At 41.9% G+C, this 72,089-nt stretch overlaps 1 pseudogene; it reads right to left on the bottom strand.

Annotated features, from left to right (window-relative positions):
• Window positions 1-14,957: 14,957 nt before the first annotated feature.
• Window positions 14,958-40,648, bottom strand: LOC121158955 (annotated as a pseudogene).
• Window positions 40,649-72,089: the final 31,441 nt, after the last annotated feature.

Raw genomic sequence — 72,089 nt, 5'->3', positions numbered from 1 at the left:
GTTACTATAATCAGTTTCTTTAAAGCAAGCCGTTATTCATTCTTCAGAAGTAGCCATTAGGTGACAGCCTGAACTCCAAGGCCAAGGCACAGATGGTTACCTACTAATCAGTGCAACATTCCTACTACATTTTATTTTCACAACTTATCACTAAATGGGAGAAATACATCCAAAGGGAAAAAACATAAAGATGTAAGACAAAAAGTTTCAAACATTAAATCCCCCTACAACTGCAGCCTCTACAACCTCATAAACAATCAAACAATAATCAAAAGTATATCTCTATGATGTTAATAGAATCACCCTATATTTCCTCTAGTTAAAAGATTATGAAAGTGGCTAAAGCAACTACATTTTCTATGCTCTAAAGAGTTGCAAGGACAGGCTAACCTTTAAGGTCAGAGCAACTATATTTTTGCCATAGCAGTTTCAGCTCTTACTCCCATCACTTCCATTAGTTTGTAAGATTCTTGTTAAGCCGTTTCCCAGAAGGCATGCTATATGTCTGGGCCCGATTTCAGGGCAATGGGTAGGCACACAATAAGGTGTCCAGAAATGGCATGGGTTTAATTGTACTCCTGTGCGCAGTTAAAGGCCCACTCACTAAGACATTATCAATAACATTAACTCGTAAGCTCACAGTAGTTGCCAAAGCCATCTCACAGGGGCAAACAATGCCTCGATAGATTACAGAATTCTTAGTGGGGTGCTTGAGTGTCCATGCAAACAGGGGGTGAGACTGCGTCAAGGTGGTCAGAGAGAAATCCGCCGGGCCCTGCCAAACAGCTGGAAGCTCCCCAGGCCCTGCCAAGCAGGGAGCTGTTCTCTTCATACCTTTGTGTTATCCATACCTACTGCATGGACCCCAGCAGTATGTGCTAGCAAATACAGGGCTCAGCAGAGACTATCGCCCTGATCAGCTGGTGGTTGTAATTGCTGGGTTGGTTCTGTTTTCACTCCTGACTTTCACTGGAACCAATGGGTGTTGCAGTCCAGCCTGGTTCTGCCCAGCACATACTTGGCCCTCACATAAAATAGTGGGAACTGCAGCCTAGTTGGAGTTCCCACCAAGCCCGTCCCCTACCCTGGGTTGCCAGTATGTGTAGCAGAATAATCCAGTCTGTCCCAAACCCCATTTCACTCTAGCCCCTGTCCTAGTTTTATGCCCTCCCGTGGAAGTGGGGCATCTAGCACTCCCAGATTATGCGCTCTCCACATAGTTTTGTGGTTTGACTTGACAGAACTAGCCCCCAGTGCCAGCCTCTGCCAGCTGATGCTGTGGCTAAGCCCAAACAACCCTCACCCACTCTATTTTTGTTTGCACCAGTAGGAATAATCAGCCCAGCCTGACTTTTCCCTGTTCTAGTCCACATGAGGCACACAGGTGTTTTAGCCCTGCCTAGTCTGGTCTGCCTCCATCCCAGCCCACGCTCTCCAGTGGGAGTAGCTGTCCAGCAAAAAAATCAATCCTTATTCCCTTGCCGGCGCTACCCCCTCCTTTCCTTGTTCTCACACATGCTGGTTGGGCACTGCAGTCTCTTCCGGTACAGGCAACCTCACCTTGGCATTCCGTTTTGTTCACTAGTCTTTGTTGCGACCAAACCTGGCTCGACCCACACTCTGTTCTGGTGCTTGGATTTGCCAGTGGATGACATGGACAGATTCAACCTGGTCTTCCCCCGACGCATGCCAAATGTATGCCAGTGGGTAACTTTCCATGGCCTGTTCTGGGTTGTTTCCTATCATGTTTCTTGCGCTTACCTGCCGGGTCTGTGTCCTGCCAGAGGAGTTAGTTGCCCAGGCTCCTCCATCAGAACCCCTCCCAATGTCAGGTTTCATGCTTACCAGAGGGTCCATGAGCCAGCCCTACTCAGTTCACCTTCTGTCATAGCAGGAACAGTGGCTTTTCCTGACTGATCTTCAACCTAAACTGGTTCTTGCTGTTGGATGTTTCAGCCCAGCCATGGTTTGTCCATACCCACACATGGCTCAGTAGGGGTGTTGAGATCTTACCTAGTCCATCGCACATCTGCCCTGGTCCTCCAGAACACCAGAGGGTGTTGGGGTCTGGCCTGGCCCAGTGCATCCAATCCCAGTCCACACTTGTGCCAAGGGAGACTACAACCATTTCCAGATCAGAACGCAGCTCCCATTCCAGGTCACACGCCCTCGGTGGGAACCTCAACCCAGCATGGGTTGTCCCCTTAGCACCCCAGCAGGGCCTGTTCCCAGCCATAGATCACATACATGCCAGTGGTTGCTCTGACTCAGCTTGGCACATCCCCTCACCTGTCCTGACCTCTGCCTTAGATTCTGTGGCTTAGCATTCCTGGCTCACACAGACCAGTAGGTGCATGAGCCTATCTTGGCATGACCTGTGCTCCGTCCTGGTCTCTAGTTTTGCTTGTTGGCTAAGGTTTGCTCAGTCCTGCCTAATCTACCCTGTTCCATGACCAATTGACACATTCGCCAGCTGTTGGAGCTACTTTGCCCAGCTTCTCCAACCCCCATGTCTGGACCACATGTTCACCAGCAGGAGCTATGACTCACCAGGAGAGCTTCGCAAGTTCCTCCACTTGATCCACTCCCAGACTCAGTTCTCATACATGCCACTGGGTCTAGGGAAGTGCCCGGGACAGTCTGGCCCTCCATTTGGCCTTGTATGAGTTGGTGAATGTTGCAGCCCGACCCACCCCAAACCCTAATCAGGATGCACAATCAGTGCTGCTGCCTTGACCAGTCCAGACTATTGGGGGTTCCTTAACCTGTGATTGATGGCAGGCTCCTAGGTCACACCTAGCTTAGTCTATCACCACCCCAACTCTTGAGATAACCAGTGGGGCTAGAATTTTCACAGGGTGTGGCCCACACATCCCTCACAGAATTTACCCCCCAGTTATTGTTCTTGAGTGCTAGTTAATGTAATGGCTAGCTTAATGTGACCCTTCTCCTGCTCCATCATCATGTCAAGTAACAGGATATGATTATGCAGGACAAGCCCCAAGCCATAGCTTTTGCATAGACTGGTATTTGGTGGTCAGCATTGTTAAGGTTGTTCAGTGATTACAAGTTTTACAAAGGAAGAGTTACTGCCAATGGGAATCTTAATGAATGCTTCACGTCCTAGAAGCACAATGTGTTCAACCAGGAGCTAACTAAACAGCAACTCAAAGAACCAAAACCCTAGAGCTCCCTGGCTGGGCGGACAGCAGGCGAAGCCTGGCACCAGATGGTGCACTGGTCGCCCAGGAACAGCTCACCATGTGCACATGGTGGCTGTCGTCTGTGATCCAGGCATAATACGCCCCATCCTGAGACCCACCAGCAGCCGGGAGGTTGCTGGAATTTAAAATTCCCAGTCCCAGGGTCGTGCCCCTCCCGAATCCCATTCAGCGCCCAATGAAAGTGGCGGGTGTGTCCAGGACCTGCCCAGTCATAGAGACCTCCCCCCTTGGTGTACTCACAGCTCACCACATGAGCTTAGGAATTTTTCCCTTATTACATCATTAAACTTATTTTTAAACTCAGTTCCTCTTTCTACACCTTCTGGGACTCCCATAACTCTTATATTTGGCCTCTTAATAGTGAATACTTTTTTTAAGCCTGATCCAGCTCTGCTTCCAGCTTTTAGTTTAATTCCCTCTGGTGACAGGAAATATCCTCGAATTCTGAGATTCTTTCTTCTGCCTCCCTCATTCTATTTTGGAGACTCTCCACTGTACTTTTAATTTGCGCCACTGTATTCTTCATTTCTGATATATCTGCTTTTAATTGATTCATTTTTTGTGTGACATATTCATTAAATTCCTTGAATGCCTGCCTTACATGCTTTTCATTATTGTTAAGAAGTTTTATAACAAGTGTTATAACTAGTGAAATCTGTATCTAGCATTTTCTCAATGTCTGACTCAGTTTACTCTGAGGTTGGCAAAGGGTTTTGCTCCTTTACTGTAGAGTCTTCAGTGATATTCACTGCGCCTCTGTCTCTTCTTTTACTCTTGGTCATTGTACTTCTGATTATCAGATTCTTCTTTGGGCAGGTTTCTAAGCTGTGTCACACACAGATCTACAATTTGATTTTACTTATTTATTGTAGTTGGTATGTGGCTCTTTGCTTGCAGTCACTTTTGCCACTCCTTCCAGCAAATTCTAGGTCTGGCTTCTTATGTTAGATTTTCATCATGGTCTCTGTATCCCCAGCTCCTAGCTCACCAGTCTCCACCTCCTGTGATACCATGCTGAGGCTGCACCAAGCTGAGGTTGTCTGTACAACCTTTCTCTCACTTCTAGTTGGAGCAGGTCCCAGGATTATGGGACAGCAGGTGTCCTATATAACTAGGTTGTTGGTGTTAATCTTGCCATAACCCATTGGCCATTAGGTCTGAGGGCCACACTGACCTATTCTGTCCCATACAATGCCACAGTCAGTATTATTTTCCTGTGGGACCAGTGCAATGCACTGAGCTTGATGAGTTTTCACCGAGCTCAGTGCATGCACACTTCACTGTTTCCCCTGAAGACTTAAATTCTTTGCCACATTGTATGAAATGGTGCCTGATGTGCCACTCCTAGAGTTCTTGATTTGCTGGCCATCAGATCTGAGGGCTATCCAGATCTATTGATGCCATGTTGTTGCAGTTTGCTGAGCCAGAAATGAATTCACTCCCAGCTCAGCTCACCCTGTTGTCAGTGCTAGCAGGTCCTTGAATGTTAATATTTTCAATATTGCTTATAGGTCTATGTGTTGTTAATTGCATTGCTAGGTAAGTAAAAGGGTAGGAGCAAATTGTATTGCTAGGTATATTGCAAAAATGGTAGGAGCAGTACAGCTAATGGTCAGGTTATGTGCCTCTGAGAGATAATGATGAAGGTGAATCTTGAATTTGATTAGCTATAAGAGAAAGGGGGAAATAAAGATTTTAAAATGGAATAAATATGGCTCATTGGTACTAACAAACTGTGAGCTTGCAGGCTAAATGGCCTATGTGACCTTTAGCACTGATGGACCCCTATTCTCATGAATCTAGGCCCAAAACTGGTTACTCACAGATGACTGGCTCTAAGAAGGCCCAGGTCTGGTTATCTTACAAGTTGCTCCAGTAATTAATTAAGTGGATACATTAATGCTGACCCAGAGATTAGCCAGGCACGGGCTGCCCAGCTGAGATAGGTAGGAAATGTGTGATATTTCCCCCCTTACCTTGCAAGTTATTATGGATTGCCCTTTTTCAATCTATTGTGGACTGCCTCTATAAAAACCATGTCAATTATGCCAACCCACACGAAAGCTAGGGCTAGGGGCCTGTCTTGCAGGGCTAGACCCAGTACCTGACTGAGTATAGAAACAGGAGATGGGTCACATTAGGCAGGGCCATGAAAAGAACTGGGTCCAGGGGTAGACTCTGTAGGGGATATGTGGGCTCAATTCTCTGGAAATGCAAAGTATTGCTTGTTAGCTCAAGAGATGGGGTGGTGATGGACTGAGCTTCGTGTGACCATGGAACCTACCAACATTCATGTGTACTAGGACCGAGAATAGTCTGGGCAAGTCCAGGCTGCAGCACTCACATATACATTCTAAAACAGGGCATGGGGTGGGATGGACCACAACATTCACTAAGTCATACAAGGCCAAGATGGAGGAGTCAAGCTATGCCAGGCAAGGGCCTAGCACCTACTGCCATGTGTGAGATCTGGATCTAGGAATCAGCCAAGTGGGGGAACTTGGGAAACTCCCCTAGTGGATCATTGCTCCTACTAGTGAACATGTGGTCCAGGCCTGGGTGTCAAGCAGGCTGGGCAAGATAGCTCCATTTGTTGGCAAGTGTGTGGATTGGTTTTGGAAGAGGGCAGATTAGGAAGAGCTGAGAAAATCTTAGCTCACTGGCATGTCCAGAAACCAGGCTGGAGTGCAGGTCACGATGGGCTAGGTAGGAATACCTATCAGTTTGCTTGAGCTAGAGATGGAAACAGACTGAGTAGGACCCGGTTATAGCACCCACCAGTGAGAGTTTGAACTGGGGTCAGCCTGGGTGAGGCCAGGCTACATCATCCAAATGCAAAGACCAAGATAGATAAAGGACTATGCCAAGCTGGATCAGAGCAACCAGGTGAGATCAGTGGCTGGGAACATGCTTGTTTGGGGAGCAAAGGTGATGCTCTGGCTGGATTATAGTTCCCACTGGTGCGTGTGAAGGCCAATGTTGGGGCTGCTATCTGGTCTGGACATGGTTGCAGTATCTCTCAGCACAAATATGGACTGAGTCTGGGGTGTGCAAGAGTGGGCCAGATTCCAGAACCCATTGGTGCTTGTGAGAACCAGGGTAGGTGTAGGATAGGCTAGGCTAGGTCTCTGCCTCTGCTGAGCAATGTGTGAGCTATGTCTGGGCATGGACCAGGCTTGGAAGGGCTGTAACTCCCAATAGTAAAACCAGAATGGGTGAAGGTCAGTCAGGAAAGACTGTATTTTCCTGCTAGGACAGAAGATGGAATAAGTAGGGCTGGCCCATGGACCCACTGGTGTGCACGAGATCTGGCAATGGGAGATGTTCTGATTGAGGAGCCTGGACAACTCCTTTGTTGGGACACAGTCCCTGCAGGTGAGTGGAAGAACCAAGACAGGGAGCAGCCCAGACTGGGCCAGATAATGGTGCCCACTAACAAACATTTAGCTCAGGTTGATGATAAACTGCGTTGGGCTGGCTACGCTAGGTTAGGCTAGGCTGTAACCCCCAAAATTGTAAGCTGGAATTGGGGTCGGGCCTGGGCTGGGCCAGACTGCAGTACTCACTGGTAAATACTGAGGTGAGGTGGGCCATGCCAGACTTGGCCTCAGCACCCAACCAGCACACCTGAGACTCAGCAGGGGAGGGGTGGATTTGGTAGGGGGCTGAGTGGGACTCTCCTGCTGGACCACCACTCCCACCAGTGAATGTGAGTGCTGGGATGTGGACACATCAGGCCATGCAGGGCTAAAACACCTGTTGGCTTCATATGAGCTGGATCAGGGGAAAGCCAGGCTGGGTTGACTGTTCCTACTGATGCATGCATAAGCCAGAGTGGATGTGGGTTGATTAGGCTTTTACAAAGCATCTGCTGGCACATGTTGACATGGGGAGGGGGTGGCAAATTCTGTCATGTTAAACTGCAGTACTACCTGGAGAGTGCCTGATTCATGAGTAGGAGTGGGCCCATTAGGGAAACAGTGGGCGCTTCCATCTTGGGTTGCCACTCCAAGTGGTGAGAGTGAGAATCAGAAATGGAACAGGCATGGCTGACAGAGTGGCAAGCACTGGCACATGTGTGGGTTAGATATTGGGGCTGGCTGGGTTGAGTCAGGTTGTAATGCCCATTGCCGTGTATGAGAGCTGAATGGGATGTGGGACAGACAGGACCAGTCTGCTGTCCATACTGGCAAACATAGTAACCAGTGCAAGGGGCAGGCCTGGTGTGGGAGGGTATTGTAGGTTGCATTGACTAGGCTGCAACTCTCACCGGATTACCTGAGGGCAGAGTGTGTTGTGGGCAGCATCAGGCTGGGCTCCAACACCCTTGGGTTTGCATAGAAAACAGGCTGAAGAAACAACTAATGCAGAAATTGCAACTAACAGTGTGTGCATAAGCCAACTGGGATGACAGATTGTGTCAGACCCTGTAATGGCAAGTACACATAAGAATGAAGTCTGGGATCACATCAGATTGCTGTAGGGTGACTTACACTGTGTACAATGTGAATTACACTGTGGTAGGATAGGCAGCTAGTTCAGAGTCACAAGCTTGGAAGCCACTTCTCCCACCACTTAGGTATTCCTTCTGCCCACCTATGATGCTCATCTATCTTCACCTGGAACCCGAGGTGGGGTGGTCCTGTATTATTGTGTAACCACACTCCCCTTCCAAGACCTCCTTAAGTCTCATGATAGGGAGGGGCTCACTCTCTCAATGGCCTATGTCCATTACTCTCACATTCTGACTTTTGACCTCCCCAGTTTCTGGCTTCCCGAAGACAGACTCTAAGGACAGGTATCCACTGAGCATGGCCCCTGTACATCTATATTCCTCACCCTCTCTTCACTGCTTGGGTGGGATAGTAAAGATGTTAATGCTAAGATGCTTTATATTTCTAATTTTTGTAGTATCAAGAGTTCCAGGAGAGGTGAGGCCTAGCAGTTAAAGAATGTGGGCAGAGAAGCCAGGGAAAGGTGAATGTACAGCTTTGTAAGTGTGCCTAAGTTGTTCTTTGCATGTTTCTTAGGATAACTTGTATTGTTGGGGAAGCTGGGACATGGGTCTTCAGTTTAATGGATGGATTTCCGGGTAATTACCACTTATTTTTCTTGGGGTTCTGATTGACTGATGGGTCATGATGACATCTGATGTTCTCGTACACAGAAGCTATGCTGCGTCCAGCTTTCTGAAGAGTCCCAGATGTGTACTCACAGATCCAGATCCAGATCAGATGCTGAAAACTCTGCTTATGGGTAAATTCACCTATGACTGATCATGCAGTTGATACCTCCTAAAGGTCAGTGCAAATACTGCTAGCCAGAAAGCCAGGATCTGGTTCTGGGGCCATGTTAATCGTCATGATGATCTCCCCAAACTACTGACCAGGTTCTGGAGCACAAGATGGCCACTGCCTTTTGACTAGAGACCTCTGTCTCATTGGTGCCTTGAAAATGTTGTGGGGTGAGAACAAGATCACTCCAGACAAGTCTAGGGTTTATTAAGGAGTCTTTATTAACCAAGTTTGGTGATAAAAAGGGCCCACTAGAAATAGCAAATCACAAATATGGCAATAAAATCAATTGTACCCCAGAGGAACAAATGGTCATTAACCTGAAGTCCATCCATTAAATTGAAAACCTAGTTTCCCCAGGAATACAAGTTATCCTAAGAGACATACAACCAATAACCTGGGAACACTTGCAAAGCTGTAGACATTCACCTTTCCCTGACTTCTCTGCCCACTTATCACTATTGCTAGGCTTTACCTCTTGTGGAACTCCTGATAGTACAAAAATAAGAAATATGAAGTGTCTTAGCATTGTTATCTTTGCTGTCTCATCCAATCAGTGAACAGATGGTGAGGAATACAGACGTACATGGGCTATGCTCAGAGGATACCTGTCCTCAGAGTTTGTCTTCGGGAAGCCAGAGAGCAATCAGGCACTGGTAAGGACAAGAATCCAGAGTGCCAGAGCAACAGAGGCACAGAACCAAGAGAGTGAGACCCTCCTTATCATGAGCCTTTATAGTGGCTTGTGATGGGAGAGGTTACACAACAATGTAATACCGCCCCCTCTCGGGTAATAGATTAGAGTCACGGGTAGGCAGAGGGGAACACCTAGGAAGTGGGCTTAAGTGGTTTCCAAGCTTGTGAACCTGAACTATTTTCCTACCTCACTACAAAGGGAGAATTATGTAGGCACATGAGGATTGTAGATGCAAGTTCAAACCCCCTTCCACAACTCTCCAAACACAAAGCAGATAAGGAAGCAGGGAAGGCCAACAGGAGAGAGGAAAAAGAAAGGTAAGTAGATATTTATGCTAATGACCCTCTCTTTCTTTTTTGAAAATCTTATCCCAGAAGAAGTTACAATAATTTTTCAGGAGGGCATTGGGGATGAATTAAAAAACTAACATTCATGATACATCCTAAATATTACATGATAAAAAAATTTACTCTCTTCATTTTAGTCCTTAAAAATCCCTATATACCAGAGAGTTGGGAAGAAATTTCAACGTAGTTTAACTTTAGTCTAACATCACCATTTAAATATATTTTCAAGAATGATTTGTTCTCCATTGGATAAAAGTATTTGATTACTCAGAAAGTTTCTTCTTTCTCCTTTTTTCTCCCCAGCTTAGCATGCACAGAATGGTGTATGCAATCTCCCATCCTTGAGAAAGGATGCCTGCTTTGAGCTTCTTACATTGTAACGATGTCATATGCTGGCCACAGGTAAGACTATCTAGTTGTGCATCTAGTTAAATCAAGCCAGTTTGTCTGTTTCTTTTTTTTTTTTTTTAAGCATTTATTTATTTGTATTGGAGAGGAGAGACACAAAGATCTTCCATCTACTGGTTCACTCCCCAAGTGCCTGCAACAGCCAGATCTAAGCCGACCCAAAACCAGGAGCCAGGAGCTCCTTCTAGTTGGAGGAAATTTGATAAGAAACATGGCAGCAACCTTGTTTCTTGTTTCATATGAAAATAGAATTTCCATGTGAATGACTCTAGTGTATAAAGCAGGATTTATTTAGGAAAAGGGCGAAAAAGGACTCCTGCCATTGTGGCAGGAAGGGGTTCCAAGGAAGGAAAATTCCTGAGGGGAAAAAAACCCAAGGTAAGGGTGGAAATGGTGTCTTTTATGCACTATCTCAAGGGAGTCGCCCAAAAGATAAAAAGGCAGGCCTGGTGCCATGGTCTAGCGGCTAGTGTTCTTGTACTGAATGCACCAGGATCCCATACAGGCACTGGTTATAATTTTGGCAATCCATCTTCCCAACCAACTCTCTGTCTGTGGCCTGGGAAAATAGTGGAGGATGGCCCAAAGCCTTGGTACCCTGCATGGGAGACCTAGAAGAGGCTCCAGGCTCCTGGCTTCGGATTGGCTCGGAGAGCTGTTGTGGCTGCTTGGGGAGTGAACCATCAGATGGAAGATCTTCCTCTCTGTCTCTCCTCCTCTTTGTATATCTGCCTTTCTAATAAAAATAAATAAATCTTGGGGAAAAAAAGACAAACAAGCAAAAAGAAACAAAACAACAACAACAAAAACCTCATTCACAATGAGCAGCATTGTCTATCACCTGATCCAAAGCTAAAAGGAATCAAAAAGATGGAACCAGTAACTTCTTCCTTCCATTCTGATAAGTTGATCATTCAGCCACCATCTCTTTGACAGTGACCCAGAAATGAGATTAGGTGGGTCATGTCATCTTGCTTTTGTTATAACAACAACTCTAAGAGATGGGGAATTGATATGTTGAGTTTGTCCTTTGTTTTCCCTTCAAGGAGAAAACATGCTCTTGGAAGGGGAGGAAATGGGGAGTATCACAATTTTATATTTTTAAAATTTCACCAGGGACCAGAGACCCTAACTGCCTACTGTTCTGTTCAACTTCTCAGAGTCTCTTTGAAATTTATATTAAAATAAAAGGCTCAATGCTTCATCAACTAGTAAGATTAACTAGTTTAGGGAAAATACAGTCACTGGTTATAAACAATAATAGAACTGAAAAATTGCCATTTCTCTCACATCACCAGGCTACTGTTAATTTGGTTAGTTGACACAGATGCACTATTTTTTGGCAGGGATGATGTTCTGCAGTAGTTGACCCTACTAAGGATCCTGCTGGTGACAAATTCTGAGTTTAGAGTTATATTCTCCATCACGCAAGTGGGTCCAGCAGACAACACTACCTAATGATATGCTATTGCAGGCCTATGGCAGGTTATTGAGTTTCAAACCACGTAAAAACTCAGGGAATCTTTTTGTAAAATTAAACTCCAGGACATTCCTATACTTTAACAAGATGGGCTACAATTCTCTTACTTAAATTTAACATCTTGCAGAGTCCAACATCTTAGTTTAGTGGGTAAAGTCACTGCATGCAATACCAACATCCCATATGACTACCAGTTCAAGACCCAGGTGTTCCATTTCTGACCCAGTTCCCTCATAATGCATCCATGGAAGTAGCAGAAGATGGCATGGCTATTTTAGTTCTTGCACCCATGTGGGAGAAGCAAAAGAAGCTCCTGGCTGCCCAGTTCAGGGTGATACATTCCTGGCTGTTAATGCTATTTAAAAGAGTGCTGTGGGGTGTAACCGAGATTACTCCAGACAAGTCTAGGTTTACTAAAGAGTCTTTACTAACCAAGCTTGGTGATAAAACAGGGCCCACTAGAAAGAACAAATCACAAGTTCATATAGCAATTCAGTCAATTGAAACTCCAAGAGGAACAAATGGTCATTACCCTGATTCTATCTGTTAAGCTGAAGACCTATGTCTCAGCTTCCCCAACAATGTAAATTATCCTAAGAGACTTAATCTCAGCATACTTACAAAGCTGCAGACATCATCATTTCTGGCTTCTCTGCCCACATTCCATTACTGCTAGGCCTCACCTTTCCAGCAACTCTCAAAAGTACACAAATTAGAAACATAAGCATCTTAGCATGAATATCTTTATAGTCCCATCCAAGCAGTGAACAGAGGGTGAGGAATACAGATGTACAGAGACCATGCTCAGGGGATACCTTTCCTCCACAGGAAACCAGAGAGCAAGCAGGTACTGGGGAGGCCAAGAGTCAGATTGCCAGAGCAACAGAAGCATGGGAGCAAGAGAGTCAGTCCCTTCCTATAACGGGCCTTTATAGAGGCTTGTGAGGGGAGTGGTTACACAAAAATGCAATACTGCCTCCTCTCAGGTTTCAGGCAGTTAAAAGTGCCATTACCTTTAATAGCCAGGCTTCCCTCCAGCTCCTGCTCCCCCATCCATCAGTAGGAGCTGTAGCTTAGCAGTGGTACCGTCAGAGTTCCCTTACCAGGCCCATTTCTAGTTCTGGTTTTTGAACATACTGGCAGGTTCTTCAACCCAGCCTAGCATGGACCATTTTCAGTCTTAGCTCTTGCTGGCAGGTATTATAGCCTAGCACAGCTGGGCACAGAATATATTCTGTTCTTGCTTTTATGCATGCTTTTTGGTGCTACGGCCTGGCCCAGGTGACTACCCCCAGACCCAGCTCACAGAAATGCTCAGGAGTGCTCCAGCCTGCTTGGACTACCTGTCCCCAGCACTGGCTCTGTGTTCCCTGGCAGGAACTGTGACCTAGCAGGTGAATTTTCCAAGTTCCACACCAGGCCTGTTCCCAGTCCAGTATTATGTATGCCGGTGGCTGGTGTGGCCCTGCTTGGCATGCTCTGCCTTCTGTTGTGGCCTTTGTATATTTTGTTGGGTGCTACAGCCTGGTCTAGCGAAGCCCTCTCTCAGTCCCACCTCTCCTGAGTGTCAGGTGAGTTCCATGGTTCAGCTTGGCTCAGCCTGTCACTGCCCCCCAATCTCTGCAGTCCTAGGAAGCGAGCCTACAAGTCACCTATAGAATCTGCCCCCCAGATCTGGTTCTCTTACATTCTGGAGAATACTGCAGCCCACCTAACATAGCATAGACTCTGCTCCAACATTTATGGGCAGGTACTTCAGCTTAGTCCAATTAGGCATCTCCCTAGCCCTTGCATTTGTGTCAACTGGCCGGTAGTTAGTGATGCTATTTAGCCCAGTCAGGGCTCCTCTGAGGGCAAATGTCTTGTCCTGACACAGACATGCCCTCAGTTTGCCCCACTCTAAGCTATTGTCTCAGCTCCCTTGCCTATCTGAGAGTATAGTGGCCCTGTTTGTGAAACTCCCAAAAGTCATTGCTCCATTGCCAAACATGCCCTTATTTTATTTTTTATTTGCAGGGTGAAGCTATAGAGAGAGAGGGAAGAGGAACCAGACATATTCCATATGCCTCTTCATACCCCAAGTGACCAAAGCAGCTAGGGCTGCACCAGGAAGGGAAAGTTCAGAAGCCAGCAACTCCTTTCAGGTCTCCATGTGAGTGGTAGGGTCACAATTATTTGGGCCATTTTGCTGCTTTCCCAGGTGTATTAACAGGTGACTCAGAAGTGGAGCAGCTGGGACTCAAATTGTGCTCATATGGAATTCCAGCATTTCAGGCTGTTGATTAAAATGCCTTGTCACAAGGAATAACTTAAACAAAAAGCATTCAGGGGCTCAGCAAATTTTACTTTGTGAAATTACTGGAATGGCTGTTTTTGCAGGAGGCAATATTTTCTCAGACATTTATTTACTACCACAACTTAAATACTTCAGCCTTGAAAAGACACACACACACACACAGAGCTAGATGCATACATCTTTAGACACATGTGTATATAATGTATATATTAGCATACACAGGGAACTGCCAAAACACGAGGGAAAAAAACGGTGAAAATTAAATGAAGAAAAGAGTTTATTTTTCATATTGATTGAATATATTTAATAAAATAAGGAAAACAATCTATCCTGAAAGAACTTTTGCTTTATTCTTCCTGGCAGCCAAATATTTCTGAATTTGGCTATGATAAAGAAATGAGTTTCCCATAAATTATTTTCCATTCAGTGGGTTGCTAACAATTTCCTATGATCAGAAGAAGGAAAAAAATTCACTTAAGGAAGAAAAATAGAAATCAAATTGTAGCTTTGTCTAAGACCTGTATATTGTGTGCAATGTCCATTTATTTACAATGGAAATTTGTGATAGACTGCACTGCATTAGATTTTGCTGTTAAAATGACTATTATGAGAATTATGTATTTAACATAAAAATTGTTGACTACTAAGAATTTAGAACATAAAGTAGGTTTTCTTACAGATTGATTTATTTTTATTTGAAAGATTTACAGAAAGAAGGAGACAAAAAGAGAGATCTTCCTTCCACTGGTTCACTCCTCAAATGGCTGCACAGTGGGAGCTTACCTGATCCAGAGCAAGGATGAGGAGCTGCTTCTGGGTCTACCAAACCAGAGATGGGCTCAAAGACATGACATGTCTTTGGCTGCTGTCCCAAGTCATGAGCTGGAAACTTGATTGGAAGTAGAATAACTAAGACCAAACTGGTGTGCAAATGGAATGCAGAGGCTGCAAGATTAGCTTGCTACACCATTACACCAGCAAAATGAAGTAATTAACTTGATTTTATCATGTTCTTTTGTGTTTAAAAAGTTTTTTATTAATCAGAAGGAGTTGAGGCATAAGGAAATAAATTCCTTTCAAAGGAACTCTGCACTTCCTGAACAAATGAATTGACTTACATTTGTAGCTATCATTTTGAAAATGAGGACTGTGGTTCTCTCTGTGAGGAGGAGTTTTAGGTTTGTGCAGGAGTTTCCTGGGGCTCAAGAGTATTACTGTATTTTCAAATCATCAAAAACCTCCTGCTTTGTGATTCTGGCCCATGCATCAGGAATCTGACCTTTACCTGCAAATTTCAACGCATATTTCTCTTCTAGATTTGATCTGAAGTGAGAGACAAACCACTTCCAGTAGGGCTGGGTGGATGAATCTGGAGTGATCCTCCACGTAGCATAATCCCCTCCTGCCTCTCGATAGATTTTGTACGGGACTTCCCGGCCATCATCAAAAACTATTGTACAATCACTTGCTACCAAACTAGCACAGCAATCAATAACAAAGTGGTCAGTTTCATGCCATCTTCCTCCATTGACAGCCTCATGGCGGTGGAAGGGAACACTATGGTCTCCTACATGTTCAGGAATTGTGTTTGTGCAGATGGCTCTGCAGCGGGGACACTGTTTCCAGCAGCCACCCAGGTGTTCAGAGAGTATTTTCTCAATTGCAGGAACCATTTCATCTACAGGATTATTCAAGCAATTCTGTTCAACAGCCTTCATTGCAGAATCCAAAGCTGCACTCATGGTTTTCTTAAGAAACTGCATGTCGTTAATCTTCTGGTGTTCAATGCTTATCAAGTCATTTCGTGGAAAGATGAGGTTGCTCCCCAGGTGATCACAGAACAAATCCAGCCACTCAGAGGCAGTGCTGCTTTTGTCTTTGGCTTCTGCTGTGGATTCCTGAATAGCAGAGAGCAGGGCATTCTTGATGTCATCTAAACTTAGTTTAAAAAAAGCCTGTATTGTTTCAGCTCCTGATCCTGAACAGTATTTTCTAATTTGGGTTTCAATGTAACTCCTGAAAAATTCTTTTGGATCATGAACATATTGCCAATACTTTTCAAAATTCTCTTCCTCTGCCAGAGAGATAAGAATGTGTTTCTCCAAGTTAGTTCTGTTTCCATTAAATTCAGGGCAAGAACTTCTCATGTCCCCAGCAATTTTAGGGACTGCTTTTTCCCTTATGGTTTTGGACACAGCTGCGGAGAGCTTGTTCCATAGAAAATCAACAAATGCTTTGGTAGAAGATGCTCCTTGGCAGGATATTTTAAAACTCAGAAAGAAATCATCTTTCTTAGTTTCCAAATAGTTAACAGGGTCATTTGCTTCCTTGAATGCCCTGTGCATTTCCTTAAAACTTTGTGTGGCTCTTGTAAATAAATCGAAAGACATGTCAATCTTATATTTATTTGTAAATGAGTATCTTTCTTCTATGGATGCAGATTTCACTTCTTCTTCTACTATTCTCAGGATTTTGTGGAAATCACTGGAATTATAATCACGCTGTTGACCATAAATGTCCTTAATAGTTTCCTCAAATCTTCTAAGGATGCGTTTTGTGGTCACATTAATGGATTCTGTATCACGGGCCTCTAATTGCCTTGTGAATAAGTGATATTTCTTACTCAAATTGACATGTGTGGTATAATCCATTTGAAATCTCGCTCCATAATTTTTATGCAATGTTTCGACTATATTGGGTTCACTTTTGAAATAATCCAAAAGGATTCCTTCAGAATCTAGTTCAATTTTAGGCTCTTCAACTTGAGGAATAGTTAAGGATACATCGTGAACCCATTCTGTCCAAAGTTGACTAAATTTATTGCATAGTTCTTCCTCACTTAACTCTTTATCCTTTATAGATAAAGCCAACTTCCTGCTCTTTTCCAATAATTCTCTTTCATATTCTGTTTTTCTCTTATCCAGGCAATCTTGACTTTTTTTAAAATTAATAAGTTCATCAGCTTTTCTTAAACTCTCTGAAATAAGTGTATTTTTAAGCATGAAGAGTTTATGCCCAAAATTTGCTTTCCATTGAATTAATACCTCACTATCCACATCTTCATCTAAAAACTTTTCAAATTCTTGCTTGACAGCTTCATATTTTTCTGTAACTGAAGCCTCAACTGTGCTTCTGTTGAGTGTCTGCATTTTCCCATTCTTAATCTGGTTGGTCAGCTGGAGCTGTAGTTCCAGCACATGACTCCTCAGTTGCCAGGTCCACTGGTTGTACATGGTTTCCAGTTTGCTCATGGCCATGACCTCTCGGGTGTTCCTGAAACTGAAAATAAAGTTCTCATTCACCAGAGCTTTCCACAAATCTTGAACACGATATTTTACATCTGATATCTTCATGATACTTCTCTTGGATTCCTGTTTGGCAATCCTAAGAATTCTGTTTTTCAGTTCCTGGACATTGAGGCTGTAGCGAGGATTGGGACGGGCCATGGGAGGATTGCCATCCCAGAGGTGAGCAAAGTAGCAGACTTGAGTGTTGGCATCAAACTTAATGACATTACTGAAGCAAGTGATGTCTGAGCACTGTTCTTGTTCTGCTGCTAATTTTGCCATTTCATCTAGTTTCTGCTCTAGTCTCCTACGTGATTCTATCAGTTGGTCTTCAGCAATAACTTCCCCCACATTCTGATGGACAAAGATGCAACTTGGTGAGATTTTCACCTGTTTCATCCTCAGAAAGGCTTGAACAACTATCTGTAGGATATCCTGCATCTCTGATGGATTCTCTCCCAAAATATTGATGAGAGTCAAGTTTCCAAGTCCAATGACAAAGGTTGCCAACTCATTGTCCCTCTTCTGGGATTTATTATTGAATTCTGGGGCTCGGAGACCTTCAGTATCCACAACCAGAACGAAGTCAAAGCCAAGTTCCCCTGTGAATGTCTCCTCCACCTTCAGGAGCTGCATGTAGGCCCCCCGGGTACATCTGCCTGCACTGACAGTGAACTGCAGCCCAAAGAGGGTATTTAGCAGAGTGGACTTGCCTGAGCTCTGCAGGCCAAGGATAGAGAGGACAAATAGCTTTTTGTCTCCAAGTTTCTCAGCAAGCTTGTCAAAAACAGCTGCCACCCACTTTAGAGGCACATATGAGGCATCCCCATCCATCAGCTCAATGGGAACACCAGCTATCATCAGATCTGCAGCAATTTCAGGAAGGGAATGAAAGAGAGCCTCTTTTTTGGAGGATGTTTCTTCCAGAGCTTCGTAGATCTGGCCAACTTCTCTGAGAAGTTGCTCAACTCCAAGGGTACACTTATCAATCTCTTTGACTGTGTCCTCTATCTCACTATGCAAGTCTTTCAGAGAAGTGCTCTTTGGCTTGTTTTTCTTCACATCTTGTAACTGTAGCCATAATGATCTTTGCTTTTCACGTATTTTTTCCAAGTGTCCTGCAGTTAGATTATCGAAAAATATACTCAACCACTGTATAAAGTAGAGTTTGGTGTAAATTTCTGAATTTCCTTGAAGTATTTCAAGAACAGATTTCATTAAGTCATTGAGAGGAAAGGCTCTGGTCAACTGTTGTTGCCGTATCATTTGTTTCTCTGTCTCAATGTCACTCTTGTGTTGTGCGATACTACGATTCCCCTTTTCTGTCAAATGGTAGAGTTCTTTGTCCTTCTTACACCACAGGTGCCATAGTTGTCCCTGAAGGGGCAATAAGTTTTCCTTCATGTGAGATAACTCCATTCCTGACAGGAGGGCCATTAGAGTCTGTGCCTTTTCTTTGGCTTCCTTGCAGTCTCTCTGATCTTCATCAACAAGGAATCCTTGGTGGCGAGCAATCAATGAACAGTCTTCTAGACTAAGGGAAGTGTCACCGGACTCTAACAAATAACTGATTGCTGTTGTGATCTCCTCTGTTAATTCTGCCTCATTTGCATTCCTGATGCCAATTCTCACTCTCTGACCAGATTTATTGGCCATACCTTTTTCTTTGTCATCAAGCAAGAGGATCAAAGGTTTTGGTGACTGAGACAGGTCACGCACAATCTTCCTATTTTCTTCATTGTTATCAGAAACTGACATGAGGACCACAATGAGAGAAGAGATTTCCTGCAAGAAGGTGAGCTGCTGCTTATGTTCCTTTGCATCTCCATGAAGATTGGTGAAGGTCACACATTTTTCAAACCTGTCCTCATCATCACCCCCAGGACAGAACCAGCTGACTTCTACCACACCCTCCATCAAGAGACAGTCTTTTGTGCTTCCTCTGCAGTGGCGGTGAAAAAACATATTGTTTTTACTTTTACCAACAAGACAGTTCATGATCTGAGATTTGGAAGCAGAAAAGCCATCCCCAACTCTGATGAAGGACACGATGGGGGTAGAGACACAACACATCTGCTGATTCCTGTAACTGTTCTTCTTCCCATTTGGTGATTTCCTGCCTTGCTGCCAACTTCTCCTGATTTGCCTGAGAGACCAGAGGGAGAATTCAATCTGAGAATTGCAAGGATTGGGCACTACAAGGGGAAGGGCAAACTGACAAATGGCAAGTTTGCTGAAAATATACTGCCTGGTAAAGTCATCTACACAATGCAAAATTGCCATCTGAATATCCATTGGGTGAATGTGTGGTTTGGTGGGCTGGGACATGTCTGTGGATGAAGGCTTAGTGGAATTAGGACCATCTTCAACAAAGTCTTCATATGGATCAAAAACCTCATCATCCTGATTGGAGGCTATTGAGTCCACTTTGTGTTCTGTGCTTCTATCATCTTTGAAGACCAAGTGTCTCAGGCCATAATCCAACATCAGCAACTTCTGCAGGAAATAAAAGGGAAGCTCCTGTTCAGAACGTGGCTGGGTGTTGTACACAGAAGTCCCGTAGATCAGATGAAAGTTAGCTTTGCTCATCCTTTTTGGGTAGTATTTTTCTAAGCCTAGTCGCAGCAGTAGCTCAAGGAAGGGTCCATTGTCTATGACCTTCCCTTTCCTATTTTCATTTTTATGTTCTTCTTGAGGTTGTATCTTTCCATAGGAGGCATTTTCTAATCCCACTTCCATTTTGTTTATTTTGAAAGAAGACATAGTGGTTTCATGATCCCCATCGATGAGCAATCTCAGGTCTTTCTCTAGAGTATCCCAATCATGATCTGCTCTAGGTTTGCCTAGGACATGGGCTACCTCTTTAGACCATGTTTGCCCCATGTGCTGATGAATTAATTCCAAGCGCTGTCTTTTGCCTTCTGTAGAAACCGCTGTGTCTCCAACTGTGGCTGTCAGACCTGTGAGCACTAGAAATGCCTGGGCCCTGTATGTGGAAATACTTTTGAGTTCCTGGTATTTACTGTGGGCAGTCTGCATTTCATTCAGAAGGAAGTTTAATTCATTACTTTCTAGACCCCAAAAAGTGTTGTTTACCACCTGATATCTTGCACCAATTGCAATGGAAAGTAACAAGAGGTGTGTGTCTGTCTGGCCTGTTTGTTGGAGGTAATTGAAGAAGGAGGTGAGAGCCAAGCTGATTTCATATATGGCCTTTCTTTTAGTTTCTTCTATTGACTCTGGGGAATCAGAATTTATATTTGAGTCAGTAAGTTCATTGTAGATTTTTCTTAAGATGTTAATTAATTCAGAAAATTGGGAGATAACAGCTTGCTCTGGCTCAGGATTTGTCTCTGTTTGGAAGATCCACTGCATGATGGAGTGAGCCTCAGGAAAGTTTGTCACTTTGTAGATGTGAGGATCCAGAAGACTGCACAACTGAGATCTAATAATTTTAGTTTTGCAGTTGGAAAACTGCTTGCAAAAATGGACAGTTTTTACTAGAAAATTCTGCAGATTCTCATTTGTAAGACACATGTTAATCCACATGTTGTAACCTTTCATTTTTTGATTCAACATCTGCATGAAGTCCATTAACTTTTTAAGCTGCTTTTCAGGATCAGATATTTCCCAGGACCCCACATCCTCTAAGAAATCTCTAACCTTCTTCTCAGCCGTCACTAGTTCCTCCTTATCCAGGACCTGGGCTTCCAGTGCTGTCACGGTAGCATAGGTGTCTTTAAGGCACTTAGCCACCTGGAGAGCATTCTCAAAATCGTTTTTGTGGCTTGAGAGGATGATGTCCCAAATGGGCACTAGTTTATGTCCCCGGTCAATCACATGCCATGTTTTATTGCTGGCAACAAGGCCAGCTTTCCATTGTACAAATCCATCTGCTTCTGGTGGGCCACCTGTCTGGGCCACAGACAATTGCACTTTGGTTTGGAGATTTGGGAGCATTTCTCCTGAAGAGTCTGCTTTTGAATGAGTGTTGGACACATTCCCACCTGCAGCAATATTCACTCCAAAGCCACTGTAGCTGTCCTTGATGTAAGCATCCAGGGCCTCTGCTGACTGCTGCTTCACTTCTTCCAGTTGCTCACTCTGGAAACCCTCTGAAACAGCCTTCCACCAGAAGATTCCTCCCAGGTGCAGAGGGCCTTGGTTAGCATGAGAACCAAACCTGTGGAAGAAATTTTCAATCCTGGGCCTCAGCAAAGGCAGTTTATATGGACCTGAGATCTGATCCATTAGGTGTTCAATGCCCTTCAGCTCCTGCAGAGCAGCCTTAGATAACTGGAGCTGATCCATGGAGAAGTTGCAGGAGGCCAGCGGGACATAACTGAACTTGGTTGAGCAAAAATAAGAGTTCCCAGAATGTAATTGTTTGGTTTCCTTGGATTTTGAGTCTTTGCTATGACCCATACCAGCTTCTGTGCTAAACTCCCAGCCTCCAGCCTTATTTACTGCAGTTAAACTGAATCCAAGCTTCCTTATACTCTGGGTGAACGTGGACTCTGCTTGATGAGTGGTGAATTCAACTGTTTCCATTCGGGTTTTCTGCTCAGATTCATTGAGTGAGAACACCTGGGGCACACTGAGTAGTTCATCTCTCCTCTCCAGCAGGTCACTTTGTTGGCCAGTTTTGTAAATGCCCCGCAGGGCCAGACCTCCAGATGCCCTGCTCACCAGCTCTCTGTCTTTGAGGTTTTGCCTATGGGTCAGGGTCCCCTCTGTGAGCCTCAGTTGCCCCTGCATGTTGTCTAGGGCCTCCTGAAGCGGTTTTTCTAGAGGTAGCCAATACTCCTCAGGTGTCTCCATTGCTTGCCTCAGCTCCTCTTCCTTTCTCTGTAGTGTTTCTTCCTGCCACCTCCTCGATTTGACAAGCTCTTATTGTCTTGTCGGGCATCTTCTGCTTGCATCTGCTTTTGATTCATCAGTTCCACAGGAGACTACTTTGGCCTTGAATGACCTGACTAAAACAGGTGCAGCAGCTTCTCCAGAACCCTTTTGTCCCATGGATGTTGTGCCTGGAATTTCAGCTTCTGGAGGTCCTTTTCATTGAGTTGTGTAAGGCATGGGAACTGGTCACACCCAAGTGTTCCTGCAGCTTTGGTTACCAGTACTCAGCGGCCAGTCCCACTGCTCTCATCTTCTCTTGGAGATCATGCTTTCTTTCATCTCTGAGCAAATGTTAATCATAGGTGTGTCCTCCTGTGGCTATGGATATGTGAGAAACATAAATTCAGTTAGCCTGGATGTTTCCTGACCTAGGAAGTATCAACCTCATTACCAATGGGGTGAATATAGCAAAGGTAAATCCCTCCTTTAATTGTTCCAACATAAAATATTTGGTTACACTATTTGTATGTGTAAGTCATAATTGTGAGTATTCACAAATTATCTAGGCTTTTAGTGGCAGAATAATTTTCAGTATAAGTTGATATTTGGCACTGATATCCCAGGTCTAATTTGATACAGACTAGTAAGCTTTGACATATAATTTCAAAATGTGCATGTGTTTGGAAAATTGATGTTTATATGTTAGACTTAAGTAATAATATCAATCACTTATCTTCCCTCCATCTGTATATATGAAATCTGGACTGAAACCTATATCTATTGTTAGTCCTCTGTTTTGTTTGTTAGCTAGCATATTTAATGATTTGTATTTCTTCTTTCCCTCCTATTTGCATTACTTTTGTACTTTTTACTCACAAGATTTATCTTTTATTTTTTTATTGAAAAGCAAGTGACAGAATGAGGATAACAGAGGAAACAGCTTTATTTGTTTGTTTGTTTTTTTGTTTCTGTTGGTTCATGCCCCAAATGCTCGCTGGCTAAGCCAAAGCATAGCAGTCAGATAATCTGTTTTAATCTCCCATGTGGGTGGCAGGAACCCTACTACCGAGGGGTGTGTTAATCATCCTTCTTCCTAAGAGACAGATTTAACACCTGCTTTCCTCCATTCTTTTTTCTTTCTTCCTTTTTCTTTCTTTCTTTCTCTTTCTTTCTTTCTTTCTTTCTTTCCTTCTTCTTTTTCTTCTTTCCTTCCTTACTTTTCTTTCTTGTTTGCTTTCCTCCTAAGATTTATTTATTTTAAATGCAAATTGGTAGATATGGAGAGATGGGTAGAAACAATTTCATCAATTGATTCATTTGATTTATGGCCATAATGGCTAGTACTGTGCCAAACCAAACACAGGAGCAATGAGATTCAAAAAGCTATCTGAACAAAAATTCTTTCTTGGCTTGGAAACATATACTTAGGGATTATTCTGTTGAAGATCCAATGTGAAAAGTTTTTTGGATGAACTAGAGAAGAAACAGAATAGCTGGGCAGTAATTAGTGTTGTGTACTTCATCACCTCTATTTCTCATTTATAATTGCCAAAAACCTGCACGGAAATTTTAAAATATTTAACTTTCGTAACATTCCAGGAGGAATGACGTTTTCTGCCTGAATCAAAGTAGAAGAAATATAATAACAGCTGAAGGGAAAGACTCAGTAGCTGAACACAGGGCCATTTTTAAAATAAAATTAATTTAAAAGTTTATTTACTTTTTGAAAAAAAAAAGCAGATTACAGTCATAAATGCTGTTGTTAAAAGGAAGTGACCAAATAACGTTGTGTTTGAAATTCGTTGTTCTCAAATTATATCTGATTGAATTAGCACATTTATAAAATTCTAAGAATCTGATTTGATTGATTGAGTCCTGGTTGCTCCACTTCTGGTCTAGTTCCCTGCTAGTGCACCTGGGAAAGCAATGGAATATGGATCAAAGTTCTTGGGCCCTTGCCACTCATGTGGGAAATGAGATGCAGTGTCTGACTTCTGGTTTGGTCTGGACAGGCTCTGCCTGTTGTGGTCAGTTGAAGGCATCAACCACTGGAAATAGGCTCCATTGTATCTTGCCTGTCCTCTACTTCTTCCCCTCTCCCTAATTAGAATAGTAGCCTCTAATTAGAAGAGTATGAGTGTAAAATTGACAAAATAATTAGGAAAATTTAATAATAAAGTACTTAATTATGCCTCTGTCTGTCTTAGTCTATATGAGTGGCTATAATATAATCCAGCATACTGGGTAGTTTATAAATAACAGAAAGTCACTTCCTACACTATGGAGACTGTGAAATCCAAGATAATGTTGCTGGTATGTTCAGTGTCTTATGAGGACCAGGTCTTTGCTGACATTTTGTTGTGTCCTTACTTTACAGAAAATGGATGTTGAGAGGTCTAAAAAAGACCTAACTTATTTTGTCTGCCCTTTTATAAGTCACTGATATGTTCATGAGGATGGTGCCCTCTTAGTCACTTTCAAAAAGTCTACATGTATTCATAGCATTATAGTAGGAATCAAGTTATTTAAATATTTATTTTACTTAATTGAAAGGCAGAGAAAGAGAGAGCTGGGAGTAAATGGAAGAGAGGAAATAAGAGAGGTCTGGGACTCTGTGATAGCTCAATTTGCTAATCTTCATCCTTGTGATCATTGACATTCCATACACATTCTGGTTTGTCTATTGGTGCTCCACTTCCCATCCAGCTCCTGTTTTTGGCCTGGGGAAGCAGCAGAGGATGGCCCAAAACCTTGGTACTCTGCATCCATGTGGGAGACCCAGAAAAGGATTCTGACTCTCTGCCTTGGATTGACTCAACTCCAGCTATTGCGGCCATTTGGTGGAGTAAACCAAAGAATGAAAGTTATTTCTCTGTCTCTCCTTCTCTCTTTAAATGTACCTTTCCAAAAGCATTAATAGATAAGAACATTCTACATCACAATCAAAGCAGTTTGCAAAAAAACTGCCAGCATCATCCAATGGGGAAAGATTGGAAGCCTTTCCACTAAAATCTGGAACTACACAGGGATGTCTACTGTCACTATTATTCTTCAATATAGTATTGGAAGTCCTTGTAAGAGGCATTAGGCATGCAAAAAGAATTAAAGGAATCCAAATTGGAAATGAAGAATTCAAATTATCTCTTTGCAGATAACTTGATTCTCTACATAGGAGAACCAAAATACTCAGTCACAAGACTACCGGAACTCATAGGAGACTTTGGCACAGTAGCAGGATACGAAAATAATGGACACAAATTGATGGCACTAGTGTATGCAAATAATTCCATGGCTGAGAAAGAAATTGTAAGTACAGTCCCTTTAAAAATAGTGGAGATGAATCTTAAATATCTAGGAATTAAGCTAACTAAATATGTAAAAGAACTTTATCATGAAAAGTATAAGACGTTTAAAAAGGAGAGAGAAAGATATTGAAAAATGGAGAAATTTGCCATGTTCCTGGTTTGGCAGGATCAACATCATCAAAATGTACATATTACCACAATAATATACAGATTCAATGAAATCACAACCAAAATCCCAACAACATTCATCTCAGAAATAGAAAAGAAGGTACAAAAGTTCATCTGAAAACACCAGAGACCACGAGTAGCTGGAGCTATCCTGAAGAACAATAACAAGCTGAAAGAATCACAGTTTCAGACCCCAAGACATACTACAGAGCAGTGTCCATTGAAACAGTCTGGCAAAGGTACAGAAACAGAGAATAAGATCAATTGAACAGAATAGAAACACCAGAAGAGAGCCCACACATGTACAGTCAACTAATCTTTGACAAAAATGTTTAAAACAATCAAGGGGAAATGTCATGCTCTCTTCAACAAATGCTGTTGAGACAACTGGATAACAGCTTGCAGAATTAAGAAGCAAGACCCACACCTGTCACATTATACAAAAATCACCTGTAAATGGATCAAGGACCTAAATCTACACCCAGAAACCATCACATTATTAAAGGAAAACATAGGATGCATTTTCAAAGAAATAGGAATGGGGAGAGACTTCTTAGAAAACACTTCAAAAGCATAGGCAATAAAAACCAAAATCATCAAATGGGACTACATCAAACTAAAAAGCTTCTGAACAGTGAAGGAAACAATTAACAAAGTGAAGGAGCAACCAACAAAATGGGAGAAAATTTTTGCACACTACACAAGTGATTTGGAATTAATATCCAGGAGCTTCAGAAATGCAGAGACAGCAAAAAAGCAACCCTCTTAAAAAAATTGGCAATGAAAATGAACGTTTTTCAAAAGAACAGATTCAAATGGCTAACAGACATATGAAAAGATGCTCAGGCTTCCTAGACGTCAGGGAGATACAAATGGAACCACATAGAGGTACTATCTAAATCCAGTGATACTGGCCTACATTCAGAACCCTAATAAAAACACATGTTGGTGTGGATGTGGAAAGAAAGGTACCCTCCTTCACTGCTGGTGGGAGTGCAGGCTAGTACAACCACTATGAAAATCAGTTTGGAGAATGCTTAGAGAATTGAAAATAAACCTGTCATGTGATCTAGCTATCCTGCTCCTAGGTATATACCCAAAAGAAATTGAAACTACATAAGAGAAGGGAATCTGCAAATTTATATTAACAGTAGCACAATCTATTATAGCAAAGATGTGGAAACAACTGAGACACCCATCCAAAGAAGAGTGGGTAAAGAAACTATGGTACATATACTCAATGTAATATCATTCAGCCATTAAAAAGAATGAAATCATTTTTGACAAAAATGCACAGAACATGCACTGAAGAAAGGATGATGTCTTCAATAAATGGTGCTATCAGTACTGATTTATATATGTAGAAGAATGAAGTGATATGCCTACCTCTCAAGATCCCCCAAGCAAGGCAACAAAAGCAAATCTGAACAAATGGGATTACATTTTTCACAGCAAAGGGAACAATGAAGTGAAGACACTTCTAAAACAATGGCAAAAGTATTTATGAGCTCCCAATCTGACAAAGAATTAATATTTGGAATATATCAACAACTCAGAAAGCTCAACAAGGGTGAGCACTGCATTGTAGTGGGTAAAGTTGTTGTCATGATCCAAGTGTTTGGGTCCTGACCAGCCATGTGGGAGACCCAGATAAAGTTCCTGGTTTTGTCTTGAGCCAGCATTGACTATCACAGACATCTGTGAAGTTATCCAGTCTTGGAAGATCTCACTGTTTCTCATCAGGGACCCTGGGAAGAGAATGGGTGACTGTGCCCTAACCCAGGTACTCATGGGGTTGGGACTATGGGTGCAGCTTTCTGCCTTACTCCTCCCTTCCCCCAGAAACAGGAAGAAGAAAACTGGAAACAATGATCTTATACATCCTCCCCTATTCCTTGATCTATCCCACACTAATCAATTGTCCACATGGGCATATATCCTTCTCAACTCTGTAAATATCGGCAAAAATAAAATAAAATAAAAACAACCTAATAAAAAAAGGCACAGAAGTGGAATGAACTTTTCTACCGAAAAATGTTGAAACAATGAGTAAGCACATGAAAAATTATTTGTATCATTAGTTATTAGGCAAATGCAAATTTGGAACACAGAAAAACAACACTTTATATCTGCTATAATAGGCATAATAATAATATTTAATGATATTATTACTAGAGAGGAAGTATCTGTTGATGTGGCTATTCAGAAAATAAAATTTCATTGTATTTTTCTTTTGAATGTGAAAATGTGTGCTTCCTTAAAAATCTTAATATTCAGGTCAACCAATCAAGATGGAAGATTAAGGTTAAGACACATTTAAACAGGTGAAAAAATGTTACCCAGGGTGAAACAGAGAGGGCACATTCCAGGAAGTAGAAGAGGACAGATCGATGGCAGAGGTACACCTGGAGACTGACAGACACAGGAAAGCAGCAGAGACAGCATTGTGGTGTTGCAGTGACTGGATACTCCAATGACATTCAGCAAGCAGTGATCTGAACTGCACCAGCAGCCAGAGCTCCACCAGCAACAAGTTGGGAAGAGATGTTCACCTTGAGCTGAGGAGAAAAACCCAGACAAAGAATGGCCTGTCCTTCTTGTTTGTTTGATTTGGCCAGGAGGAGAGACAGAACAGCAGACCACAAACAGGAAATGGAGGAGCACCATGGATTGCACAACACGTAGACCCCCAGTAGAGTTGAATTACGCACCATCTTGTGTAGGAAGGCAAAGGCTAAGTGGAACAGGACTGCACATGAACTAAGCTGGGAGTAAACTCATTTGTGGCTCAATGAATTGCAATGACCTGACACCCTACAGTTCCACCCAAAATAGATTCGGGTAGCCGCCAGACCTAACAGACAGTAGATCAAGAACTCTAGCAGTGGCACATCAGATGCCATTTTGTACAGTGTGGCAAATGTTTTGAAACTGCAGGGACAACAGTGAGTGGGCTGCACATGTGCTGAGCTGGGAGCAAACTCACTTCCAGCTCAGTGCATTGCACTGATCTCGCATCAAAAATAATATCAACTTTGGCACCAAATAGGTCAAAATAGGTCTGTATGGCCCTCAGAATTAATGGCCTTCAGAATTCCAACAAGATCAGCACTGCCAACAACCTAGCTATTTAAAACACATGGTGTCTCCCTAATCCTGCCAACTGCTTGAAACGGAAGTGGGAGAAAGCTTGTATAGACAATTTTACAGCCCTAGCATGTAATCACAGGAGGTGGAGCATGGTGAGCCAGGAATTGGGGCTATGGCAACCATGGTGAAAGTCTAACATAAGAGTCCAGATGTGAAACTTGCTGGAGGAAGAGGCACATTACAGCAAACAAAGAACTGGGTACCAACCACAATAAGTAAAAGTGGATTGTACACCTGTTGGTGACACAGTTTAGAAATGTGTTGTCCCTGCAGTCTCAAAGCCTTTGCCAGCTGTACAAAATGGTATCTGATATGCTACTGCTGGAGTTCTTGATCTACTGCCCTTTAGGTCTGGGGCTACCTGGATCTAAGTAAAAGAATCTGCTAATCAGAAAAGCAATGACCAAGAGCAGAGGGAAGAGACAGAGGCACAATGAATATTACTGAAGACTCCCCTGCAAAGGAAGCAAAAGCCTTTGACAACCTCAGAGTCCATTGAGTAATATATCAAGAAAATGGGAGATAGAGAATTCAAAACACTTGTTATAAAGCTTATCAACAACAACAAGCACATACAGGAATTTAAGGAATATGTCACACAGGAAATAGCAACACTGAATCAAAATCAAGCCAAATTGTTGGAATTGAAGGATGCAATAGAACAAATTAAAAATTCAGTGTAATGTCTCAATAACAGAATGAATAAGGAAAAAACAAAAACAGAATCTCAGTATTGGAAGGTATTTCTTGTCACAGTGGGAAAACAATCAAAAAACCCGGAAGCAGAGCTGGATCAGGCTAAAAAATGTATTCAAGAATTAAGAGACACAATTAAAAGGCCAAATATAAGAGTTATAGGAGTCCCAGAAGGTGCAGAAAGAGAAGCCAGGTAGTTCTGTGGTTTGACTTGACAGAACTAGCCCCCAGTGCCAGTCTCTGCCAGCTGATGCTGTGGCTAAGCCCAAACAACCCTCACCCACTCTATTTTTGTTTGCACCAGTAGGAATAATCAGCCCAGCCTTGCTTTTCCCTGTTCTAATCCACATGAGGCACACAGGTGTTGTAGCCCTGCCTAGTCTGGTCTGCCTCCATCCCAGCCCACGCTCTCCAGTGGGAGTAGCTGTCCAGCAAAAAATCAATCCTTATTCCCTTGCCAGCGCTACCCCCTCCTTTCCTTGTTCTCATGCTTGCTGGTTGGGCACTGCGGTCACATCCAGTACAGGTAACCTCACCTTGGCATTCCGTTTTGTTCACTAGTCTTTGTTGCGACCAAACCTGGCTCGACCTACACTCTGTTCTGGTGCTTGGATTTGCCAGTGGATGACATGGACAGATTCAACCTGGTCTTCCCCCAACGCATGCCAAATGTATGCCAGTGGGTAACTTTCCATGGCCTGTTCTGGGTTGTTTCCTATCATGTTTCTTGCGCTTACCCGCCGGGTCTGTGTCCTGCCAGAGGAGTTAGTTGTCCAGGCTCCTCCATCAGAACCCCTCCAAGTGCCAGATATTTCACATTTACCAGAGGGTCCATGAGCCAGCCCTACTCAGTTCACCTTCTGTCATAGCAGGAACAGTGGCTTTTCCTGACTGACCTTCAACCTAAACTGGTTCTTGCTGTTGGATGTTTCAGCCCAGCCATGGTTTGTCCATACCCACACATGGTTCACACATGGCTCAGTAGGGGTTTGAGACCTTGCCTTGTCCATCGCACATCTATCCCGGTCCTCCAGGACTCCAGAGGGTGTTGGGGTCTGGCCCGGCCCAGTGCATTCAATCCCAGTCCACACTTGTGCCAAGGGAGACTACAACCGTTTCCAGATCAGAACGCAGCTCCCAATCCAGGTCACACGCCTTTGGTGGGAACCTCAACCCAGCTTGGGTTGTCCCCTTAGCACCCCAGCAGGGCCTGTTCCCAGCCATAGATCACATGCATGCCAGTGGTTGCTCTGACTCAGCTTGGTTCAACCCCTCACCTGCCCCAACCTCTGCCTTAGATTCTGTGGCTTAGTCTTCCTGGCTCACACAGACCAGTAGGTGCAACAGCCTAGCTCAGCATGACCTGTGCTCCGTCCTGGTCTCTAGTTTTGCTTGTTGGCTAAGGTTTGCTCAGTCCTGCCTAATCTACCCTGTTCCATGACCAATTGACACATTCGCCAGCTGTTGGAGCTACTTTGCCCAGCTTCTCCAACCCCCATGTCTGGACCACATGTTCACCAGCAGGAGCTATGACTCACCAGGAGAGCTTCGCAAGTTCCTCCACTTGATCCACTCCCAGACTCAGTTCTCATACATGCCACTGGGTCTAGGGAAGTGCCCGGGACAGTCTGGCCCTCCATCTGGCCTTGTATGAGTTGGTGAACGTTGCAGCCCGACCCACCCCAAACCCTAATCAGGATGCACAATCAGTGCTGCTGCCTTGACCAGTCCAGACTATTGGGGGTTCCTTAACCTGTGATTGATGGCAGGCTCCTAGGTCACACCTAGCTTAGTCTATCACCACCCCAACTCTTGAGATAACCAGTGGGGCTAGAATTTTCACAGGGTGTGGCCCACACATCCCTCACAGAATTTACCCCCAGTTATGGTTCTTGAGTGCTAGTTAATGTAGTAGCCTACTTAATGTGACCCTTCTCATGATCCATCATCATGTCAGGTAACAGGATATGATTCTGCAGAACAAGCCCCGAGCCATTGTTTTTGCATGGACTGGTATTTTGTGGTCAGCATTGTTCAGTGATTACAAGTTTTACAAAGGAAGAGTTACTGTCATTGGGAATCTTTACGAATGCTTCACGTCCTAGAAGCACAGTGGGTTCAACCTGGAGCTACCTAAGCAGTGATAAAGACCCAAAAACCCAGAGCTGCCCAGCCAGGTGGCCAGCAGATGGAGCCTGTCACCAAATGCTGCACTGGCCACCTGGCTGGGCAGCTCACCATGTGCACATGGTGGCTGTGGTCCGGGATCCAGGCATGAGACGCCCCATCCTGAGATCCACCAGCAGCCAGAAGGCTGCTGGAAGTTCAAACTTCCATGCCCCTCCCGAATCCCATTCACTGCCCAATGAGGGCTGCAGGTGGGTCCAGGTCCTGCCCAGTCACAGAGATCTCCCCCCTCGGTGTACTCACCCCGAAGGGAGCAGCCCCTGGAGCCCAGGCAGGCCTGGGGACAGCTCACCACGTGCACATGGTGGCTGTCATCTGGGATCCAGGCATGAGACGCCCCGTCCTGAGACCCACCACAGATTTTAATATTCTTAAGGAATATATTTGGAACCTAAGGTTATACATCACGTCGAATTGTTGAAGGAACAAGTAAAATTATTAGTGTACAGTATTAATGTTGTTATAAAATTTGAAATTATTTGATTAGCATCCCAGCTGGCTCATTGAAGAAGCATGTTTAATACATAAGGGGAAAGAGTGGTGGTAAGAGTGAATGTGTGCTAAGTTGATGCAGAATTATTTTTTGAAGTATCAAATTACAATATTGAAACACAACATATAAATTGTATTGTAAAGAATGGAATACAAACTGAAATAAATCTCAAATTAAGTACTACACATCTAGCAAAGAAAAAAAAAAATACAAGCAAAACAGGAAATCAATGATGTAAACAAACCAAAATGATAGACTTAATTGTCCTGGTCCTGGCTCCTGTTTCCAGCTTCCTGCAGATACAGACACTGGGGGGCAGCACTGGCAGTTTAACACTGACAGGGTTCTGGACAACAGAAGGGAGATGGGCTGAACTCACAGATCCTGGATTCAGCCCAGGCACATGCTTCAAAATGTTCATGCTAGCTCTATTCATAAAAGTCACAAATTTGAAACAACCCACATGTGCATTTATCTAAATGGGTGAAAAAGTTGTGGTTTCTTCATATAGTAAAATGAAAACAAGTGAATACAGGTACACACAATAATATGGATTAATTTCACAAAACATTAAGTTGTAAGTAAGAAACCAAATATAAAAGAATATACACTGTGTGCTTATATATGGAGAAAAAGACAAGCAGAAAATTATAATACTCCTGTATTTCTAGTATCTTAAGTCCCAAAGTAAATCACTTATGAATAATCCTTTTCCTTTATCCACCACAATCTGGCAGCACATCTTCATTATATACATTTACTTTATACAGCCTTATTGTTCTCTTCTTCAATATCTGACAGTTTTCTATATAATGAATCAGGAGAGATAAAAAGAAGAAAAAGTCTGAGTGGATGATTTGAACTCAGTCCAGCAGCATAGACAGAAAGCTATGAAAGCAGGAAAGATTTACATCAAATAAATCATTGGCTGAAGTTTCTTGAGGTTTGTTGAGTTCATTTGGTATATTCTACAGAATCCAGAATTCATTGGGCAGATCTTTCTCACCTTCAAACATTTCACCTTCAAATTTAATATCGTTCCATATGTACGTCTAATGCCTAAAGCAGTTGGTGGTGTGCTATATCAAATCGTCCATGTACTGTTTAAAAAATTGATTATTGCAAACTGCAACCGCTTGAAGAACTGCACTTCAGAAAGAGCCATTTGACCTGTCTTTCACTACATATACCAAACATTAGAGCTTCATTTGGGAGAGGTGTCCTCTCTGAGCCAAGGCAGAAAATCAACCACAACCACTGAAGACTAGTAATTTGGTCAGTCTAGAAACTCAGTGGAGAAATTCTTACTTTCCATTGGCTTTTATACCTTTCTCCTGTGTCTTTTAAGAAATATCTGGAATTACTTCCTTAGTTCAGGGCTGCATTTCTCCTGTCATTCCTTCATTAATGTGTCATTCCTTGTCTCAAAAGCATAAAAGTATGTTGCTTTGATAATTTTTTAAAAGATTTATTTTATTTACTCTTTTTTTATATAAAGTCAGATATACAGAGAGAAGGAGAGACAGAGTGGAAGCTCTTCCATCGACTGATTTAGTCACCAAGCGGCCACATCTACCAGAGCTGAGCCAATCTGAAGCCAGAAGCTCAGAGCCTTTTCCAGGTCTCCCACATGGGTTCAGGATCCCAAGGCTTTGGGCCATCCTCAACTGCTTTCCCAGACCACAAGTAGGGAACTGGATGGGAAGCAGGACCACACGGATTAGAACCAGCACCTATGTGATCCTGGTGCGTGTAGGGTGAGGATCTTAGCCACTAGGCCACCATATTGAGCCCATTTTGAACATATTATTTAACTTGCACTGTCTTGAGAAGTTGTTCACATCCATGGAAATTTAATAATCTATTTATAATTTTATGTTGTTAGTTTTGTATTAGTTGGAGTCTTAGATAGAGCCAAAATTCCCACATAGGAACTGGTGGGTGGTAGAAACCTTCCCTCTCCCTCTTACTTCCCAAAGGCAGAAACAATCCTGGCCTCTTCACAGTGCTCTGTTCTTTGAATTTTCCCACCTTTTAGTCTTATCATCTGTATCTTTAATTGAGGATATTTTGAGACTCTTTCTTTCCTTCAGTTATATAAAAGCATGCTCATATCTTCCCATTTTTGTACAGACTGAATCTTTATAATTTTTTCAGTCTTCTTTCTATTTACATAATTGGCAATTTTCTGAAAAATGTACTTTAAATCTGCATATAGTGGTAAATAAATGTTTCATGATTACATAACTTTGCCTCCTGTTTTTTTTTATTAGGTTGTTACATTATACTCTCATAATTTTTAAAAACATTTTCAATAGGAATAATACATTCAAATCACATAGTCTGGAAGTCCCTCCTACATTTTCATTCCATTTGTCTGAGAGCCCTGCTTTACGGACTCTTTCTCCTTTCATCTATCTGATCATGCGTCTATCACCCAACTTCAACACACAAAGTATGAACTAGAGATTTACCAGAAATATGCCAAAAGTGGCAGAATTTATGTCGCACATTTGTTGAGAATTTTCAGTATCTTAGGAAATATTGCTAAACAAGATCCTTGCACTTGGAAAGCTTACATTTGAATAGGGAAGGCAGAAGTACAAACATGTAAATATAACAGAAAAGGAAATAATTTCAGGATGAAGCTTTAAGTTCTTTCTACCTTTTCTAGTTTCTATCAAATTTCAGTTTGACTCATAAATTATGCCCCTAGCCTATTACATTATTATTCTTTTACACTTGAAACTTCTCTTTAAGGATGTTAGACTTCCTATACCAATAAATTTTTCTATTGATATTCTAAATTTCTAAGGTAATAATTTTGTCAAATTTTCTTCTAGGTATTTACATTTTTTTGTTCATTACTTGAGAGAAAAAGAAAAAAGAGAGAGAGGGATAATATGATAGTTCTCTAGATGTCTACAATATGGGCCAAGTAAAGCCCATAGGTGGCCAGAAACTCAATCCAGGCATTCTACATGAATAACTGGGACCCAACTATTTGAAGCATCATTAGATGCCCAAAGGGCATGACTATGTCAGAAGCTGGAACAGACAATAGGACCAGGATTCAATTCTAGTTTCTCCAATACAGGCATCCCAAGCAGCATAACTACTATTTCATATATTATATGCCACAGCATATAGTATATAGCCATGACTACTTTTCATTTATACTTTAATTATAAATATGTATGGGTCACAATGTGACAATTCAATAACTACAGGCAATGCAAGAGGTGCACATAGGGTTAATTAGGTGTTCCACCTGTTTAAAGATAAACTTTTGGGCCCAGTGCAATAGCGTCTTGGCTAAAGTCCTTGCCTCACAACGGGGTCCCATATAGACACCAGTTCTAATACCAGTGACCTGACTTGCTATCCAGCTCTCTGCATGTGGCCTGGGAAAGCAGCTGATGATGTCCCAAAGCTTTGGAATCCTGCAACCATGTGGGAGACCTGGAAGAGGCTCTGTGTTCCTGGCTTCAGATTGGCTCAGCTCCAGTCATTGCAGCCGCTTAGGGAATGAATCAGCAGATGGGAGCTCTTCCTTTCTGTCTTTCCTTTTCTCTGTATACCTGACTGGCCAATAAAAAGAAATCTTTTAAAAATAGGCTATAGTTTTAAAAAATAATAAACCTAAAACTCTTGGTTAAAAATTAGATACTGGGCATGGTAGCCTACTGGCTAAAGTCCTTGCCTTGCACGCACTAGGATCCCATTTGGACAACGGTTCATGTCCCCGCTGCTCCACTTCCCTTCCAGCTCTCTGTTTGTGGTCTGGGACTGCAGTCGAGGATGGCCCAAGGTCTTGGGACCTTGTACCTGCATGAGAAACCTAGAGGCTCCTGGCTTAAGATTGGTTCAGATCCAACTGTTGCAGCCACTTGTGGAGTGAAGCAGTGGCTGGAGGATCTTTCTTTCTGTATATCTGCCTTTCCATTAAAAATAAAATAAATATTTTTTAAAAAATTATATACTATATGATACAGTGACATTCAAACTCATGTACTAAACTTCCTCTCTGTTTGATAAGAAAACATAAGAATTATTGTGAATTATGAGTTGACTGTGTTAGGTAATACCAGGAACTTACTCCTTCTGTCTAACTGATCAAGTTTCCATCATCTAATGTTTCTTTAGGCCTTTCCCTTCAACCACTAGTAGTCACTGTTCTATGTTCTACTTAATGTTTTCTAACTACCATATATGAGGGTGAACAAACAGTATTTGTTTTCTGTGACTGGATTTTCTCACTGAATGTAATGCTCTTTATTGGTTTTTGATACAATCAGAATTGCAGCCCTGGCATTCAAAGATTACTCATTACCTAACAGCAACCGACCTGTGTGATTCCTTACATAACCATTATTTTTCCCTTTGCTACCATCTATCTCACTTTCATCCTTTACAAGTGGCCTTGCACAATAATGACCATTTGGGAAGTGAACCAATGGATGGAAGATCTTGTCTCTTCTCTCTCTCACTCCTTGTAACTTTGCCTTCAAAAAGAAAGAAATATTAGAGCAAGAATCCACCTTCTGCCATATTCCCTCTAACTGTATCTACACTGCATATAACTTTACATGAGCCTTTCTTGCCTTCCCTGTGTGGGGCTCTACCCTCTTAGCCTTGGTCAATTTTCTTTTTATTTGTGAAACTGCCTATTAATCCTGCAGGTCCCGTTAATAGGTCTGTTTCCTGCATTTGCAATAGCACCTGGCATTTCTCTGAGTCAAATTGGCAATGCTCAATTTTCTTTGAGTTTTTGCTGTAGCCTATTGTGTCTGGAATTGGGCTTTCTGCAAAGAACCACTCTTCCCTTGGTAACTTAAAGAAGCTTCATGTCTCTTTTAAGCTTATGACAGATCAATTATGAAACCTTTCCGTTTCTATGCTTTGCCTGATAAAAGATCCATCGATTGTCAAAAGTAAAGTGCTTGTGAGCTTGACCAAGTGTTAAATTTCTGCTTTCTTCAGTTTTGAGCTCTGACTTAATCTTCTCCTGTGTGTGCTATGACCCTTCTAAATGTCTGTTAACCTCAGGAAAACATTTCCTCATTATCCCACTCTCTCCTTGGTGGGTTCTTTCTGCCTTATAGGTCTGTCCTCCATGAAATATACATATATACATACATATATATACATATATACACATATATATATAATGTAACTTATAATATATAACATATATGTGTGTGTGTGTGTTCAGCCTGCTGTGTCCTTGAAGTCCTTGCAGCTCTTATGCTGGGATTGTTTTTTCTGTTGCAACAAACCTCCTCTTCAATTTACAATAATATTTTGAACAGTCTCTCTTTATTCAAGTTCTGGTTGATTTAATTGATGATGCAGCTTACCAAAATGTCTCCTGTCACCTATTAGATTTTGATCTGTATTTTGTAACAATGAGGATACTACATTTATGTTTGTGTTTATATCTGTGTTGTTGCAGGTCTTAACTCTCCCCCCACCATGTGTCCCTGATAGTTCCTATGATTGTCTATTTCCCACTTTGTTCTTTACCTACCTTTTGTCTCCTTGAGGCCAAGTTCCTGTCATCAAGCTGCTCCAGAGAGATCTGGTGGAGTGAGTTCTTTCCTTGAGGTTGGTAGACTGTCGACTCAGGTTCCTGCCCAGGGTTTGGTTTCTTAGTGGCTCTATTTATCAGAGCAAAGAGCAAATGAAGAACTTGGTTTCACTTTTACTTTCCCTTCCCCGCCCCTAACTGTTGCTGATGGTTCTTCTTCTTTTTTTTTTTTTTAAGGCAGCCAATTCAAAAGATCCTTGTATATATCTTGAGTCCTGATTTAAAACAAAAACAAAAATAAAAACAAAACTTTATTTGAACCTTAAGTATAATGCTGGACAGGTATTGCCAGGAACTGGACTGATGAAAATCAAATGACAAAGTCCAGGCAAGAAGGAATTGTGCATTGATATGACTATTGTTGGTCAAAGTTTATTTAGTGTCTGATGGCAATCGTATTAACAATAAAATAGCCTCATTAAGAAGTAATCATCATTGTAGGTAGATTGGTAACACAAGCCACATAACCTAGACAGCAACTAAAAGGGACAAGAGAATTAGAAAAATCCTGTAGTAGTCATATTTTCTATCCTCTATTCAGGATGCTTGCCATCTAGCTGATAGCTTGTTACTTCAAATACTTCAATGTGATTTTCCCCTGAGAAATGTCCTCAATTGGTTTGGTTGCAGTACTAAAGAATTTCAGCAGCATACATTTTCTAAATTATGTATTCTGTGGAAGAAAATCAGAGGAAGGCAAGTGTCCCATTCAGTTTTGTTCAGATCATATGCAAGGTTTCAATGTGGCAAAGAGGAGATAAAGCTGCATGATGTTCCACTGAGTTCTTGTTCAACACAGATGTTCTTTCAGAGAGTGTCTTCTACATGTCTGAATTCCTCAAAGGTCTGCTTGATGACAAAATCTAAGTTTTAATTGGAGGTTCTGGTGCAGTAAGTTTAGCAGCTGTTATGGTCACAGCTAATTTGGAAGACCCAGTTTCCTGTTATGTGCATTGGAAAGCAATAGATGATGGGCCATCTGCCACACGTATAAACCTAGATGAGGTTCCAAACTCCTGGCTTTGCCCTAGTCCAGCTCTGGCTCACAAATTGAAGATTTCTGTGTGTGTGTCTCCTTCCTGCTACAGGGGAAATAAAGGAAAGGAAGGCTACTTTAGTTCTTATTTAATATGAAAGAATTTCAATGTGTACAAATCAATGAGCTAGTAAGAGTTTGAAGATAGAAACCTCTTGCCATAGCAGTCATGAGGATTATTCTAAGAGAGGAAGGCACAAGAAAATGGTGGAAGTAGTGTCTTTTAACCACAATTAGAGTGAGAAGAATAACAACTGCCAATCAAAGAGAAGGAACTGACAAGACCCATCAGGCCAGAAAAGTAATCCTGCCTGGCTGTCTCATGATAAGGCAAAAGAGCAATCGAAAAGCTATGATTGGTCATTTCTTTCAATTTCCATGATAAGTTAAAAACTCAGAAGAATGGGACCACTGTCTCCTTGTTATTCTCATGATAAAACTAGAAACTCAGTCATGGGATTGATATGCTACCTTTCTAAGGGCAATCTCTGGGCAGGAACAAGAATCTTGCATAACTCAGTGGGTGCCAAGACTTAACCCAGCCTGTCCAACAACCATCCTGGCTCTCATGAGCACCAGCAGGTGCTGGGGCCTAACTCAGTCTGGTTAAACATAGACCCAGTTCACACCCATGCTGAGAGATGCTGCAGCCATGCCCAGCCTAGATTGATGTACTCATTCTGGCTCGTGCTCACCAGTGGGAACCTCAGGCCAGCTGGGTTGTCCCTTTAGTTCCTTGACCAGGCCTGCTCCCAGCCACATATCTTGCACACGATGGTGATTGATCTCACCAGCCTGGCATAGACTATCTCCCCCTTTTTGGCCTTTTCCACCAGATGGTATAGTCTGGCCTGGCTTGGTCCACTTCTAGTCCAAGTTTTGCTCATGGGTGCTGCAACTTAGCCCTGTCCAGCCTACCCCATCCATGACCTTCATGCAAACCAGTAGGTATGTGATAGCCTAGCTGAGTATGGCCCATCCCATCCTGGCTGCTATTCGTGCCAATGTGCTACTGTTGGGCCTGGCCATGCCCAGTCTGCCACCCTAGAGCCAACCCACGCACCCTCCAACACGTGGAATTATCTTGCCTGACTTGCCCAACACCCTAGCCTGACTCATGTGCTCACCAGAAGGAGTGACAGCTTAACAGGAAGTTCCCCAAATTCCCCTACCAGGCCTATTCCCAGACCCAGATCTCATGTGACCCAGTGGGCTTTAGTTCATTTCCAGACATAGTCCACCTCCAGACTCAGCCTTTGCATGTGCTTATGGATGTTGACATCATTTCATCTTAAATTAAGGTAAACATGTGGTATCTAACCTTTGGGATTGGCTCATTTCCCTTAGCATAATGGTTTCCAGTTGGGCCCATTTGGCCATGAAGAAATGCATTTCATTTTTTTTATATATAGCTGAGTAGTATTCTATGGAGTAGATTAACCATAGCTTTCTTATTCCTTCTTCTGTTGCTGGCCATCTCGGTTGCTTCCAAGTTTTTGCAATTATTGATTGTGCTGCTATGAACATAGGGGTGCACGTTGGTTTCTCATGCAACAGGTGTTTGGGATATATTCCTAAGAGTGCTATTGCTGGATCATATGGTATGCAGATTTTCAGTTGTTTGAGTGTTCACCATATTGATTTCCATAGAGGCTGTACCAACCTGCAATCCCATCAACAGTGGAGTAGGGTTCCCTTTTCACCACATCCTCACCAGCAAGTGTTGGGTGTATTTTGTATGTGAGCCGTTCTTACTGGCATTAGGTGGTACCTCATTGATGTCTCAATTTGGATTTCCCTTATTGCCAGAGAGCTTGAGCATATTAATGTTTTTAATTCTATATTCAGGCATGTTCATTTGTAGTCCTCCTCCCACCTACTGGTTTTAATGTCAGCGACCTCATCTCCTGTGGTCCTGGATCCAAGTCTCAGAATAGAATGTAATCTCCCTTTCTTTTCCAAGCAAGAGCTGTGGCATGTCTCCACCTGTGTGATAGGGGATGTGTTACCTTGGGTACCAGAGGATATTGACCTGGGCAAGCCTTTCATTTCTACTTTGTTAAATCCAATTTTTCTTATTGTTGTGCTAACACCAGGCACTATGACTTCACACCTGCATTCAGACTCTGGTGTAGGTGACTTGTTCATGGCTGTTGAACCTGGGGTCTCTGCGGGGAGATGATCACTAGACCATCTCCCTCAGCTGCGCCTTGATCTACTTACAGATTCAAATTCTACACAAATACCACACTACTAATGGATGAAGTGATCCTCCAAAAAACATAATGGGATTTTTCCTCTGATTCGTTAATCGGTTTCCAGAGAACTGAATGAGCAAATTTATGCATGAAGGCTGTACATTAATCAGCTAACAGCTGCTAGTGAGACCATAAAATAGACTTGTTTATGTATAGTAAAACCTTCAATTCCATCATGGCACACCACCAGAGCCACCAATCCTGGTTACATATAAACTTTCATGACTGATAATTCCAGTGATAACTTCTGCTTGTATCCTCCTATTCTAAAGCCTTCCCACTTACTCATAATCCCAGGGCTTGTACCTGTACTCAATAAAAGGATAAATGTAAAATAAGTGTTCCCTCACAAAATTTTGCAAAAATACTTTTGTTTTGAGGTAGTAGACATTATCCAATTGCTATCTAACCTTATGATTTACAATTGTGGGAATCTATCTCAAAACCTGAGTTTTTCTTAGTAACTTTTGTTTGTCATACCTCAACACAGTCTTTTATTTCAGCTATTGCTCAATATTCAGAGTTCTGATTCTATACAACTAATGTATCTTCATCTGCTTTGAAATTGAAAATAATTTCAGTTATTGATATGTTAATTTATGATTTGGAGAAAGATTATGAAAATTTTCAGCACAATCTCTTCAGAAAACTGGCATGGATCAGGATAAATAGCAAAAGACAGAGAAAACTTAAACATTCATATAGAGACAAAATTTTAACTTAAATACAAAAGTCTATTTGAAATGTCTAAAATACATAATTATCTGCATTTTGTGAAGTATGAGGGGAAGAGAATACAATTTTGTTTACACAAGATCTTTAGACTAAAAATTTTCCTTTGGAGAAGCTACAAGGTATTTTGGTTCGATTCAAAGGAGTATATTCGAGTTATATCACTTAATATTGAGGAAGTTATTCTAACCACATCAGAAAAATGGCCTTATCTTTTCATTTGAATTACTGGTGCTTCATTGCATATCTGTAAGTGCTGTACTCAAAGTTCAAGGTATAATATTCTTTACACAAGTGAGGTTTTCCTTTACCTTCGAACTTTCAAGATCTTTTTTTTTTTTTAAGACTTGCTTTTATTGGACAGCCAGATATAAAGAGACAAGAAGAGACCGAGAGGAAGATCTTCCATCTGCTGCTTCACTCCCCAAGAAGCCACAATAACTGGAGCTGAGTCAATCCAAAGCAAGGAGTCCAGATCTTCTTCTGGGTCTCCCACACAAGCGCAGGATTCCAAAGCATTGGGCCAACCTCAAATGCTTACCCAGGCCACAAGCAGGGAGCTTAAAGGGAAGTAGAGTCACTGGTATTATAACTGGTACCCACATGGGATCCTTGCGAGTGTGCAAGTCAAGGACTTCAGCTGCTAGGCTATTGTGCTGGATCCAAGATGACTTTTTAAAAAAACATTTCTTTAGTGTTCAATTTGTCTTATCAGTATTTATTCTTAGTGCACATAAGTTAGTTATTGTAATGTTTCTTCAAAGGATTTTTCTAAAAGAAAAAGACAGGTTTTAGAAGTTTTTTTAAAAAAATTTACTTCCTTTTATTATTATTTTATGATAAGATCAATAGGCCCTGGGATTTCCCTTATCCCCGATTCCATCCCCATCTCTGAGTTCCCCTATATTATTACTATAGTATGGGTCTACACACACAGTCATAGGTCCATCATTGTGGGTATAAACAATGGCAGAATCCAGCATCATATTGTCAAGATATGGTAAACAGTTCCATTGGGAGTCCATCTTTGTTTGGTAATAGACATGCATACTGCATTGTATCCTCACATCTGAATATGATAGTCTCCATTACACAGTTACTATACATCCCCTTAAATAAAAAGCCAAAAAAAAATCAACAACAGGAAGAAATAATAGAAATTAACCATGCCGTGAAGTTAAATAACATGCTACTGAATGCCTAACATGTCGCTGCAGAAACAAAAACAGAAAATCAAGAACCTTCTTGAAGAAAATGAAGCTGATGTATGATCTGTAGGAGTCAATGAAGAATTCAATCAGGATGAAGTGTTTCGAAGAGATGCAACTAACAAAAAAAAAAAATCAAAAAGCCCATGAAATATAGTTTCCCCTGGTCTTTGTTGGTGAAATGTGTCTGCTGTAGGCAACAAGTAGATGGATTTTGGTTTTTAATCCAGTCTACTAATCTATGACATTTGATTGATGAGTTTAAGACATTTACATTTAGTGTTAATACAAACAGGTGGTTATTTGGTTCTGTCATTTTAGTAATGGGTTATTCATTGATTTGGTCTTCTGTTGTTATGTTACTGGAATGTTCTTCACATTTGCCTTTGGTTTTGGTGGGTGCTAATATTTTTCTCTCTCAAGACAGCATCTTTGAGTATCATTTTTAGGGCAGGTTTGGAAGAGGCATATTATTTTAACTTTTATTTTCTGTGGAAGAATTTTATTTCATTTTCAAAGATAAAGGAGACTTTTCAGGACACATTATTTGGGGTTGAAAAATCTTCCCTTTTAGAATCTGGAATATGTTACTTCATTCTCTTCTGGCCTGTAGAGTTGCCTCTGAGAGACCAGCTGTAAGTTTTATTGGGGCTCCTCTATAGGTCACTCATTTTTTTTTAACATGTACATTTAAGGATTTTTTTTCCTTATGTTCAACTAAACAGAGCTTGATTATCACATGTTATGGTGAAGTTCACTTTTGATCAAATCTATTGGGATTTCTGTGCCCCTCTTGGATGTTGTTTCCCAATTCTTTCTTTAGATTAGGGAGGTTTTCCCTTTTATTTCATTGAATACATTTTTAAACCCAGCTTCTGTTTTTGCACCTACTGCAATTCCCATAACTCTTCTATTTGGCCTTTAATAGTGTCTTTTGATTTTTTTTAATTTTTTTTTTTTTTGCCTGATCTTTCTCTGCTTCCAGCTTTTGGTTTGTTTCCCCCTAGGGACAAGAAATAGCTTCCAATTCTGAAAGTTATGAGATTGTTTCTTCTGCCTCCTTCATTCTAATTTGGGGACTCTCCATTGTACTTTTAATTTGTTCCATTGTATTCTTCATTTCTGATATACCAACTTTCATTTGATTCATTTCCAGTGTGACATACTCCTTGCATTCCTTGAATGCCTGCTTTATGTGCTTCTCGTTGTTGATAGAAGATTTATAATGAGTTTTCTAAATTCTGTGTCCCCTATATTCTTGATGTCTTCCTCAGTTAACTCTGAGGTTGGCATAGGGTTTTGCTCCTTTGCAGGGAAGTCTTCAGTAATATTCATTGTGCCTTTGTCTCTTCTTTAACTCTTGGCCATTGTACTTCTGGTTAGCAGTCTTCTCCTTTGGGCAGGTTTCTAAGCTGTGTCATTCACGTCTACAATTCAATTTTACTTATTGCAGTTGGCACATGGCCCTTTGTTTGCAGTCATTTGTGCCACAACCTCCAGCGAGTTCCAGGTCTGGGTTCTTCTTATGTTAGATTTCTACCAAGGTCTCTGTAGCCCCAGCTCCTGGCTCCCCAGTCTCTACCTCCTGTGATACCGTGCTGAGGCTGCATCATTGTCTATATAACCTTTCTCCCACTTCCGGTTGGAGCAGGTTCCAGGATTAGGGAGGCACCAGGTGTCCTATATGGCTAGGTTTTTGGTGGTGCTGATCTTGCAGGAACCTGTTGGCTGTTAGGTCTGATGGCCACATGGACCTATGTGACCTGTACAATGCCATAGTCAGTATTATTTTCCTGTGGGACCAGTGCAATGCACTGAGCTCAGTAAGTTCTCTATGAGCTCAGTGCACGTGTAGTTTGCTGTTGTCCCCTGAAGTCTTAAAACCTTTGCCACATTGTAAGAAATGGGGCCTGATGTGCCACTGCTAGAGTTCTTGATCTGCTGGCCATCAGGTCTGAGGGCTACCCAGACCTCTATTGGATAGAACCTTGTTGCTGGTGGAGTTCCAGCTGTCAGTGGAGTTCAGATTGCTGTTAGCTGAATGCTGCTGAGGTATCAGTCACTCTAACACCACAAGGTTGTGTCCACTGATTTCCTGTGTCTTTTATTCTCCAGGTATCCCTCTGCTGTTGCTCTGTCCTCTCCTATTTCCTGGAATGTGCCCTCTCTCCTTCACACTGGGTAATATTTCTTTGTCTGTTTAAATGTGTCCTTACCCTATTCTGCCATCTTGAATCTCCCCAATGTTAAAGAATGCTTGAGTAAATCTGTTAAAATGTAGAAGATCTTTACCAACAAAAACGAAACATTGAAACATATAAAGAAGCATATAAGTCATAGGAGAATATCATATGCATATCTCAGTAACAAAAGGACAATTATGTTTCCCCAATATTAAATTTAAATTTTATCCAATTATACCCAAACTCCTAGCAAGATTTCTATTGAACTTCAAATATCTATGTTAAAATAAATGCATGCACATCATTTTAAAGAGAGAAAACAGCTGCTGCTTAAATAATCATATTATTTAAAAAGGAAAATGAGAAGAAGACAATTACCTAGTAAGTTAAAAAAGATATTTAAAAAAAATCTATACTATTGGTGCCTGTGTTACAGTGTAGCACTAATGCTGCAGCCTTCAAAAGAAACATCCTATATGGACATTTGTTTGTATCCTAGATGCTCCACATTCAATGCAGCTCCATGCCAATGGTGTTGGAAAAATCAGTGAAAGATAGCCTAAGTACTTGGACTCTCACCTCACATGTGAGGGACTCCAGGGACAATACTGACTCCTGACTTCAGCTTGGCTCAGCCCTGACAGCTATGTCCATCTAGGAACTAAACCATACAATAAAATCTGTATGTCTGTGAGTGTGTGTGTGTGCATGTGTGTAACTGACAGAATTTTTAAAATAGAATTTAAAATAATGGAACACAAAAGTATGCACAACACGACATAGAAAGAATTTCTTTACATACATAGTAAGCATTCAGTAGAGACACTCCAGAGATCATAGAAGTAGCCACAATAGTAATAAGTCCAATTATTTCTAAAATAATCCATTTTAACAAATCTATTTATTCCAATACTGGAGATGCTATAACACTTGTTTATTAGCCCTGCTATAGGACCGTCCTCCCAAGGCCTGGTAAAATTTACTAGCAGCCAGATCCCAAGTCTTTGAGAATAAAAAGGATATCAGAGAAAAATCAATAGGTACAGACACATTATGACAGGTATATTGGCTTCAAGTATAACAATCTATTAAGACTATTAAGGGTAAGGTTTAACTTAACAAGACAAACAGACATAACAAAGCAAAGTTTTACACAGGCTTGTAAATATCTGAAAACACTTTGGTAAAATGTGTAATTTGGCAGTTTCCACATTGAAGCTGCTCCTGGCCAGGTAGATATAACTCATGGCTGAGAACAATTTCCAAAGATGCCACTGTTCAGGTCTGATAAGCCTGTTAGGTAAGATTATTTGTGGCCAAGGTAGAGCAAGCCCCTGACATGTCACACAAGAAGCTCTATGTCCTCCTTCCAAAAATCTGAATTAGAGATGTTAAATGAGACAGTATCATTATTGCAGCTTGGCAGTTTGGAGTCATCACTACAATTTGTAAAAGAGAATCTGTGAGGTCCCCAATTAAGAAATTGAAAATCCTCGGGCCTGGCGCGGTGACACAGTGGTTAAGGTCCTCGCCTTGCACGCCCGGGATCCCATATGGGTGCCGGTTCTAATCCCGGCAGCCCTGCTTCCCTTCCAGCTCCCTGCCTGTGGCCCGGGAAAGCAGTTGAGGACGGCCCAAAGCTTTGGGACCCTGAACCCATGTGGGAGACCCGGAAGAGTCTCCTGGCTTTGGATTGGCATAGCATCGGCCGTTGGGCTCACTTGGGGAGTGAATCATTGGACAGAAGATCTTCCTCTCTGTCTCTCCTCTCTGTATATCCGCCTTTCCAATAAACAAAAATAATAAAAAAAAATAAATCTTTAAAAGAAAATCCTGCATGAGTGGAAACTTTGGCCATCCATCCACTGCATAACAGAAATATTATAGTGTTTCCAGGTGACTGTTTCACGAACTGGCTCATAGGGCCATCCAGTAGTGTTCATCTGATTCCCTATGAAATGCAAAGACAAATGCTAACAATCAATCTTAGATGTAGCCTTTTATGGACATTGTAACCCCATAGCTGAGACTTGGGCCTCAAGCATTGTTTATAATGCCTGATACAGAGGGGCAAGGTTTTAAATGCAAAGGATATATTAATAGTCTTAACTTTCTCCACAAGAAAGATAGGTACAAAGGAATGCTGGGGATGGACATATATGCACTATTGTTAGTATACATTACAAACCTAGAGACAGTCCAATCCAACAATCGTAACAGAGGTAGATGGAGGATGTAGGACCAACAAACATGTTCACCACTTACCACACAGCACAAGTAAGTACTGCTATCATGACCAACAGAAAACTTTCTGCCATCTTGGCACATCAGTGTTGGTGATAGTCCCTTTAGCTTTTCTAGCCAATAAGGTTACCCTTATGTTGATATTGTCAATATCTTTTCCACTCCTCCTTAAAGAAGCTTAACATTGCCATCATGTCTGTCACCTCCTCTCCCAGAGTATCTCCTGGCATTTGCTTCATTCCAGGGAAAGATGCACTGAAGAAGAACCCACATATCCATGGAGGATACAGCTGGAGTGACAAGAGCATACCCATTTCCAACTTGGACCATTTTTCCTGCTCACCAAGTTTTCAACTGAACAGTATTGCAGTTTCGCATGTAACCTTGTGAGTCAGAGAGGTGATGAAATGCCCTAGTAATATCTCCTTGTGTCAAATTTTAAAAGTTTAAAATAAGCAGATTAAGAGCAAGTACATTCTGGGAGCTGTCTCCACCTATTTTTTTAATAATTGAATTTTTAAGTTTCGCTGGGCTCTTTCAACATGGCATGCCCTGTGGATCGTATGATGTTTCTGTAATATCATTAATCTGCCATCCAATGCAAAATTGTCAAAATTCACTGCTTGTAAAAAGCAGGGCCATAGGGCCTGGTACAATAGCGTAATGGTTAAGGTACTCACCTTGAACTCACCTAGATCCCATATCGGTGCCAGTTCTAATCCCGGCAGCTCCACTTCCCATCCAGCTCCCTGCTTGTGCCCTAGGAAAGCAGTTGAGGACAGTGCAAAGCCTTGGGACCCTGCACCCATGTAGAAGGCCTGGAAAGAAGTTCCTGGATCCTGGCTTCGGATCCATGCAGCATCAGTCATTGCGGCCACTTGGGGAGTGAATCAATGGATGGAAGATCTTCCTCTCTGTCTTTCCTCCTCTCTGTACATCTGCCTTTCCAATAAAAAAAAAAAATCTTTGAAAAAAAGCAGGGCCATCACCTGTTTTTAGTTTTTGTGGAGCACCCATGATGACTCAGACAGATTCATAGTTATGTAAAGTGATCCAAATAAACTGAGTAAATGACCACAATGGCCAAAGGCATTTTGAGAAAGGGACATGTATAAAATCACATTGCCATTACTGATTAGTTTGTGTTCCTTGGCGCTTGTAGCCTGCAAGGGGTTCAATACAGTGTAGAGGCTGGCTGGCAAATAGGGTGTTGCTGAACCATAACATGAGCTTATTAAAACAGGTATTTTGTAATGAACATGTAAATCTTGAGCATTAGGATGAAGGGCAGTACCAAACTTTGGGAAATGGTTTAGGTTGCATTGTATCTAGGCAAGTGTTAACAATGCTAAGAGAAAAGCAGCTAATAGCTGGTGGGCATCTTGAGTCTGATTAATACCAAATTTTTGTTAAGTATACTAGTACGCCAGCATAGTCACCTATTCTATTTTTTTAAAGATATGTGAGGGGAAGATGATGGCTTGCCAACAGATAAGATTTTAGACCTACACATGTGTGTGCATGTGCCCTGGGTAGGCAAGGCAGGGCCCAGGCTGGCACAGCACCCACAAGAAGACTGGGTATGGGGGGCTATGGGTTTCTCAGGGAAGGCAGGTCTGGAGATGTGTGGGAGGAAGGACTGCTGAGAGAACATGACAGGTAAGGAGTGACTTCTGTGTGACTTCTATTAACCTAGCTACTGCATTTGTAGGTAAATGATGGGGCTGAGACTGATTAGAGGATGGAAACTGGAGGATTTTTTGGGGCCAAATCAATACAGCAACTCACGCACGAGCTTGAATTGTTGGTATCAATGACTGCCTACAAACAAAGCCATGGCTGGAGAGCATGCCTTTCAGGTTTTGACCACAGTACCCACCAGTGGGTTTTGGAGCAGGGAGTGGACCATTTTAGGCTGGGTGATGATATCAACCAGTTCTCAAGAGAACTGGGTTTGAGAGCAGATTCTGTGGGGAATAATGAGCTCCTCCTGTGGGATTACAATACTAGCTAGTTTGCTTGAGGGCTGGGGATGGTGATGCGCTGAACTAGGCATGACCATGGAACTCATCAACACTCATGGGTAGTGGGATTGGGAACAGGCCCAGGCTGTAGAACCCTCAGACACACTCAAGAATTGAACGTGGGTGGGTCAGACTGCAACATCCACAAGCATACACAAAGGCTGACACTAGGGGCAAACTGACAATTAAAAACGTAGTCTCAAGAGAATCAAGATGATGGAATAGGGTAAGGACATATTTAAATGGACGGAGAAATGTTTAATCAAGATGGAGCAGAGAGGCCATATTTCAGGAAAAAGGAAAGGACAGAACAACAACAAAGGGGGTGCCTGGAGACTGACAGACACAGGAAAGCAGCAGGTACAGCAGTGTAATGCTGCAGTGACTGATACTCCAGCATGGCTATCGGAACTCCACCAGCAGCAAGAACTCCACCAGCAACTAGGTGGGTGGGATTTTCATTGGGATCTTGGGTGGTGAACCCAGACAAAAAACTGTTCTTCCTGCTGGTCCATTTGATTTGACCAGGAGCAGAGACAGAGCAGCAAACCTCTGATGGGCAGTGCGAGAACAGAGTGGATTTCATAGGTCAGTCACCCCCTAGAGCTGAATTGTTCGCCATTTTGCCTAAGTTGGAAAGGACAGAGCTGCTCTGAGCTGGGGGTGAGCTCATTTCAGACTCTGTGAACTGCAACGACGTGGCATTCTACAGGTTCCACCTAGGGCAGGTCTGGGTAGCCCACGAATCTGACGGCCAGCAGATTAAGAACAGTAGTAGTGGTGGTATGTCAGGTGCCATTAAGTGCACTGTGGCAGTAGCTTTGGAACTGCAGGGAACAACAGTGAACTGTGCATGTGCTGAGCTCACGAGAACTTGCTGAGGTCCCACAGGAAAATAATACCATCTGTGGCATCGTACCGGTCAAAACAGGTCCGTGTGGCACCCAGACCTAACATCCAACAAGTTCCAACAAGATCAGTGCCACCAATAACCTAACTAGATAGGACACCTGGTGTCTCTTTAATCCTGGAGCCCACTCCAACCAGAAGAGGGAGAAAGGTTGCAGAGACAACAGCGCAGCCTCAGCACGGTAGGATAGAAGGTGGAGAGTGGTGAACCAAGTGCTGGGGCTGTGGAGACCATGATGGAAATGTGACATAAGAACCCAGAACTGGAATGCGCTGAAGGTTGTGGCACAAGTGGCTGAAAGCAAAAAGTTGTGTACCAACCACATTAAGTAAAATCACATTGTAGACCTGTGGGTCACACAGCTTAGAAACCTGCCCAAAGCAGAAGACTCTGCTAACCAGAAGCACAGTGATCAAGAGCAAAAGAAGAGACAAAGGGACAAATATTACCAAAAACTCCTCTGCAAAGGAGCAAAATCCTTTGCCAACCTCTGAGTTAACTGAGGAAGACATCAAGAAAATGGGGGACACAGAATCCATAAGACTCATTTTAAAGATTCTAATAAAAAATGAGAAGCTCATGCAAGAGTTCAAAGAATTTAAGCAAGCAGTAAAGCAAATCAAGGCTGGTATATCAGAAATTAAGGACACAGTAGAGCAAATTACAAGTACAGTGGAGAGTCTCCAAAATAGAATGAAGCAAGCAGAATAAAGAATCTCCGAATTGGAAGATATCTCCTGTCACCAGGTGGAAGCAAACAAAAAGCTGGAAGCAGAACTGGATCAGGCCAAAAAAAATATTCAAGAATTGAAAGACACTATTAAGAGGCCAAATATAAGAGTTATGGGAGTCCTGGAAGGTGCAGAAACAGAAGCTGAGTTTGCAAATGTATTTAATGAAATAATCAAGGAAAATTTCCCTAATCTGGAGAAAGAATTGGGAAACAAGATCCAGGAGAGACACAGAACTCCGAACAGGCTTGATCAAAAGCAATCTTCACCATGGCATATGATCATCAAGTTCTCTTCAACTGAACATAAGGAAAAGATCCTTAAATGTGCATGTGAAAAAAAAATCAATTGACATATAAAGGAATGCCAATTAAGCTCACAGGAGATCTCTCAGAGGAAACTATGCAGGCAAGAAAAGAATGGAGTGACATATTCCACATTCTTTTTTTTTTTTAAGATTTATTTATTTATTGGAAAGTCAGATATACAGAGAGCAGGAGAGACAGAGAGTAAGACCTTCCGTCTGATGTTTCACTCCCCAAGTGAGCGCAATGGCCAATGCTATGCCGATCCGAAGCCAGGATCCAGGAACTTCTTCAGGGTATCCCACGTGGGTGCAGGGTCCCAAGGCTTTGGGTGATCCTTGACTGCTTTCCCGGGCCGCAGGCAGGGAGCTGGATGGGAAGTGGAGGTGCCAGGATTAGAACCGGCGCCCATATGGGATCTAGGCATGTTCAAGGCGAGGACTTTAGCCGCTAGGTCACGCTGCCGCGCCCCATATTCCAGATTCTAAAAGAAAAAAAAAAATTGTCGGCCTAGGATAACATACCCTGCAAAGCTTTCTTTTGTCTTTGAAAATGAAATAAAATTCTTCCACAGTAAAGAAAACCTGAAAGAATTTGCCTCTTTCAAACCTGCCTTACAAATGATACTTCAAGATGTTTTCTTGACAGAGAAGAGGAATAGCACCTACCAAAACCAAAGGCAAACAGGAAGAACATCCCAGTAAAATGACAACCGAAGACTAAACCAATGAACAACCCATTCCTAAAATGACAGGACCAAACTACCACTCATGTATTTTAACTCTGCATGTAAATGGCTTAAACTCTATCAAACGTCATAGATTAGGAGACTGGAAAAAAAACAAAATCCATCTGTTTATTGTCTGCAGGAGACACATTTCAACAAAGATCAGCGAAAACTATATAGCATGGATTTTGTTGTTTTCTGTTGGTTTCATCTCTTCAAAATACTTTCTTCTGATTAAATAATTTAAAAACTCATAGATCATGCAGTGGCATCATTTTCTTCAAGAAGGTTTTTGATTTTCATTTCTTCAGCTACATGTTACTCATTTAATAGCATGTTGTTTAACTTCTTGGTGTTGTTAATTTCTTTTTTCTCCCAGATGTTGGGATTGTTTTGTGGCTCTTCATTTAAGGGAATGTATAGTAGCTGTGTAATGGAGACTGTCATATCTAGTAACATGTCATTTAGCTTCATGGCATTGTAAATTTCTATTTTTCTTTCTATTGTTGATTTTTTACCATGACTTTTCATTTGAGGGGATGTACAGTAGCTGTGAAACGGAGACTAACATCCAGATGTGAGGATGCAGTGTGGTATGCATTTTTGTTTCCAGACAAAGATGGGCTTACAATGAAACTGTTTACTATATCTTGACAATAGGATTCTGGACTCTCTGCCATTGTCCATGCCCACAATGAGAGACATATGATTGAATATGAAGAACTATATGCTAGTAATGATATAAAGGAACTGGGGGCAGAGGGAATTGGGGAGGGGATAAGGGAATGTGGAACAGTATCACAAAATGATAGCAATAATAAAAAAAGAAAAAAAAAAAACTAGCCCCACTGGCATGCATGAAATCAGGATCTGGAAGTGGACCTGGTGGGGGAACCTGGTGGGTCATTGCTCCTACTGGTGAGCACATGAGTCAGGCCTGAGTGTTGGTTAGCCTGGGCAGGGCTGCTTCACTTGTAGTCAAGTGTGTTGGTTTGTTCTCTGCAGGGCTACTAGGCAGAGCCATGCCAAATCAAAGAACACTGACATGTGTGTGAAACAGGATAGTGTGTGGGCCTTGTTGAGCTGCCTAGGCTATCACAACTATCAGTTTGCATGAAAGCCAGGGATGGTGGCATGTTGGACAGAGCTAGGCTGCAGTACTCACCTGAAAGAGTTGGGACTGGTGACAGGCCAGGTGAGGCCAGGTTTCAGCATCTGATGGCAAAGGCCAAGCTGGGTAATGGGTTATGCTGCACTGGGTTGGAGCAATCACTGGCATGCACAAGATCTATGACTGGAAGTGAGCTTGGTTGGGGAGCTAAAGGAATGCCCTGGCTATTCTGTGGTTCACACTGGTGAACAAGAGAGCTGAAATGCTGATGGTAAACTGGGCAGGACATGACTGAAGCATCCTTTGGCATGGCATGGCATGGTTTGGACAGGGTATTATGTGTGTCAGACTGGACCAGAATGGGTATAGAATGGGTTAGGCTAGGTCTCAAAACCCACTGATTCATGTGAGAGCTAAGGTTGGCAGGGGGTGGAGGTGGGAACAGGTAGGGCTGTGCTATAGAACCTAAGAGTAAGAGCCTGAATAAGTGTGGGATACTGAGCAAGGCCACCGTACCTGCCAGGACAGGAGGTGAGCCAAGTCAGGCTGGACCAAACTGCCACCACTGTGCATGAGATCTGTGCCTGGGAGGTGAGTTGGTAGAGGAGCTTGGTGAACTCCTCTATCAAGATGCAGTCCCTACAGATGAGAGCAAGAACAAAGGCTGGGAACAGTCTAGACTAGGCCAGGTTACAATACCCACCAGTATACGTGTGGGTTAGGTCTGGGTGTGGGCCAGGTTGGGCCATTTCATAATATTGTCGGTGTAGCTGAGAATCTGGATGGTTTCCAACAACTATCATTTCTAACACCTATGACAAAAGTAGAGGGCATCACAGTAAAACAGAATAAACACAAAGCAAATACTGTGAAACTGTATTTTTAAATGACAGGATGAAACTGCTACTTATTGATAAGAACCCTGAGCACAAGCCCCTAAACTCATCACTCAAGACATAGATTAGATGTCTGAGGCAAAAAACAGGGCCCAGATTCATATGCTTGCAAGAAACACATCTCAAACAAAGATTCTGAAACTGAAAAGATTCTGAAAGTGAAAGCGAAAGAATGGAAAAGAACATAAAAAGAACATAACAGGTCAATGGAAATGAAAGTGAAAGCATTTTATGAAATCCAACACTCTGCGTAAATTCCAAAGCAAGATTGATGTAGAAGGAATGTTCTGCAGTAAAATCAAAGCAATCTATGAAAAATCCTAAGCCAGCATCATATTGATCAAGTATGACTTTTGTTTTCATTCATTCAAAAAATGGTTTTTGTTCATATTAATATCATCACTGACTCATAGGTAACACAGTAGGCTTATTTGGTTCAGGAAGGTCTTTGGTTGTCTTTTTTTTGTTTCTTCAGGGACACATTGACTATTCAGTAGCATGTTATCTAACTTCATGTTGCTGTAAATTTTCTATCTGATTTTGTTTATGCTTTTTCATTTAAGGGGATGTATAGTAATTGTGTAGTAGAGACTAACACAGGCTTGAAAATACAATGCAGTGTGCACCTCTATTGCAAATCAAAGATGGACTCCCAATGAAACTGTTAAATGTATCTTGATAATAGGATGCTGCACTCTCTGCCATTGTCCATGACTACGATGTCAGGATATACTTAAAAGCAGAATGATGAATTTACTATATGCCACTGTAGTAATATGGGAGAAATCAGTGTGTGGGAGGAGGGGAGTGGGCAGGAATGTGGGGGGAGGGGAGAAAAATCCCTGAGCCTTAAGAGCTGTATCATAGAATAATAAAATTAATTCATTAATCTAAAAACAAAGCTGGGGAATTATGGAGTAATCACAATACCAGATTTCAAGCAGTACTACAGGGCAATAGCAATCAAAACAGCTTGGTATTGATACAAAAATAAAGATCAGTGGAACAGAATATAAACCCATGAAGAGAATCCACACAGATACAGCCAGCTAGTCTCAGACAAGCAAACTAAAAAATAACCCAGGAATAACATCAGTCTCTTCAACAAATGTTGTTGGGATAATTGGATACTAGTTATAGATGTAAGTAATAAAATCCTCACCTTTCACCTTACACAGAAATCAACTCTAAATGGATCAAGGACTGGAATCTGTATCCAGAAACCACTGAATTACTAGAGGAAAACAGGGAACACCCTACAAGATATAGGTACAGGCAAAGATTCTTAGTAAAAACACAAAACTCACAAGTAGTTAAAGCCAAAATAAACAAATGGGACTACTTCAAACTAAGAAGCTTCTGTACAGCAAAGGAAACAATCAATAAATCGAACAGGCCACAAACAGAATGGGAGAAAATCTTTACACATTATACAACAGATATGGGATTAATAATATCCAACTTCTACAAAGAACTTCAGATACTCAACAAAACCAAAGCAAACATCCTTGTTAACAAATGGGTGAAGAAAATGAACAGACATTTTTGAAAGGAAAAAATTCTAATGGCTAATTGACATATGAAAAAAAAAAAATTCAAGCTCCTAGATATTGGGGAAGTGCAACTAAAAACCACATTGAGGACCCGGCGCGGTGGCGCAGTGGTTAAGGTCCTCGCCTTGCACGCCTGGGATCCCATATGGGCACCGGTTCTAATCCCGGCAGCCCTGCTTCCCTTCCAGCTCCCTGCTTGTGGCCTGGGAAAGCAGTCGAGGACGGCCCAAAGCTTTGGGAACCTGCACCCGCGTGGGAGACCCGGAAGAGTCTCCTGGCTTTGGATCGGCATAGCATCGGCCGTTGCGCTCACTTGGGGAGTGAATCATCAGATGGAAGATCTTCCTCTCTGTCTCTCCTCTCTGTATATCCGCCTTTCCAATGAAAAAATAATAAAAATAAATCTTTAAAAAAAAAAAACACATTGAGACACTAGAGGGGAAAGCAATGGGGAGGGGAGGGAGCGTTGAAAGGAGGACAGGAAATCCCAGTGCCTATTAAACAGTGTCATAAAACGAAAATTTTAAATTTTAAAAAGAATTCCCTTATTAAAATGTAAAAAAGAAAAAAAAAAAGAAGAAAAAAGGAAGGAAGGAAGTGCTGGTTCAGAATTTCTTTCCCTTTTCTTTCTACTTGTTTTTTCCTGAAAAGCCACAACATACAACCAATGATTTGAAAATATTTTTTGTTTAAACATGGTTTTATGCTTAATATATTTCTGTTTACAAAGACTTACCTAAACCCTGAGCTGCTTGGCTGGGGGTATTGTCTCCTTGTCAGAACCAAGGACTTTTTCCTGGGGGGGGGAAAAAAGTTGAGTGGTCCTGTGAGGTACTACAATGGCTAACATCTTCAACTTGTATGCACTGGGATACCATATGGGTGCCAGTTCACTTCCCAGCAGCCCTTCTTATGGCCTGGGAAAGCAGTTGAGGATGGCACAAAGACTTGCCAACCCTTTACTATGTGGGACACCTGGAAGAGGCTCCTGGTTCCAGGCTCCTTTTTCAGATCAGCTCAGTTCTGGCCATTGCAGCCATTTGGGGAGTAAATCAGTACACAGAAGATCTTCCTCTCTGTCTCTCCTTCTATATGTATATCTGGATTTCCAATAAAAATAATTTAATTTTAAAAAGAAAAAAACCACATTGAGGATCCATTTAAATCTATGGCCTACACAGAGAAATCAACTAACGATTGCTGGCAAGGGTGCGGGGAAAAAAGCACCCTAATTGACATTTGGTGAGAGTGTGAACTATTGCAATCCCTATAGAAGTCAGTATGGAGAGTGCTCTAACACTATGACCCACCCATTCCACTCCTGGGAAATATCAAAGGGAAGTGAAATCTGCATGTAAGAGACTGACCTGGAACCATATATTTGTTGCAGCACAGTTCATAATACCAAAGACATTGAACTAACCCAAAATCTGTCAACAGATAAAAGGAAAACAGAAACAGTGGTGTATGTACTCTATGGAATATTACTCAGCCACTAAAAAATGAAATTATTTTATTTGTAACAAAATTGTCACAATGAACACCATCATGCTTAGTGAAATAAATCAGCCTCAAAAGAAAAAAATATATATGTTCCCTCTGGTGTAAGACACACTTAGGCAAATTACAGGTTGAATAGGCAATCAAGTATGTATATCTGTGTTTGCATATATATATACTTTCACAGATGAATGAGTGGTGTACTGGAGATCAGTACACTGAGAATTAGTTACATTATGGTATATATCTCAATTCCTGAACAAAAATAAGACTCCCATTTTGAAACATGTAAATAGACCTGTATAGCATGATGCTAGATTTTCTATCTCTGCCTATACATACTATATCATGACACAATTAAATAGCTGAAAGTTAATCTTGTACTTGTGCTAAGGGACTATATTACTGTGATAATTTGGGGAATTAAGGTGGGGGCAATGGGAAGGTAGAAAGAGGAGAGGAAGGTGAAGCCCACACACTTATAAAACTGTAAAAAAAAATTAAAAAAGAATACATGCATATGCTATGAATATGTAAGGTAAAGGAGATGTCATAGTCTGTTTCTGCTGGAAAAAATACTACAGGCTGAGGCCTGGCGTAATAGTTCCTGTTAGCTAATTCTCCATCTGCAAGTGCCAGGATCCCATATGGATGCTGGTTCATGTCCTGGCTGCTCACCCATCCAACTTCCTGCTTCTGGCCTGGAAAGCCATGGGGGATGGCCCAAAGGCTTGGGACTCTGCATCCATGTGGGAGAAACAAAAGAAGTTCTAAATTTTTTTAAGTTATTTTATTTATTTGAATGGCAGTGTTACAGAGAGAGGGAGAAAGAAAAAGCAAGAGAAAGAGAGATAAAGACATAGCACACATAAAAGAGGGGCTTTGTGTGGTGGGAAGTTGTGGTGGAAGACATCTTTCATCTACTAATTCACTTCCCAAATGGCAACAATGACTAGAAACAGGCCATCCTGAACCCAGGAACCAGGAGCTTCATCAGGGTCTACAATGTGGGTGCTAGGTCAAGTGCTTAGGCCATCTTCTACTGCTTTCCCAGGCACATTAGCAAGAGCATGAGTCAACAGGGATATGAAGCAGCAAGATACGAATCAGTCTATATGGCATAACAGCATTTCAGGCAGTGGATTAATCCCATTTTCCACAATGTCAGCCCCAGGTTGCCTAGTATAAGTGAAAAAAGTTAATGTGGTTGGTTGTATGGGAGGCTTCCACATCCATGAGCATAGCACTAGCAGCAGCTCAATTTCTGGCAAAGGCCTTATAAGGTATAAACACATATTGGAAAGTATAAGGCGAAGTTAAGCAGCTGTGGGAGAGGCAAAGCATGCGAGTCCACTTTGCTTTACAGCAATCCACCCTTCTGGTGACTCTTAAAAAATTAATTTGCTTCCATGAAAAAGTGATTAATCCCTCCTAATAACCTTATCACCACCCCTTAAAATCCATGCCTGCCAATATTTCCAACATGACAATCATATTTTAATCTAAGAGGAAGGCATTAGGTATAGCAATGAAGAAATTACTCATAATGCGCACATTCCATTTTGGAGTGCTAGGGTTTGAGATTCAGCTCTGCTTCTGATTACATCTTCCTGCTGATGAACACCCTCACTGTGTGTGTACATGCGTATGTGTATGGGTGTGCACATGCTTGTACCAAAATAACAAATGAGTTTCAACCTAATTAGTATACAATGATGTAATTTTGGTAAAATAAACTATTGAATCTGGATAATGCGATCCAATTTTGATAAAATGAAAATGTTTTAGATGCTTATTGAAAATACTAACAGTATTTATGAGGCAGCTGGTCACCACTTGCCATGCTAGCATCCAAAAATAGTACCTCGCAAAACTAGAGAACAATATACCAAGTGAAATAAGACAAACACAGAAAGGTGAATTTCACATATTCTCATTTAGAAGACAATTTAATTCACAGTGGCAAAAAAAAAAAAAAAAAAAAGCAGAACTTGGTTACCAGAGGCAGGGCACAGAGGCTGAGACACAAAAGAAGGGTAAGAAAACCTCTTACAGAGGATGGACAAATTTAATTATGTAGATCAATTACACAGTCTGGGGAATGAAAATAATTGACTACTGTATTTCTAATTTCATTGAAAGTTAATTTCAAGAACTTTCATTATAAAAAAATGTAAAACATTTGAGATAAAGTATACAAATAATCAGGATTTAATCATTCCATATTATACTCAAAAAAGAGAGCAACATTTTGGAACCCATAGATATATACAACTAGAGCTTTTAATCATATAGTTTTATATTTTAATTTATTTTATTAGAAAAGCAGATGTGTACAGAGAGGAGAGAGAGACAGACAGGAAGAGAGAGACAGAGAGAGAGAATGAATGTTCAATCTGATGGTTCACTGCCCAGATGGCTGTGATGATTGGAGCTTGACTAGTCCAAAGACAGGAGTCTGGAGCTTCCTCCAGGTGTTCTATATGTGTGGAGAGGTGTGTGGTTTAGGATATCTTCCACTGTTTTCCTAGGTACATAAACAAGGAGATGGATGGGAAATAGAGTAGCTGGGACTTGAACCAGCATTGATATGTGATGCCAGCACTACACCACAACCAGAGATTTCATTCACTGTGACACAAAACCCCAATATATATCACTTTAAAAATATCTTAGTCCTGCTTTTAACTGTGATATAATTTAATGAGGGTAACCTATATCAAATTTCAGAACTCAGAAAAAATTGTAGGCACTTCAGGAACAAATTCAATTAAGGGAAATATGCACGAGAAAAAAATTCTTTCGGAGAAATGCATCTATATGGTGGAATTCTGATGCTGGTAATCATGTCAAAACACTCACACCCTATTTACTGTGTGCTATGTCAACAAAACAAAAATGAAACCACAATAAAAGAAAATAGATGGGATGGAGAAAGCTTCAGATTTCTGATTTACCATAAACGAAGTCTACTTGGTAGAACTTTTTTGAAAATAAGAATTTTGGCTGTGAAATACCCCTGTGTAGTTTCTGGATTTTCAGTCTTCCTAACAAAATGGATTTGAGGGCAAAGCATGATGGCTCAGTGGTTAAATCCTCACCTTGCTTGCACCAGGATCCCATAGCAGCATCAGTTTGTGAACTGGATTCTCCAATACCCTTCTAGCTCCCTGCTTACGGCTTGTTAAAGCAATAGAAGATGAACCAATACCGTGGGAGCCTGCCCCCAATTGGGACAGCCAGAAGAAGCTCCTTGCTCCTGGATTCAGATAAGCGCAGATCTGGCCATTGTGGTCACTTGGGGAATAAACCAGTAGATGGAATATCTTTCTGTCTCCCCTTGTCTCTGTATATTTGCCTTTCCAATAAAAATATAAAAGCTTTTATATTAAAAACAGATTTTAGAGAAAGTATGTGCAGACCAAAAGAAGCAGCATGCAAGTTCTGCAGTACTTTCTTTTTTGTTGTTTTGTTTGTTTTATATTTTTCATTTGTTATTTTTTTTATTTCATTATATTTTTATTTAGTTTAAAATTTAAACGAAATTTTTTTTTAGCTTTTAGCTTTATGGACCTTCAAGACATCAATTACAGCCTTATGGTCTTACACAGATGCAGCAGAAGTTCCTTGAGAGATGTTCTTATACCTACCAGGTGAATAAAATTCATATTGATAATCAACTGGAATGTGCAGTTGATTATTGGACATCCATAAAGTAGTTCCATGTTTGAAAACTGTGTACAAAAATGAGTCAGGAAGTTAGTGGATGCACATTTAAAGAGGACTGGAAAAGAAGTTGACTATCACATCAAAGTGGGTCCTGGATGCTAAAATGAAAAAAAAAATCCTTTAAAAAGCAGAAATCCTGAGACAGGACTAAGGTAAGGGATCATTTGTGTCTAAATTCAGACTTCATAAGGATCACAGTGAATCCATGTGAACACTAGGCTATATGAGAGGCAGTACAGCCAAGAAGAAGAGAGTTGTACAAGAAAAACAAAAATAAGAACATTGCACTAAAGAAAATTTTCATGTTAAACAAATGAAGAGTGTATCATATGTCACAGTATTTTTTTTTCCTGGAGTGAGGTGTTTATCTCTGAAAGACTCATGATGAAATGGAAGGCAGAGAATGGGGGTGAGTTGGTGTCAACATATAGTGTCAATTAATAAAACTTGAGAGCAGTGAAATGATAAACCAGACAAGAGAGACTTAATGCTGAGCTGGACTCCACTTAATTAAGGGACTTTTCCACACCTTTGAGACTGTAGTCACATCCTGCTTGGCAAAAATGCTCCACCATGACTAGGAGAAAAATGAGTTCCAGCTGGTTCAGCAACAAAACCTTGCAAAGTTCATGATCTTTCAATTAAGGTCCTGAATCTTTCCTATTTTGACTCTTTCCTATTTTGAATTTTTTGCCTTTACAAAGCCTGCTACAAACACTGAGCTTTTTGGCTGAGCAGTCTTTGAGCCTGAGCTCACGCTCTACCACTGGCAACAATGAACTCAAATATTATCAGCTTAGGCCATTCTTCTTTAGCTTCTTGATTGAATACAACACAGGCAATTTTAAATGAGATAAACATGTATTAGTCAAGTTATGGCAAAATCTATGCTTGAGATGCTGAATTTAGTCTTGTAGTATCTAAGATAATTGAAAATGAAGAGGAAGCAAATCAGACCACTTATTTCAAGTATAAATCTTGGCAAAAGCGATTATTTGAGAATTTGACAGACCTCAATAATTCCCAAGACAGAAAATGGTCTGGCATGAAGTTCTACCCTACTAATTTTCCACCATATGAATGCCATTTCAAGTCCCAGCTGTTGCACTTCTATTTTTTTTAAAGATTTATTTATTTATTGGAAAGTCAGATATACAGAGAGGAGGAGAGACAGAGAGGAAGATCTCGCGTCCAATGATTCACTCCCCAAGTGAGCATAACGGCCAATGCTATGCCCATCCCGTGCCAGGATCCATGAACTTCTTCAGGGTATACCCCATGGGTGCAGGGTCCCAAGGCTTTGGGCCACCCTCAACTGCTTTCCCAGGCCACAAGCAGGGAGCTGGTTGGGAAGTGGAGGTGCCGGGATTAGAACTGGCACCCATATGGGATCCTGTCGGGAGCAGGTGCCCCCAAGACGGAGCCGGCTGTACCCGGAACTTACGGCTGAGTTGGATTGCTGTAAACAGGAACTGCCGGGATTGGCCCTGGCTTGCGTGTTGGGCTCGTGGACAGGGCATGCTCTGAGCAGCAATTGGGTATGTGGGATGTGCCAGTTGACCTTTGCCAGGATTGGTGTCTTAAGTGTATATAAGGCTGATGCTTGGAGGAAATAAAGACTCCCACTTCACACAATGCAGCAAGTGTGTCGCCCCTCTTTCCAGTGGGTGTGGTCAGAAGGGCACTCCACAGATCCCAGTACGTTCAAGGTGAGAACTTTAGTCGCTAGGCCATGCGGCCAGGCCCCCAGCTGTTGCACTTCTGATCCAGCTCCCTGGTACTTGTTTTTAACCTTTATTTTTATTGAAAGACAGGTTAACAAAGAGGAGAGAGAGAAAGATCTTCCATCCATTGATTCATTCCCTATGTGATTACAATGGCTGGAGCTGAGTTAAACTAAAGCTAAGAACTTCTGCAGCTCATCCCATAAGGATATATGATCCTAAGGCTTTGGGCCATCTCTACTGATTTCCAGGCCTCAAGTAGGGATCTGGATTGGAAATGTGGCATTCAGCACATGAAACGGCACCCATATGGGAGCCTGGTGCTTGTTAAGGTGAGGATTTAGCCACTAAGCTATCATGTTAGCCGCAGGTTTCTGCTCATCACCTGAGAAAGCAGCAGAAGATGTCCCAAGATCTTGGACACCTGAACTCATACAGAAAGACAGGGATGAAGCTCTTGGCTCCCAGCTCTGGATAAGCCAAGCTCTGGATGTTGTAATCATTTGGTGACTGAAACAACAAATGGAAGATCTGTCTCTCTGTTGCTCTCTGTAATTCTGCCTTTCAAAGAAAAATTAAAAATAAATAATTTTTTAAGGGCAGTACAACCACTTTTATAAAGAAAGATTAATGTGTGTTAAAAATAGGATTTAGCGATTCTAGGTAAGTCTACTCATGAACTTGGGTGCCTAAACTCCAAGTCAAGTGACTGTGGCTGGGAGAACCGATTCAGGGCCAGACTTCCTGCTAGAGATCCTAGCTCCCCATCCACCACTGCCAAGTGGTGGGCAAATCCTGGGTTTGTTCATGCCCAAGGTTCAATAATTTCCTCTGTCCGCAATGATCATCCTGTAGGTGTGTCTTTTAAGGCTCTGGGCATGCCCAGGATCATGGCTCCACCCACTGCCAACATGTTTTTGTGCAGAGTCCAGGTAAGTCTCCTCAGAAGGGCAGGTGTCTTAATCTCCCAGCCATGGGGCTATACTTGGGAGAACCCATACACCATGCCAAGCTTCCTGCCAACACTCACAAGTGCAGGGACTGAAAATAGTTTGGGCAGGTCTAGGCTGCAGCACCTTCATGTGTACCCTAAAACAGGATTTGAAGCAGGCCAGGTCACAATATTCACCAACTCATACTAGGCCATGATGAGAGGCAGGCTAAGCTAGGCAAGGGCTTAGCACCCACTTGCATGCGTTACATCTTGGTCTGAAAGTGGGCTGAGTGGGGGGTTGGGGAAACTCCCCTATGGAATCATAGATCTTGATGGTGGTGATGTGCTCTAGGCCTGGGGTTTAGGAAAGCTGGGCAAGGTAGCTCCAACTGTTGGCAAATGTGAGTGTTGACTTTGGAAGGGGGCCAACTGGGTAGGGCCAACCAAACCTTAGCTCACCACCAACTGCATAAAATCAGACTGGAGTGCAGATCATCCTGGGCTAGGCTGTCACACCTACTGGTTTACATGAGCCAGGGATGGGAGCAGACTGAACAGGACCAGGTTGCATAACCTGTCAGTATAAGTTGAGACTATGTACAAGCCTGGTCAGGCCAGGCTATAGCATCCAAGGGAAAAGGCCAAGACAGGGGAGGGATTATGCCAATCTGGGTCAGAGCAACCCCTGACATGCGCAAAATCTAGGGCTGGGACAGGCCTGATTGGGAAGCAAAGGGGACACCCTGGCTGGATTGTGATAACCACTAGTGAGTGCAAGAGCCAGAATGGGGACTGTTCTCGGTAGTGCAATAGACCAGGCTAGAATCCAGCACCCAATGGTGCTCATGAGAAATAGGGCAGGTATAGAACTGGGTTGGGCCAAGTCTCTGTCCCTGTTGAGCCATGTGTGAGCTATGTCTGGATGTAGAACAGTCTTGGCAGAGCTGTAACACCCAACAGTAAAAGCCAGAATGGGTAAAGGCCAGTCAGGAAAGGCCACTGTTCCTTCTAGGACAAGAGGTGGACTAAGTAGGGCTGGCCTGTGAACCCACCAGTGTGCACAAGATCTGGCATTAGGAGAGGATGATGGAGCAGACTGTGGAACTCCTCTGTAAGGATACAGTCCCTGTGAGTGAGCACACACACACACACACACACACACACACACACACACACACACACACACAAAACCATAACAGTGAACAGAGTAGGCCAGGCCAAGTATTGGTACCCACTTGCATTCATTTGGCTCAGGTCAGGGTCAAGCCAGGCTGGGTCAGTTCATATCAACCATTGGTGAATCTGATTATGAGAATGGAGTGTGGGTTAGGCCAAGTTGGGCTGCAACACAAGCCAGACAGTTCACATGAGGGCTGGCTGGACTGGGATTGGCTAGGCTGTATCCCCCAATACCATGAGCTAGAACTGGGGGTGGGCCAGCTGTGCTGGGATGCAGCACCCCATCAGTACATGTGAGACCTGGGGTGAGGGGAGGAGACAAGATAAACCTGGCAAGGGGACTACATAGGACTCCCCTGCTAAATGACTACTCCCACTGGTGAACATGTGAGCTGGAATGGGGGCAGACCAGGACAAGCAGGGCTATAACACATGTTGGCCTCATGTGAGCTGGAACAGAGGAAATCCAGGCTGGGTTGACTGTTTCTACTGGTGCATACAAAAGCCAGAGTAGGTGTGTGTTATCTGGGCTTTGATGCAGCATCAGCTGGCAGATGCTAGCATGTCAGGCAAATTCTGTCAAGTTACATTGCAGAACCGCCTGGAGAGTGCAAGATCTGGAAATTGGAATGGACCCATTAGGGAAATAGTGGGCACCCCTTCTTTGGGATGCTACTCCTACTGATGAACATGAGAACTGGGACTGGGGCAGGCAAAGCTAGAAAGAGTAGCACCCATAGGCATGTGTGTGTGTTGGACAGTGGTTTTGGTCAGGTTTAACCAGGCTTCAATGTCCATTAACATATATGAGAGCTGAATGGGATGTGGGACAGACTGGACCAGTCTGCTGTACACATTGGCAAGCATGGGAACAAGGCAGGAGGTGCGCCTGGTGGAGATTATTGTAGTTTGCTTTGACTAGGCTGCAGCTCTTACTAGTTTATGTGAGGATCAAGTACATAGTGAGCAGAATTGGGCTGGACTGCAACACCCATTGGTTTTTCTTAGAAGACAGGGCTGGGGACAGAACTGACCAGGCAATCACAATCGCCAGCATATGCATAAGCTTATTTATGTGATGAACTAAAGCACACACAAGAATCAGGTCTGGGATTACCTCAGATGAGGTTTCTTTGGAGATCATCTCAATTGAATTGTTGGATTCAAAATCTCAACCATGGAGAGAATTGTAGATTCCATGGTCTGATTGTGAAGTACATGTGTCAGAGCTGGACCTCGGCAGTGGCTTAGACAGAGCAGTGAACAGCATAGCCAGGTGCACATGGAGGATATGGCAGTAGACTGGAGTCTGCAGAGGACAGCTGGTGCCATAATAAAGGACAGAGGACAGAACAAATTGATCAACTACTCCAGCCAAGTGTTGGCAGTGAATATCTGGGAAAATGGTGACTCCAAGTTGGATTATGTCAATCAGTAGATTCTGGAGAGATTTCATCATGCTTGGAGTGATGAGATGGGCAGTAATCCAGAACTGCTGAACTATCAAAACCTCCTGAGTAGGACCCTACAGAGTTTGTTCCATATTGGGGACCCAGGGGTGGTATCAGGTGACTGTCCTCCAACCCAGGTACAGAGGCATTTGGGAGGCTGGATGTGGCTTCTCTCCTTATCTCCCCCAGATACAGAAAGGAAAAAAAGAGAATGTGGAAATAATGGTCTCAACCATCTTCCTTTAACTCTTGACCCTTATCACCCTAATTAAATATGTAAAAATCATCAAAAGATTAATTAATTAAAAATAAGTTGACAAATGAACCAAAAACTAGGATTTAGCATTAAATAGTATATCCAAATACAGGTAAGTTTTAAATGAAATTTAATTAAGTTATTTTCTTTTGTGCAATAGAATTAAAAATACTTTGTCATTTCTAAGCAAACTATAACATACTGTGGAATGTATTAGTAGTTATTCTTCTTTGTAGGCTTCTGAAACTGCAATTTGGATCTCATGGCCTGGAAGAAGGCAAGTAAAGACACCAGGAGTGAAAGAGACACATATAAGTAAAAGGATTAAAAAATGTACATTTGATGGATAAATTAGTACTCTTCAAGTTGACCAATATACATGTAAATATGTATGTAAGTATATATAAATTTATAATTATATGTGAAATTTTCCTCACACACTCAGGTTTACATGCTATTTCTAAATTTAGACTGTATGTCACCTCAGCATAAGAATTAGGCACCAAACTCAATTTAAAAGACAACACAGAATTATATGTAACTGTTTCTGAGATATTCCATGCCTGCTGAAATCTTGGCCACACTTTCAAGTGGGTGACATAAACATTACCCACCTATATCCTAACTGGTTAAGAGACAACCAATGGGGAACATTTTACCTGTAGGTTCCTGTCCAACAAGAAAGGGTCAGGGAAGGCTTAAAAGCCTGAGACTTTACCTCAAACCTTTGGTGTCTCTCCCACTCTCCTTTTGAGAGGCACCCACCTCCTGACTATCTCTTAGGAGTTGCTTAACCTTCCTCTTCTTTCCCTACTCACCTGTTTCCTTCACAAATAAACTTCCCTGTTTCCAGCCATTTCTTAACTTTTTGTTTTTGTATTAAGCTGACAAAAGTATCTACCACGCTTTTCTGGTACCAGTTTTCTTTGAGTTTAACTATTGAAACTAAAGATAAAATGATGTAAACCTTGTACGAATCAAGATAGTGGAACACGATAAGGAAACATTTAAACAGATGGAGAAACTTTAGCCAGGGTGAAACAAAGAGGGTACCTTCCAGGAAGTAGGAGTGGACAGATTGATGGCAGAGGGGTAACTGGAGAATGACAGACACAGGAAAGCAGCGGAGAAAGTGTTATGGTATTGTAATAATGAGATACTCCAGCAGCACTCAGCACGCAGTGAACTGAGCTACACCAATGGCCAGAACTTCACCAGCAACCAGGTGGGAAGGGATATTCACTGGGAGCTCAGGAGGTGAACCAAGATAAAGAATGGCCTGTCTTGTTTGTTTGTTTGATTTGGCCAGGAAAAGAGACAGAGTAACAGATGACAAGCTGGTGGTGTAGGAACAGCATGGATTTCATAGCCCAGACCCCCAGTAGAGCCGAATCAGGCACCATTTTGTGTAGGAAGGCAAAGGCCAAGTTGGACAGGACTGCACATAAGCTGGGAGCAAACTAGTTTATGGCTCAGTGAATTGCAATGACATGACATCCTAGAAGTTCTACCCAAAATAGACTTAGGTAGCCCCCAGACATAACGGACAGTAGATCAAGAACTTCAGCAGTGGCACATCAGGTGCCATTTTGTACCATGTGGGAAATGTTTTGAGACTGCAAGGATGACAGTGAGCTGCACATGTACTGAGCTGGGAGCAATCACTGTTCTCAGTGCATTGCACTGGTCCCACATCAAAAATAATACTGACTTTGGCATCAAACAGGTCAAAATAGACCTGTATGACCTTCAGATGCAATGGTTAGCAGATTCTGACAAGATCAACACTGCCAACAACCTAGATATTTAAGACACCTGGTGTCTTCCTGTGAACTGCTTGAACTGGAAGTGGGAGAAATCTTGTACAGACGACTGTGCATCCTCACCACAGTATTATAGGAGGTAGAGCATGGTGAGCCAGGAGTTGGGGCTATTGGAAAGGCAGATATACAGAGAAGAGAGACAGAGAGGAAGATCTTCCGTCCGATGATTCACTCCCTAAGTGAGCGCAACAGGCCGATGCTATGCCGGTCCGAAGCCAGGAGACTCTTCCGGGTCTCCCATGCGGGTGCAGGTTCCCAAAGCTTTGGGCCGTCCTCAACTGCTTTCCCGGGCCACAGGTAGGGAGCTGGATGGGAAGCAGGGCTGCCGGGATATAACCTGCGCCCACATGGGATCCCGGGCGTGCAAGGCGAGGACCTTAACCACTGTGCCACTGCGCTGGGCCCATATTTTCTTTATTAACCTTGATTGATTGCAGAGCTTACCTATTGTGAAAAGTGCTACTTTGAACATGGTGGAATAGAAACCTCTTCAACACTTTAATTTCATGTTTTTCAGATATATACCTAGTACTGTAATTGACAGATCATATTGCAGTTCTGTTTATACTTTTTAAAGGGAATTTCTATTACTGCTTTCTGTAGTAACAGCAATAATTTACATTCCCAACATCTCTTTAGAGTTCCCCTTTTGTATATCCTTTCCAGCATGTTATTGCTTTGCTTTTTTTTTTTAACCATTGTAACACAGATGAGGTAATATCTTATGGTAATTCTGATTTACATTTCTGTGATGTTTAACAACATTGCACATTTCTTTATATATTAAAGTTAGCCATTTGTATTTGTCCTTTTAAGAAATGTTTATTCTGGAGGCTGCGTGATAGCATGGCAAGCTAATCCTTCTACTGCAAGTGCCAGTATCCCTCTGGCTGTAGGTTCGTGATCTGACTGCTCCACTTCTAATCCAGCTCTTCATTTATGACCTTGGAAAGGATCAGCGGATGGCCAAGCCCTTGGACCTTGTACCCTTGTGGGAGGCCAGGAAGATGCTCCTGGTTCCTGGCTTCAGATAAGCTTACCTGTGTCTTTTGTTGCCATTTGGGTAGTGAAGCAGTAGATGGAAGATTTTTGGTGCTTAACAAAGAAACAGCATTTAAAAATTATTACTCTGGAGAGAATGCATATTTAGGATGAAATTTCTGCCAAAGTCTATAATCTGGCTGGATTTTTCAGGAAATGTAATCAATTATTTATACTAAATACTTTGAGCATTCTCTTATTATTTGTTATTATTTCAAAAATATATTGTGACTATGTCATCTATTATGTAGTAATAATTTAAACCACCCAAAAATTTGCTGCTATTACTGTTTTTTTTTAAACTGTCACCATACCAAGGACTTTTCTCAGGGGGAAACCACATTGAAATATTTATAGAAGCTGCTAACCCTCAGATTGTAGACATCCTAAATGGAGGATGGATTTTGCAAGTCTTTCGTATGCTTTCATTTGTCTCTTGGTTACTATGTCTTGCAACAGCAGGCTATGCACAAAAATGATTACCTCTTTAAATCAAGTTATTTTATAATGAGTATAATTGCTATCATGCACTGAACAGATTATCACAAAAAAATTATCAGATAATGTAGGACTGTCTTTATTGCCTGAACTTTGAGCCTTTTGATGAGTCCAGTTCATGGAGACTCTTATCAAGGAGTGTACTTAGGATTCAAGTGATTGTTAATCCAGGACTCAACACAAATGACACACAGACTTCCATATAATAAGCTGACTTATAGAAATAAATAAAAAGGGGCCCGGCGCGGTGGCGCAAGTGGTTAAAGGTCCTCGCCTTGCACGCCCGGGATCCCATATGGGCGCCGGTTCTAATCCCGGCAGCCCCGCTTCCCTTCCAGCTCCCTGCCTGTGGCCTGGGAAAGCAGTCGAGGACGGCCCAAAGCTTTGGGAACCTGCACCCGCGTGGGAGACCCAGAAGAGGCTCCTGGCTTCGGATCGGCATAGTATCGGCCCGTTGCGCTCACTTGGGGAGTGAATCATCGGACGGAAGATCTTCCTCTCTGTCTCTCCTCTCTGTATATCCGCCTTTCCAATGAAAAAATAATAAAAATAAATCTTTAAAAAAAAAAAAAGAAATAAATAAAAAGGCATACCAAAAGTGAAATCAGTTTTTATTGACTTCTTGCTCTGAGGATGAGAAAAATCCTCTTCACACATTACTGCAAAAGGAGAGGGCATTGTTACAATAGGCTGGCCATCTAAGCCTGAAGTGTGAAGAATTGAAAAGGCATATCAGTGTATGATCTTGTTTTTGTTTCTGTTGTTTTTCATGGAGGAAGGATCAAGAAGGCAGGAAGCAGAAACATATGGAGTAAGTGTGATAATCAGGGAATCAAGGAATGCTTCCTAATATATAGCAGATATTTAGAAGAGATAATTAAAGAGAAGTTCTATGCTAGCTCAGGAAAAAGATGGGTCAGATCTCAGGACAATAAAGAAAGGAGAAGCTTAACTAATATTTGGCCTACATTACAAGCCATTTGTTTCGAACGCTCAGTGGAGATAAACCATTTAGGCAACTGTTTATCCAGTATAGCAAGAAAATGGAAATCCAAGAAAATGGATCTGTCCTAAACCAGAAGGAAAAACTTAAGTTCTACATAAGTTACACAGAGAAGAGTGTTTCTTTGTACTGAACTCTGTTTCAGACACAGAATCACAGCAAAGGTTCAAAGTAAAGTTGAACATTGTTAACTCATGTCGACAAGAACAAGCAATTACGTGTCTTTCTTGTGTTGTGCTTGAGTTTTAATTGGTTTTAAGAAGTTTTTAAATTTCTGCTTTAATCTCATCTCTAACCATTGTTCACTCAGTAGCATGTTGTTCAATTTCCAAATGTTCACCAATTTCCTGGGATATTTTGGTTTATTGATCTCTAGCTTCACTTCCCAAAAGTCTAAGAAGATGCATGGTACGATTTCATTGTTGTAAAAATTGGTGAGTCTTGTTTTATGACCTATAATATGGTCAATCTTAGAGAAGGTTCCATGTACAGCTGAGAAAAAATTATACATTCAGTGTCTGTGGAATGGAAGGTTCTATATATATCAAGTCTATTTGTTCTGTTGTATGTGTGAGATCTGTTGCTTTATTGGGTTTCTCTCCATTGATCTGTTTATTGATGTTAATAGAGTATATTACTACAGTATACTATTATTATATTGGCATCTGTCTCTCCACTTGGGTTCATCAATAATTGTTTCAAGTAGCTAAGTGCTCTTATATTTGGTGTGTATACATTTAACATTGTTGTTTCTTCTTGGTGGATTGTTCCCTTTGTCACTATGCATTGACCCTCTTTATATCTTTTAATGTTTTTTCCATAGTGAAGCATTTTATATCTGATAGTAAAAATGGCTACACCAGCTCTTTTCTTTTCCATTGGCATGAAATATCCTTTTCCATTCTTTTACTTTTAGCTTCCACCTATCTTTGTTGATTAGATATGTATTTGTAGGCAACAGATAAATGGGACCTGCCTTTTGATCCATTCTGTTAATCTATGTCTTTTGATTGATGACTTTAGTACATTTGTGTTCAGAGCTAATATTTATAAGCTGTGAATTAGTTCTGTCTTTGTGTGTGTGTGTGTGTGTGTGTGTGTTGTGGTCTCTATTTATTTATTTATTTATTTTTTTTTTTTTGCGGAATTTAATAGGGGTGTGGACTTCTTTCCCTTTGCCATTGTTGATTATGGTTAACTTCCTTTCCTTCTGATTATGGTTAACTTCCTTTCCTTCCATTTTTGAGTAGCATTTCTATGGCTGGCTTAATGTCAGCATATTTTAACTTCTTTTTACTGTGGAAATATTTTGTTTCAAACACAAATGGGAGCTTTGCTGGATATATTATTCTGGGTCAATGGTTCCTCTGTTTTAGGATTTGGAAAATGCCTCTTTTGAGAAGTCAGCATTGAGCCTGCTTGGCTTCACCTATGTGTTATCTGATTCTCTTTTCATGCTTGGTTCAGCATTATTTCTTTATGTCCAGTTGAGGGGAGCTTGACAACAATGTGTCTGGGTAAGGGACTTTTTCAATCAAATATGTTTGGGGTTGCCATTCCTGTATTTGG

This window comes from Ochotona curzoniae, unplaced genomic scaffold (assembly GCF_017591425.1).
Source record: "Ochotona curzoniae isolate NIBS_2020 unplaced genomic scaffold, NIBS_Ocur_1.0 contig_4018, whole genome shotgun sequence".
Lineage (NCBI taxonomy): Eukaryota > Metazoa > Chordata > Mammalia > Lagomorpha > Ochotonidae > Ochotona > Ochotona curzoniae.
Note: the sequence above shows the minus strand (reverse complement) of the source record. Positions and strands in the feature narration are given on the sequence as shown.